Source organism: Heteronotia binoei, chromosome 8 (genome assembly GCF_032191835.1).
Source record: "Heteronotia binoei isolate CCM8104 ecotype False Entrance Well chromosome 8, APGP_CSIRO_Hbin_v1, whole genome shotgun sequence".
Lineage (NCBI taxonomy): Eukaryota > Metazoa > Chordata > Lepidosauria > Squamata > Gekkonidae > Heteronotia > Heteronotia binoei.
Genome location: NC_083230.1, coordinates 114745261 through 114815979, shown reverse-complemented (window position 1 = coordinate 114815979; position 70719 = coordinate 114745261). Strand labels below are relative to the sequence as shown.

Sequence of the window (70719 nt, the reverse complement as noted above, 5' to 3'; positions counted from 1 at the left end):
CAACTTCTTTTGACTGTTTGCAGGCTTATTAAAATGCAACGGAGCACTCTGCCAAATATTTGCTTAGAAAGAGCAGCAGGCGGGACTAGGAGGCTGGCCGAGCGTAGACCTACTAAAAAAACGTACCTGTGAGTTTCGCTGGCCTCGAGCCCACCAGGAAATTATGGGGCTGGGAAAAACGTGTCAACACAATGCTGCATTGTTTAACAAAGCCCACTAGTAAGCAAACCTTAAGGACTGTGCCTGGCAAAACCCATTGTGCCCGAGACCAAGTGTGGGGGTAGTCCTCTCGCTAATTGAAGCGAAAACCTCCAAATCCAGAGCATCCTTGAGAGATGACCCCCATAGGCAGGGCTTTTTTTGTAGCAGGAACTCCTTTGCATATCAGGCCACACCCCCATGATGTAGCCAATCTTCCTGGAGCTTACAGAAGGCCCTGTCTGTACTAAGAGCCCCGTAAGCTCTTGGAGGGTTGGCTACATCAGGGGTGGGTGGCCTAATATGCAAAGGAGTTCCTGCTACAAAAAAAGCCCTGCCCATCACAATGCTTTTTGTATAGATTCAGTTGCAGCATCCAGCTACCTGTATGGAAGAATTAAGTGTACATGAACGCTTTACAGTGAATTAGACCACTGATCTATCAAGGTCAATATTGTTCACTCAGACTGACAGCAGAGCTCTGTGGTCTCTGACAGAGCTCTCTTCCATTTCCTTCTGGTGGTGAGAAGTGTTGTCAAGATACAGTCGATTTTTGGTGAACCTGCAGGGTTTTCAAGGCAAGAAGAAGATATTGGATTTATATCCCACCCTCCACTCTGAAGAGTCTCAGAATGGCTCACAATCTCCTTTACCTTCCTCCCCCACAACAGATACCCTGTGAGGTAGATGAAGATATTGGATTTATATCCCGCCCTCCACTCTGAAGAGTCTCAGAGCGGCTCACAATCTCCTTTACCTTCCTTCCCCACAACAGACACCCTGTGAGGAGTGGGGAAGTGGAGGAGTGGGGAATCAAACCCGGTTCTTCCAGATAAGAGTCTGCACACTTAACCACTACACCAAACTGGCTGATGTTCAGAGTAGGGCTGGAGGGCCCCAACCCGCTGGCAGGGAGCAGGCCGATAGGGGGATTCCCGCCCCCAAAGAGCCCTGTTAATACGTGCCATCCCCGGTGAGATTGCAACACCCAGAAGCGAATTTATCATACTGGGGACGTTGCACCGGGGATGCTCTAGGCCTTGCGGTAAAACTCTATAGTTCCATAGAGTTTTATCATGAATCCTAGAGTGTCCCAGCACACCATTCTAGGACACGGTAAAGCTCTATGGTACCATAGAGTTTTTCTCGAGTTCTAGAGCATCCCTGGTGCAACGTCTCCTTCATGATGATGTCGTCACACCCCGCGTGCTTTGTGTGAGAGAACAATCCCCTGCCACAGCAGCAGAGGGACTTGGCAACCCTAGTTCAGAGGTGGCTTGCATCTGCATCGTCAACTGGGACTTCCTTGGTGGTCTCCCATCCGAATTCTAACCAGAACATAAGATCATAAGAGAAGCCATGTTGGATCAGGCCAATGGCCCATCCAGTCCAACACTCTGTGTCACATAAGAACATAAGAGAAGCCATGTTGGATCAGACCAGTGGCCCATCCAGTCCAACACTCTGTGTCACATAAGGACATAAGAGAAGCCATGTTGGATCAAGCCAATGGCCCATCCAGCCCAACACTCTGAGTCACACAGTGGTCAAAAAACCCCAAGTGCCTTTAGAAGGTCCACCAGTGGGGCTGGGACACTAGAAGCCCTCCCACTGTGCCCCCCCCAAGCACCAAGAATACAGAGCATCACTGCCCCAGACTGAGAGTTCCAGCAATACGCTGTGGCTAATAGTCACTAACCAGGGCCGATCTTGCTCAGCTTCCGAGATCTGATGAGATCAGGCTAGCCTGGGCTATCCACGCCAGGTCCATCACTTTCTCCCAGGTCCTTTTCCCTGGAGAGACCGAGGATGGAACCGGGGACCTTCTGCATGCTGAGCGGATGTCCAACCACCGAACCATGACCCTGCCTACAAGGAGCCATCCATCTAAATGCAGACCAGCCGCACTTTGTAAAAGATCTTCAAATGAGTGTTTCCTTGTGGAATCCTTGGGTGGTATGCGCAGGGAACTCCGTGTAAGGATCTCCTCATTATGGATGTTATTCTTGGAATCTGTACTTCATCATCAGGCAAAGGCCGCTCAGCCTTGGGGTTAGTAAATGATTTGTAGTTTTCTGGTGCTTAAAACGCTGACTGATTAACTCTGCTTAAGACAGAACGTTCATTATTGGATCTGACCTGTAGTGTACTGAGAGACGAGTCGTGGTGAAGGCATAAGTATTTAATAGCTAGCACACTACCGAACTGGTTAACACGCGGTCGGGTCCGCTAATATATACAAGCATCCCGGAACATCCCCTTTGCTGGCCAGCCCAATCCTGGCCAGTTGAACTTCCCGCCCTTGGAGCTGATTGGGGTGGCTTTCCCGCGCTGCGCAAGGCGACCCGCGGGCGGCTCGGGTTGCGCGGCGCTGTGCTGATCCCAATACTCTACACTCCTCCCCTCCTAGTTTAAACTACATAATCCTGTAGGTACGTTGGTGCCCTGCGTTCCCGGGTTGATCTCCTCGGGGTTGCTATTGGTGTGGAGCCCGACCCAGCTGCGGGTGGCTCCGTTTCTGGCGGTGGATGGTCCGGGTCGGGTAGCGGCTCTGGTACGGGTTCCGCGGCCCCGGGGACCTCGTATATGGGCTGTTCTTGAGTCGGCGGGGCCCCTTCTGGGGACTCCGTTTCCGGCAGTTCCCTGATCCCGGCTGCCTCCGGCTCTTCGGGCAGGGTGCGGCGGCGCAGCTGATCGATGTGTCGCCGCAGTACTTGGCCCCCTGCTGTGGTCACTTCGTAGGATCGGGAGCCGGTTACTCTCAGGACCCTCCCGGCTACCCACTCCGGGCCGCTTGCGAAGTTTTTCGCGTACACCGGGTCGCCCGGAAAGAATCCCCTTACTGCCTCGCGAACCTCGGGGGACCCGCGGACCTCCGGCGCCCTGTCCGGGTGGAGCCTATCTAACCGGGTGGTCAGTTTCCTCCCCATGAGCAGCTCGGCGGGGCTGAAACCAGTTGTGGGGTTTGGGGTGATCCTGTTGTGGAACAGGAACGCGGAGAGGCGGTGGTCCCAATCCCCCTGGACAATGCGCCCTAGGGCTTCCTTGGTGGTCCGCACCATCCGCTCCGCCTGGCCGTTGGTGGCTGGATGGAAGGGAGCGGACCTTATGTGCCTTATCAGGTACCTCTCGGTGAACTCTCGGAATTCCCGGGAGGTGAAGGCCGTGCCGTTGTCCGTCACTAGGGTGTCAGGGATCCCGTGTGTGCAGAGAACCCTTCTGAGCGCCCGGACGGCTGCTGCGGTGGAGGTCGAGGTGACCGGGATCACCTCCAACCATTTTGTGTGAGCATCTACCAGTATAAAGAAGAGTTGCCCCTGATGCGGCCCCGCGAAGTCTAAATGGAGGCGGGACCACGGCCGCCCGTTTGACTCCCACCTGTGGACCGGGGCGGACGGCGGATTGGGCCTGGACTCCTGGCAGGGTTGGCACCTCCTAACCCACCCCTCTATTTCCTCGTCCATGCCTGGCCACCACACGTAACTCCGGGCCAGGGCTTTCATCCTCACGATGCCCGGGTGGGTCTCGTGGAGATCTTCCAACACCTGTCTGCGCAAGGGGGGGGGGAACCACCACCCGGCTCCCCCAGAGTATGCACCCCTTGTGGGTCGATAGCTCGTCCTTCCTGGACGTGAATGGCCTGAATGCATCTTCCACCTTGCCCGCTGGCCACCCCCTTCCCACCCAGTCCCTGACCCGCGCTAGGATGCGGTCTCTGCCCGTAGCTCGAGCCACCTCTTCGGCGTGTAGTGGGCGCTCGGGGAGGGACTCTATAAGCATCACCCCGTGGGCCGGGGCGGGATCTGGGTCTGTGGCGGGCAGCGGCAGGCGGCTGAGGGCATCGGCGTGCCCCATTGCTTTCCCTGGGCGGTGGACCAACGTGTAGGTGTACGAGTTCAGGAACTGGTTCCACCGTAAAACCCTCTGTGAAAGGATTTGGGGGGTTTGCCGGTCGGGGGCTAGGAGGCCGAGGAGTGGCTTGTGGTCCGTGGCAATGGTGAAGCGCCTACCGTAGAGGTAGTCGTTGAACTTGTGGACTCCCGCCACGATCGCCAGGGCCTCTTTATCGATCTGGGCGTAGTTCCTCTCGGCTGGGGACAGAGTCCTGGAGTAATAGGCGACCGGCACTTCCCTCCCGTCCGGGAGTTGGTGCCCCAGGACCGCTCCCACCCCGTAGGGAGAGGCGTCGCAAGCCAGGATCAGGGGAAGGTTTTCATCGTAGTGATGAAGAACCGCGTTTGAGACTAAGAGGTCTTTGACCGCCTGGAACGCCGCGGCTTGGCGCTTTCCCCAGACCCATGGGGCTTGTTTATCGAGCAAACGGTGTAATGGTTCCGCCACCGCGGCTTTGTGCGGCAGGAATGAGTGGTAAAAATTCAACAATCCGAGAAAACTCTGTAGTTCTGCTTTGCATTTGGGGGCAGGGGCCTGGACAATGGCCTTGGTCTTGTCCGCGGTTGGGTGGATTCCCGCTGCGTCCACTGCGAAGCCCAGGAACTCCACTCGCGGAACACCCAACAAGCATTTTTCTTTTTTCACCTTCAGCCCCGCCGCCTGGAACCGTCTGAGGACCTCTCGCAGGCGGCGGCTGAACTCTCCTTCGGTGGGGGCGGCGATCAAAACGTCGTCGAAGAAGGGCTGGACTCCGGGGATCCCTTTAAGGAGAGAGTCCATTATGCTTTGGAAAATCCCCGGAGCCACGCTCACCCCGAACTGCAGCCGTTTAACCCTGAACGCCCCCCTGTGGGTCACGATTGTCTGTGCCTCTGCTGTCTTAGCGTCGACCGGCAGTTGCTGGTATGCCTGAGCTAAGTCCAGCTTCCCAAAAACCTTCGCCCCGGCTAGCGCTGCGAGGACATGGCTGACCACCGGGACTGGGTAGGGATTGTCCTGTAGAGCCTTGTTGATCGTGCACTTGTAATCAGCGCAGATCCTCACCTCCCCGTTGGGTTTTACGGGTGTCACTATAGGGGTCTCCCAGTCGGCGTATGTGACTGGCTCTAGGACGCCTTGGGCCGTGAGGCGGTCCAGTTCCGCCTCTATTTTCGGTTTTAGGGCGAACGGGACGCGTCTCGCCTTGAGCCTTATGGGCCGGACCGTTGGGTCGATCGGTAGGGTGATGGGCGGCCCCTTGTAGCTCCCCAGGGACCCGTCGAAGACCTCTGGGAACTCCCGGCAGACCCCGTCGAAATTGCTGGTCCGCATGTGGTCTACCCCCACTAGCTGGATTCCCAGAGGCTGGAACCAAGCCAGCCCTAGGAGTGTGGTCAGTTGGCGCTTGACCACCAGGATGTCTAGGGGTCCTCTAAAACTCCCTCGTTCCACATTCACCCGGGCCCACCCCACGATGTGTACCGGGTTTTTTTGAAAGTCCCTTAATACGAAGTCCGCTGGCCTCGTATGGAGGCGGCGGCGGGGGCATAGTCTCTTGAGGGTTTCCTCCGAAATGATCGAGATGGAGGAACCCGAGTCTACTTCCATGAGGCATGGGGCGCCCTCGATCAGGACCGACATTTTGACCTTGTCGGGGGCTGCAAGGGGCAGGTTCAGTACCTGTAGACTGGTGGAAGCCGTCGTGTAGGCATCCAAGGAGTCGTGATGCGCTGACGGTTGGCGGCGGCTGTTTTTGGCCCGGCAAGCCCGGGCGATGTGGCCCGTCTTCCCACAGCTGCGGCAGTCCAGGTGGCGGTACGGGCAGTCCCTTCGCTCGTGGGGGTCGCCGCAGCTGGCGCACCTGGAACCGGTGGTGGCGGTGGGCCTCTCCGTTGCTCGTGGCCTCGCGGGGGCCCGTGTGTCGGTTCTTTGCGGTCGTCGGAGCTGGAACGCGTCTCCCTCTGCTCGGACCTCTGGCTCTGCTTCACCCTGGTGTACTGCCTCCCCGCGTTGCTGGCCGTACGCCTTGGTGGCCCTCTCAAACGCCGTCGCCTCGTTGAAGGCTTGTTGTAGGGTGAGCTCTTCTTTTGCGAAGAGCTTCTGTTGCAGCCGTTCGTCTCGGAGGCCCCAGACGAAACGGTCCCTCAGGGCTTCGTCCCTCTTATCAAAACTGCAGTTCCCGGCGATTTGCCGAAGTGCCGCCAGGTAGACCGCCGCTGTCTCCCCCGACTTCTGGTCCCTCTTGTGGAAGAGGAATCGGCGGGCGACGATGGAGGGTTGGGGCGCAAAGTGGCCCGTGAGGAGTCTCACGATCTCCCCGTAGGATCTCTCGGTCAGCCTTTCTGGAGCGGAGAGGTTTCGTGCGATTTCGAAGGTCTCTTCCCCACAGACGCTCAGCAGGACGTCTCTCTTCCGGTCATCATCAGTGATCAAGTTCGCCCTCAGGTAGCACTCGACCCGTTCGGTGTAGGTCTCCCATCTCTCGGGGTGCTCTGGGTTGAATTCAGCAAGGTGGCCCGTCGTTACGCTAGAGTTCGCCATGGTGGCGGCGGGCTGCTCGGTCGTCGGTCTCTCGCCTTCCTCGTCTCCGGCCAGGGCTGGTTCCCCGCGGGGTGGCCTGGCCTAGCTAGATCCCATCCTCGTCGCCAGTGTAGTGTACTGAGAGACGAGTCGTGGTGAAGGCATAAGTATTTAATAGCTAGCACACTACCGAACTGGTTAACACGCGGTCGGGTCCGCTAATATATACAAGCATCCCGGAACATCCCCTTTGCTGGCCAGCCCAATCCTGGCCAGTTGAACTTCCCGCCCTTGGAGCTGATTGGGGTGGCTTTCCCGCGCTGCGCAAGGCGACCCGCGGGCGGCTCGGGTTGCGCGGCGCTGTGCTGATTCCAATACTCTACATGACCTGTCCACTAATCGCCAGATTCAGCCTTGTTGGAGTTGTAACAAAAGCCCCAGTCAGTTATGATTTTGGCAAGCCAAACGTGTAAAAGGGAGATCACACATAGTTAGGGTGGCCAAGTCCAATTCAAGAAATATCTGGTGACTTTGGGAGTGGAGCCAGGAGACTTTGAGGTGGAGCCAGGAGACATTGGGGGTGGAGCCAGGAGACTTTGGGGGTGGAGCCAGGAGCAAGGGTGTGACCAGCACAACTGAACTCCAAAAGGAGTTCTGGCCATCACATTTAAAGGGACTGCACACCTTTTAAATGCCTTCCCTCCATTGGAAATAATGAAGGATAGGGGCACCTTCTTTTGGGGCTCATAGAATTGGACCCCTTGGTCCAATCCTTTTGAAACTTGGAGGGTGTTTTGAGGAAAAGCACTGGGTGCTATGCTGCAAATTTGGTGCCTCGACCTCAAAAAACAGCCCCCCCACAGCCCCAGATAACCACAGATCAATTCTCCATTATTCCCTATGGAAATAGGTCTCTGTAGGGAATAATGGAGTGCCCAGCTGACGTTTCCCTCCCCCTCACCACTTTCTGGTGACCCTGAAGCGGAGGGGAGGGCCTCCAAAGAGAGGACCCCATGGCCTCTCCATCCCTCCTCCCCCTCCATCCATTTTCCTTCCTTCCTTCCTTCCTTCCTTCCTTCCTTCCTTCCTTCCTTCCTTCCTTCCTTCCTTCCTTCCTTCCTTCCTTCCTTCCTTCCTTCCTTCCTTCTTGTCTTGCGGCTCTCAAACATCTGATGCTTATTATATGTGGCTCTCATGTTAAGCAAGTTTGGCCACCCCCGCTCTGTCCCTGCGCGGACTCTTATCTGGGAGAACCAAGTTTGCTTTCCCTCTCCACCACTTGCAACAGCTGGAATGGCCTTGGGTCAACCACAGCTCTCCGAGAGCTGTCCTTGAAAGGGCAGCTTCTATGAGAGCTCTCTCAGCCCCACCTACCTCACAGAGTGTCTTTTGTGGGGGAGGAAGGTAAAAGAGATTGTGACAGCTCTGAGACTCTGAGATTCAGAGTATAGGGCGGGATATAAATCCAATTTCTTCTTCTTCTTCTTCATACAGAGCTGCTATCTGTCCCATGGCTGCTTTGAATTTTAAAAAAATGCAACCCTTGGGAGATCCAATTACAAATCTGCTGTCTCTTTAACGTTGGTGCTTTGTTTCATTGATAGTTTGATGAACTCGAGTTCTTCATTACTCTCCTCTCCCCGAAAGCATCCTGCCGAACTTTCTAGCAGATGTTGGACATGTGTCCTGAATGTGATTATGGGAGATTAAAGAACCAGACGGGAGCAGGCGATCAAGAACAATCTAGTTAACGGCTTACTCCAGTTTTCCCCTTCATTGATTCCATCTGCTCCAGGTTGCGGTTCCAGGTGGGCTGTCAGAAGCACTTCCTGTTAAACAGACTCATGTCCCACCACTTGGTCGGGGACTTGTGGCCACCCTCACCCCGAAGCAGATGCCAGCTCACTCATGGATCATCGCTTAACTGTGACAGCGACAGAATTATAATTATGTTCTTGTTCTTTGATTTGCAAAATCTGGGGGATAAACAATGCAAAAGGAGGAAGCCGGCCTTCGCGACATCTTGAGTGAGAGAAGTAAGCATGCCTTTACAAGGTTTAGTGAACGTTTTATTACAGCCACCGTGGAGAAGAGGTTAGAGCTGAAGAATGGGATCTGGGAGACCGACGTTCACATTTCAACCCTTGCCAGATCCTGCCATTCATAACAGAGACAGAACTCATCATAACTTGTTTCTGTTTCAATGCCAATAAAGGTCTATGGTATGGTACTTGCTTCTGTCTCTTGATTATCACAGCACGAAATAAGAACATCAGAAGAGCCCTGCTGGATCAGACTGGCGGTCCATCTAGTCCAGCATCCTGCGAACATAAGAAGAGCCCTGCTGGATCAGACTGGTGGTCCATCTAGTCCAGCATCCTGAGAACATAAGAAGAGCCCTGCTGGATCAGACTGGTGGTCCATCTAGTCCAGCATCCTGAGAACATAAGAAGAGCCCTGCTGGATCAGACTGGTCCATCTAGTTCAGCTTCCTGAGAACATCAGAAGAGCCCTGCTGGATCAGACCGGCAGTCCATCTAGTACAGCATCCTAAGAACATAAGAAAACCCTCGCTGGATCAGACCTTCAACATCCTTAGAACATAAGAAAAGCCCTAGTGGATCTGACAAATGGTCCATCTAGTCCAGAACCCTAAAAACATCAGAAGAACCCTGCTGGATCCATCTAGTCCAACATACTGTCTCACATAGTGGCCAACCAGTTCTTCTGGAGGACAGACAACAGGGCCTTTCCCTGATGTTGCACTGGGATTCAGAAGCTGACTGCCCCAGAACATGGAGGTTCTCTTCAGTCACCATAGATAGTAGCCACTGATAGACCTATATCTCATGTTAAAAATATTTTAAAGTTTGATATAGTTTCATGTTTGCTGCCTCAGAGACCCTGAGTTGGACTGAAAGGTGGTATAAAAATGTTTTAAATAAATCCATAAATAACCGAGTTATTACTGGTACTTGAACACTCCCTTGTTTACCCCATGCTAACACTGAAAATGGAACCCTTCAGTTAACTAATTTTTCATGATATCTGAATGTAAGAACATAATAAGCCATGTTGGATCAGGCCAATGGCCCATCCAGTTCAATACTCGGTGTCCCACACTGGGCAAATAAACCAGGTGCCATCAGGAGGTCCATCAGTGGGACCAGGACAGTAGAAACCTTCCCACTGTTGTTCTCCCCCCCCCCCACAAGCACCAAGAATACAGAGCATCACTGCCCCAGACAGAGTTCCATCAAGAATAAGAAGAAGACTGCAGATTTAGACCCCACCCATCTCTCTGAATCAGAGTTTCAGAGCAGCCTACAATCTCCTTTATCTCCTTCTCCCACAACAGACACCCTGTGAGGTGGGTGGGGCTGGAGGGGGCTCTCACAGCAGCTGCTCTTTCAAGGACAACCTCTACCAGAGCTATGGCTGACCCAAGGCCATTCCAGCAGCTGCAAGTGGAGGAGTGGGGAATCAAACCCGGTTCTCCCAGATAACTAGGCTTGCCAATCCCCAGGTCCCAGCGGGGGTTCTTCCGCTTTCCCAGGCTGCTTCCCGCTCCTAGTCAGCTGGCCAGCAGGGGGAAGCCTTGCCCCCAGAGGACCATGTGCCTTTCCACCTCCGGAGGCTTCAGTCTCCAATTGAAAGGCTTCCTCTTGGGATGGGGTGTCTGTGTTACTTGGAAGAAGTTGGTTGCAACTGGTGAGTAGAGAGGCCAATCCCTCCCTTCAGAGTTGCCGGGAAGGGGGGGGGGGGAGGAACGTCTGCTGAGCACTTCATTATACCCTATGTGGAGATCGATTGTCATAGGATATAATGGGGAATTGATCTGGAGATTTTGGGGGCTCTGGGAGAGCTGTTTTTTGAGGTAGAGGCACCAAATTTTCAGTATAGTATCTAGTGGCTCTCCCCAAAGTTACCTCCAAGTTTCAAAACAATTGGTCCAGGGGGTCCAATTCCATGAGCCCCAAAAGAAGGTGCCCCTCTCCATTATTTCCTATGGAAGGAAGGCATTTAAAAAGGTGTGCTGTCCCTTTAAATGTAATGGCCAGAACTCCCTTGGAGTTCAATTATGCTTGTCACATCCTTGTTCCTGGCTCCGCCCCAATGTCTCCTGGCTCCACCCCCAAAGTCCCCAGATATTTCTTGAATTGGACTTGGCAACCTTACAGATAACTGTCCGTGCACTTAACTACTACACCAAACTTTAATAGCCACTGATGGACCTCTGCTCCAGATGTTTATCCAATTCCCATATGAGCATTCTAAGAAATTTGAGGTGAGGGTTTTTTCTTTTGTCCTTCAGTAACTGGAACTGTGAACCAGAATTAAATTGAACTGTCTTGCATGAAAGGCATCACATCAGCAGCAGGTACCATACTTGGTTCCCTTTTCTGGATTGGGTCAATTTATTACAATTTCTTTAAGCTCCCCTTCCCTTTTGGCTCGTTGTCTCTTTTAAACCGGGCTACCAAATCTGGTTCCCGCCCCCCATAACGTGAGCTTGGGGACAAAGAAGCCATTCAAAGAGGAAAGATGAGGAAAAAATATGTTTAAAGAAGTTTTAGGATCACCAAAAAGAGTTTTGCCAGGAAGCAGGGTTACACCCATAAGCAAACATTGAGGGAAAGAGTTCTTCGAACAAAATCTGCTTTCTTTTTCAAACTGTATGAACCAAGGATAAATACCCCCTCCCCGTTTCTAAAACTCAACATTTGACATGATTTCCCAAATTACCTCCCTGCCGCCCCCCCCCCCCCCCCGGGTCTACATCCACACCTCTTTTTGGCCGTTAATATCCGTTTGAGTTGAGTGAGAAAATCTTTTTACAACTCTGAAATCAAAAATTTTGGCCTTGGGGACACACAACCTTGTGAAGATGAAGATATTGTACCTTGAATTATGAGAGACAAAAACACCCTACCCACAATTCTCTCTTTACTAAAAACTACCCCCCCCCCCTAAAAAAAAATCTAAGGGTCTATCCGCATGAGATCATGGATCCCATTGTGTGTTATAAACTTCATGACCGCAAAACTGAAGTAGGCCTGTAAAGGTAGACAGGTTTCCAACCTCCAGGTGGGGCCTGGAGATCTCCTGGAAACACAACTGATCTCCAAATTTAGCAAAATTGTCACAATTAATGCCATAAGAACAAACGAAAAACTGAGCTGGATCCGACTAGTGGTCCATTTAGTCCAGCCTAGTGGTCCATTTAGTCCAGCCTTATGGTGAGCCTAGCAAGGGGCTTTCAAGGCAAGTGAAAAGCCATGGCCCTCTTCTTCAGAGCCTTCCTTGGTGGTCTCTCATCCAAGCCTTATGGTGACACCAGTAATGGGCTTTCAAGGCAAGTGAGAAGCACAGGTGATTTGCCATTGTGTTCCTCCACAGAACCTTCCTTGGTGGTCTCTCATTGAAGCCTTATGGTGACCCCAGCAAGAGGCTTTCAAGGCAAGTGAGAAGCAGAGGTGGTTGGCCATTGCCTTCCTCTGCAGAGCCTTCCTTGGTGGTCTCTCATCCAAGCCGTATGGTGACCCCAGCAAGGGGCTTCCAAGGCAAGTGAGAAGCAGAAGTGTTTGGCCATGGCCTTCCTCTGCAAAGCCTTCCTTGGTGGTCTCTCATCCAAGCCTTATGGTGACCCCAGCAAGAGGCTTTCAAAGCAAGTGAGAAGCAGAGGTGGTTGGCCATGGCCTTCCTCTGCAGAGCCTTCCTTGATAGTCTCTCATCCAAGCCTTATGGTGACCTTAGTAATGGGCTTTCAAGGCAAGTGAGAAGGAATGGTGATTTGACATTGCCTTTCTCTCTAGCGTCTTCCAATATTTTGGAACTGTAGTCTGGGAATCAATTTTTATTCCAGGGGAATAAAACACTTCTACAGCCAGATGTATTTTGCTTCAACAAAATTACTGTCTCTCCTCCAGAGGATGGCGACAAAGATGGTGAGGGGTCTATGAAGAAAGGCTGAAGGAGCTGGGCCTGTTTAGCCTGGAGAGGAGGCAGCTGAGAGGTGATGTGATCACCATCTTCAAGTACTTGAAGGGCTGTCCTATAGAGGATGGTGTGGAATTGTTTTCTGTGGCCCCAGAAGGTAGGACTTGAACCAACGGGTAGAAATTGAATCAGAAGAGTTTCCAGCTCAACATTAGGAAGAACCTCAGTGGAACAGACTCCCTCTGGAGGTGGTGGGCTCGCCTTCCTTGGAGGTTTTTCAACAGAGGCTAGATGGGCACCTGACAGCAATGAAGATCCTGTGAATTTAAGGGGAGGCATTTGCGAGTTTCCTGCATTGTGCAGGGGGTTGGACTAGATGGCCCAGAAGGTCCCTTCCAACTCTATGATTCTCATGCTTTGTACAGACCCTCGGATAAAAAGCTTTCCCTCTCCCTAACCTCGACATGAGGTTATTTCTCCCAGGTTAACGAGTTTCTTCTCCAAATTGGAACACATTTTCAGAGTCTCATTGCATCTGCAGAACCAGATTGAGATGCAGCTGGGAAAACAATCGACGTGTTTCTTCCTCGGCGTGGAATCCATCATCCATGTCCCCAAACCCACTGACACTTGGCACGGCTGGCAAAACTGGCAGAGCAGAGAGTCAGGCAGCAGCTGAGTTGGAGGACTGAAAGCCAAGCTGGGTGGAGCCCTTTTGGCAGCGTTTCTTCAAACGAAGCCGGGTTCCAAAGCATAGAGTCACCGCATGCCTGCATCCCAAGATCGGGCTGGTTCTTTTCAATCGGTATGAAATCCAGCTTTTCGCTTTTCTCTGTCGCTTCTGCACCAGTGGCAAGCAATCCAGTTTGAGAGGCAGTATGGTGCAATGGTTTCAGCAGGGGTCTCCAGCCTTTTTTGACCCTGTGGGCACCTTTGGAATTCTGACACAGGGTTGTGGTCACAGCTGCAATGTGGCTATGTGGATATTTGGTTAATATCGCAGGGTAGAAGTGTAATATTGAGTGCAGTAAATAAATCTGCCAAGAAGCATATTGTAAAAACAGCTAAATTTATATTTATCCATGTAGATCCAGTTTACATTCAGGTTGAACATACATACTTATGAACATACGAAGCTGCCTTCTACTGAATCAGACCCTGGGTCCATAGAAGTCAGTATTGTCTACTCAGACTGGCAGCGGCTCTCCAGGGTCTCAAGCTGAGGTTTTTCACGCCTATTTGCCTGGACCCTTTTTAGTTGGAGATGCCGGGGATTGAACCTGGGACCTTTTGCTTACCAAGCAGATGCTCTACCACTGAGCCACCGTCCCTCCCCAGTCAAAGGAGAGAGAGAAGGCTAATCTAAAGAGCACTTTCCCTGTCACAAATGGCCAGCTTGTTCAGCATAGGATTGCCAAATCCAATTCAAGAAATATCTGGGGACTTTGGGGGTGGAGCCAGGAGACTTTGGGGGTGGAGCCAGGAGAAGGGTTGTAACAAGCACAATTGAACGCCAAAGGGAGTTCTGGCCATCATATTTAAAGGGTCCATACACCTTTTAAATGCCTTCCTTCCATTGGAAAGAATGAAGCATAGGGGAACCTTCTTTTGGGGCTCATAGAATTGGACCCCCTGGACCAACCTTTTTGAAACTTGAAGGGTCTTTTGAGGAGAGGTGTTGGATATTGTGCTGCAAATTCGGTGTCTCTATCTCAAAACACAGCTCCCTCCTCCCCCAGATACCCGTGGATCAATTCTCCATTATTCCCTATGGGAATAGGTCTGCATAAGGAATGATGGAGTGCCCAGCAGACATTTCCCTCCCCCCTCCCCGCTTTCTGATGACCCTGAAGCGGGGGGAGGGCTTCCAAACCAGGGGATCCCCTGCCCCCATCTGGGGATTGGCAACCCTAGTCCAGCATCATGTGTGTGGGAGTATGAGGACATGGTCTCTACAGGAGAGGCTTAGAGAAACCTAGAGAAACATGTAGATAGATGCAGGTGTTGGTCTGAAGCAGTAGAACAAAGCAAGACCAACCAAGTTTTATTCAGAATGTAAGCTTTCATGTGCTAGAAGCACACTTCATCAGACAATAGTATGTAATGGCAAGCAGTCCTAAATATAGAGAAAGTGGGTAGTGAGTTAACATGCAGAGTCGTGGAAATGTTTTTTAGCAGATGAAAAGAGTCACACGTTGGGGTCTGGTGTTTGTTGGGGGAGGGACGGTGGCTCAGTGGTAGAGCATCTGCTCTGGAAGCAGAAGGTCCTTGGTTCAATCCCCGGCATCTCCAAAAAGGGTCCAGGCAAGTAGGGGTGAAAATCCTCAGCTTGGGACCCTGGAGAGCCGCTGCCAGTCTGAGAAGACAATACTGACTTTGATGGACCAAGGGTCTGATTCAGTATAAGGCAGCTTCATATGTTAGTTAGCATTAACTGGGCTGAAACAACGACGAAGAGATCCCTGTGGGGTCTTTCACAGTTTCGCAGGGCCTGTAAGGCAGAGATGTCCCGCCAAGCCTTGCATGAGGACAGCGACAGTTGCCATGGTGGCATCTTTTCCTCTCCACCTCCTCTTGGGGGGGATCCCCCCACCCCTGATGTGATCCAATAACTGAATAAGAGCACTTTAAAGATGCCAGCAGGGTTTGTAATTTTTAATATAATTGATTTTATATATATATATATATATATATATATATATATATATATATATATATATATATATATATATATATATATATATATATATAATATAACTGATTTTAGCAGACTGATGTCCATGCACTAAACCCCTTAAGTATCCTGGGTGTGAAGTGCAAGAAATGAGAGTCTGTTGTAATGTTAGCTCTGGGTTAAAATGAGGGCATAGGTTTCTCAGAGGTTTGATTTAAACATGTAACACACATAAAAACATAATTCTACTTTGCCATTAAAAAAAAACACATTAAAATATAGTGGAAGATGGGTTAGTTAGTATACGTCATGAGATAAACAGCCATTATCCCTATCTGAGTATGTCAATTAAAAAAAAATTCTGATATGCTATTCTAAAAGAGAAATAGATTGAGAGAAATGAGAAACGTGTGTCTCCATGGAAGGCCATGTTTGGTGAATAGGAGAACAAAGAAAACCAGAGGTCAAAGGGCAGCTCCCAGATTAGGACAAAGACAGCCACCCCATTCAAGGGGATAAGAGCTTCCCCCCCCCCCCGGGGGAACACAGTGGAATGGAGTTCCAAGATAAGGGCACATTCTTTTGGGGCTCATAGACTTGGACCCCCTGGTCCATTCTTTTTGTAACTTGGTGGGTGTTTTGAGGAGAGGTATCGGATGCTATGCTCCAGATTTGGTGCTCTGCCTCAAAAAACATACTCCCAGAGCCCCAAATACTCATAGATCAATGCTCCATTATATCCTACAGGAATTGGTCTCCATAGGGAATAATGGAGCGCCCAGAAGACATTTCCCCCCCACACACACACACACTTTGTGATAACCTTGAAGTGGGGGGAGAGCCTCCAAACCGGGAGATCCCCTGCCCCCAACTGTGCAGGGTTACTCCCGAGTAGCCCAATTGAGCTGCACAGGGCGCCACTAAAGGCTGCCCGGCTGAAGCGCCTCATGGAGAGATTCAGAAAATATTTTCCTTTCGCCTGCAACGCCGAAGTGGTTAAACCGATAGAGCAGTTTGCTAGAGAGGCTGAGCAAGGTGGGGGGAGCGGAAAAGAGGAAAGACTGCAGAAAGAATGAATGGAGCAAGAGACTTGGAAGGGCTTCCAATAGGCACCAGCAGGAAAAAGCTGTGCAGCCGGATCCCGGGAAAGTTTACTTAGAAGTAAGTGATGGGGAGCGGGAGAGATCTTAAATTTTGGTAGAGAAGAATGCAGCTTTGGTGTGCATTTAAGGGCGGGCGGGGGTTTACAAAGTGCAATCTTCTTATTTATTTATAAATCAGGACTTTTTTGTAGAAGGAACTCTTTTGCATATTAGGCCACACACCCCAGATGTAGCCAATCCTCCAAGAGTTTACGGGGCTCTTTTTACAGGGCCTATTGTAAACTCCAGGAGGATTGGCTACATCAGGGGTGTGTGGCTGAAGATGCAAAGGAGTTTCTGCTGCAAAAAAGAAGAAAAGCCCTGTATTTATTTGTTATTTTCAATTTATAGCCTGCCCTTTCCCAAATGGGCTCTGAGTGAGTTACAACAGACAATAATACAAGTTAAAATCAGATACGTTATACAAGTTAAAATCAGATAAATACAGATACATTTTATATACACACACACACACACAATCTGAAAGCAGTTCTGCAGTTGGTGGTATCAGGTGCCTCCACTCCTTCCATACATTCCCCAGCTGGTATAAGGTAAATGGGTGAGCTGTAGGGTTTATTCCTAGCTGCTTTGGGAACTCTTGGGGGAGGGGGGGCAGAGAGGTGGGATCTGAATCTTGTAAGAATAAATGAAAGTAACTTCTCAGCCTCTGCAGAGGCACAGAAAAGATGATCTGAGGAGGTGGAATTATTCATGCCGATTCTGGGTTGCCAGTTTCCAGGTAGAGGCTGGAGATCTCTCCTGGAATGATAACTGGTCTCTGGGTTACAGAGATCATTTCTCCTGGAGAAAATAGTTGCTTTGGAGGGTGGCATCTATGGCATTATACTCCACCGAGGGACCTCCCGTCCCCAAATCCCACCCTTCCCAGATTCAAAATTCCCAGGAATTTCCCAACCCAGATCTGGCAACCCCTAGATAGGCTGCCTAATATGCCACACATTTTAACCAGCCTTCCTCCTCCTTCCGTTTCGCTGGGGGTTCACAGTATATGAAGAACAAAGTTTGAGTCTAGTGGGACCTTATGCATTATGCGCATAGGTTAAAACATTATGTGGTTATGCGGTTAGGGTTAGCATATCGCTAAGTAGTAAAAAAAAATGCCGACCGTAAACCAAATGTCTGAGGCTCCGTTTGCTCTGGGACAACCTTCAGACATCTGGAAGTTGGTTAATATTGCAGCAGAACTATCCAGACAGAGAAGACTACAAGGTGAAACTGGAGAACTTAAAAAAACACCGCAAAGGAGCAGGTAAAATAATCCGGTTCCGAGAAGGATTGGAGGGGGGTGGGTGGGCTACCACAAGTTAATACCAGGAGGCAGATGTTGCTGTCTGATCAGCCACTTTAAATCCGGAAGGAAACAGCAGCGACATCTGATTATACTGTGCGTCTGAACAGGGCCTTAGACTCTGATTCAGAGAGAAAGGAGGGATATCAATCTACGGTCTTCTCTTCGTCCACCATGTTCCTGTCTGTTTCTCTCCTTCTCCCCAGAGAGAAGCCTCTTTTCATAGCCGAGTGACTAAAGGCATCTTTATACAGTCAGAAGTGACCCAAGAGAAGGGGAAGGAGATGGAAGAGCAGAACCCAGAAGAAGGTGGAGCTGGCAAGACAGCAAAGAAAGACCCCCGCCCCACCCAAGCTGGGAGCAGTGTTGAATTTTGGGAGAGCCCAGGGCCAAATATCGGTTCTCAGCTCACTGCAGTCTCAGATGTGTATTGCCGACGCTTCCGGCAATTCTGCTACCATGAGGCCGGTGGGCCCCGAGAGGTTTGCAGCCAGCTCCATGGACTTTGCAGCCACTGGCTGAAGCCGGAGAGGCACACCAAGAAGCAGATCGTGGACCTGGTGATTCTGGAGCAGTTCCTGACTCTCCTGCCCCAGGAAATGCAGTGCTGGGTCAGAGGATGTGGGCCAGAGACCAGTTCCCAGGCAGTGGCCCTGGCTGAAGGTTTCCTCCTGAGTCAGGCAGAGGAGAAGAGGCAGGCAGAACAGGTGAGGGGATTCATAAGAACATAAGAGAAGCCATGTTGGATCAGGCCAATGGCCCATCAAGTCCAACACTCTGTGTCACACAGTGGCCAAAAAATTATATATATATAATATAATATATATAATAGTATATATATATACATATATCCACATATATATACACACTGTGGCTAATAGCCACTGATGGACCTCTGCTCCATATTTTTATCTAACCCCCTCTTGAAGCTGTCTATGCTTGTAGCCACCACCACCTCCTGTGGCAGTGAATTCCACATGTTAATCACCCTTTGGGTGAAGAAGTACTTTCTTTTATCCGTTTTAACCTGACTGCTTAGCAATTTCATCGAATGCCCACGAGTTCTTGTATTGTGAGAAAGGGAGAAAAGTGTAGAGTGAAACATTGTATGAGAGTGGAAGATAAACTGTAGTGAATGAGCAAGCTACGGCTTTGGTAAAGCTTACAGCGAAACAGGGAAATAGACCGGTTTTGCCTGTCAGCTCTGTGGTTTTGTGGAAGCTGTGTGGTGTTCTAGGTTTTTCGCCCACAGTTACCCCTTATGTATGGTTGCTATAGTGAATGGAAATTCCGCACTTATTGGCTAATGCAAGTCATATGGATTGAATAAATTGAGATATTTTTCTAAAGGAACATTCATTGAGCTGTACATCTTTTAAGTGTTTATTTTTGCTTCAGGAGTCTGGGAGTTGGGCAGGATCCATTCCTTCACCTCTTTTCCATTCCATCTCTTGACTCCTCTCTCTCTCGCTGCTGTTTCAGATGTGGGCACCATCCGTGAAGAAAGAAACTATATTTCCTGAGGCAGAAGGAGGTTCCTCGAAGCAAGTTTTGGACCATATTCCTGTGTTAGGTGAATCTGTAACTGGTTGGCAGTTCGCACCCAAAGACTGCTTGTGAATGGTTCCTTGTCCTTGACAAGTGGAGTGCCTCGGGGATCTGTCCTGGGACCTGTTTTGCTCAACATCTTTATAAATTATTTTGATGAAGGAATAAACCTGCTCAGGGGTGGAATTCTATTAGGAGCTGCTTTGCATATTAGGCCACACACCCCTGATGCAGCCGATCCTCCAAGAGCTTACAAAAAAGAGCCTTGTAAGCTCTAAGAGGATTGGCTTCATCAGGGGTGTGTGGTCTAATATGCAAAGGAGCTCCTGCTAGAATTCCACCCCTGGACCTGCTCTGGTTAGACCTCAACTGGAGTATGGTGTTACGTTTTGGGTACCACAATTTAAGAAGGATATAGATAAGCCGGAACGGGTCCAGAGGAGGGCGATGAAGATGGTGAGATCCAGTCCTATGAGGAAAGGTTGAAGGAGCTGGGTGTGTTTAGCTTGAAGAGGAGATGACTGAGACGTGGTATGATCACCATCTTCAAGTACTTGAAGGGCTGTCATATAGAGGATGGCGCAGAGTTGTTTTCTGTTGCCCCAGAAGGTCAGGCCGGAGCCAACAAGTTGAAATTTAATCAAGAGTTTCTGACTAAACATTAGGAGGAACTTCCTGACAGAGCGGTTCCTCAGTGGAATGGGATTCCTCTGGAGGTGGTGGGATCTTCCTTCTTTGGAGATTTTTAAGCAGAGGCTGGATGGCCAGCTGATAGCGATGCTGATTCTGTGAACTTAGGCAGATCGTGAGAAGGAGGGCAGGAAGGGTCGCATCAGTGCTTAGTTCTCGCGGCTCTTTCTTGCATGCCCAGGGAAATGCCAATCGCCATATAAGGGTCAGGAAACAAATTTTCCTCAGGCGAGTTTGGCCAGGGATCCTGGAGATTTTTTGCCATCTTCTGGGCATTGAGCTGGGGGTCACTGGGTGTGTGAGGGGGGAGGTATTTGTGAATTTCCTACACTGTGCAGGGGGTTGTACTAGATTACGCTGGAGGTCCCTTCCAGTTCTATGATGCTATGACTTCTGTGGCTCGCAGATACGTGGGGCTTCCCTTCTGCCTGTCTCAGAATTCAGTAAAAACTATGAAATTGTTTTTTGAGTGCACACAGGACAAGGTTTCAAACTTCTGGGAAGTGGGGGGGGGGTGCATGAAGCAAAGGGAAAACCACCAAATGGAATAGGAAGTCATGGCAAACGCCTTTCTTTCTCCCTTTGTCTCACTAACAGGCAGTGTAGAGTTGAGCTGTCATCTTTTCAGAGGTGTAGAAACAGCGGCTGCACCTCCAGTTCAGGTAAGGGCGATCAACGGGGAAACCTGGATCCCTCCTCCTTTCTCAGGGGGGGCTTTTGCTTGTGCAGTTTCCACAAGGTGTCCAGATGAGAGAGGCTCTGAACGCAGATCTCTTAACCCAGGGGTGTCGAACTCATTTGTTATGAGTGCCGGATCTGTCAAAATGAAACCTTGTCAGGCCGGGCCATATTTAAGATTAGATAGCAGAGATATAAACTTTATAAAGGACACAGACGAACACAAATATCTTTTTAAAAAACCATAAAACGCTAGCACTCATTGGTCTTAAAAGTGCTTTCTTTGTATTTCTCCCATGGGATCCCCTGAGCTGGGCAAAGGAAGCTCTGACTCTTTCCTTCCTTGCCAAGGGGACTGGTGGGGGGAAGCTCAGCCAATAGAAGGAAAAGAGACTTGGCTCAGTACCTCTGCTGCGTGATTGAGAGAGCCTGGAAAAACAAGCTGTGCTCCCCCCCCTTCCTCCCCAAGGGATGAGCCTCAGCCAATGGAGAAAATAGAGGTTTTGCTCTGTCGCTCCTGTGTGATTGAGCAAGCCTTGCAAAGCAAAATGTTATGCAGAAGGAAGCAAGATACAGGGAGAAGGAAACAGATGACAGCCAGTTGCTCAGGGGCTTGATAGGAGGAGCCCTCCGGAGGCCTGATTGGGCCCCTGGGTCGCATGTTTGACACCTCTGCCTTAACCCATGCCAAACAATAAATCCTATACCTCCCCCCCAGACTTCTCCCTTCCAGTGTGCAATCTCTGCTTGAAGTGATACCTGAAGAGGGAAACTCCTCCACTTGCAGCTGCTGGAATGGCCTTGGGTTAGCCATAGCTCCTGTAGGAGTTGTCCTTGAAAGGGCAGCTTCTGGGAGAGCTCTCTCAGCCCCACCTACCTCACAGGGTGTCTGTTGTGAGGGAAGACGATAAAGGAGATTGTAAGCTGCTCTGAGACTCTGATTCAGAGAGAAGGGCGGGGTATAAATCTGTGGTCTTCTTCTTTTCCTTTCAGTCTCCCTTTTCCTTTGAGGAGGTGGCCGTGTACTTCACTGAGTCAGAATGGGCCCTGCTGGGTCCGGTCCAAAGAGCTCTCTACCAGGAAGTCATGCTGGAGAACTATGGGAGCGTGGCCTCCCTGGGTAAGGATCTTTCTTAGGTGTCAGAGGTGTGAATTGTTGCCATTAAGGGGGGAGGGAGGCAAAGTGTCCTTAAATACTAGATATTCTGGGGGAAGCTGGAGGTGTCATAAAAATCAGCCTAGCTGGATGAGGCCAAAGGGCTGCCAATCCTTTCGTACTGCAGTCACATTATGGTTGCCAAGTCCAATTCAAGAAATATCTGGGGACTTTGGGGGTGGAACCAGGAGACTTTGGGGGTGGAGCCAGGAGCAAGGTTATGACAAGCCTAATTGAACTCCAAAGGGAATTCTGGCCATCACATTTAAAGGGACCGCACACCTTTTCAATGCCTTCCTGCGGACTCTCAACCAATTCCATAGGGCCTGCAAGACTACTTTTTTTACAATGGCCTTCACTTAAATGTAGACTTTATGTAGACTTGCTGTAGACATAATCTACTATATCCAGCCACCAAACCCACTGAGGAAAATCTGATATGTAGCACCGCAAATGTTAATTTAAATTGTAAATGATGGTTTTAATTATGGTTTTATTTAATGATTTATGTATTGAATTGTATTGATGCTTTTATATTGCAAACTGTAATTTTTAAATGTTGTTGGCCGCCCTGAGCCTGGCTTCGGCGGGGAGGGCGGGATATAAATAAAATATATTATTATTATTTATTATTTCCCTCTTTGGAAATAATGAAGGATAGTGGCATCTTTTTTGAGGGCTCATAGAATTCGACCCCCTGGGCCAATCTTTTTGAAACTTGGAGGGTCATTTGAAGAAAGGCATCGGATGCTATGTTGCAAATTTGGTGCTTCTACCTCAAAAAACAGCCCCCCCTAGAGCCCCAGATACCTGCGGATCAATTCTCCATTATTTCCTATGGGAATCAGTCTCCATAAGGAATAATGGAGTGCTCAGCAATCATTTCCCTCCCCCCTCCCCACTTTCTGATGACCCTGAAGCGGGGGGAGGGCCTCCAAACCGGGGGATCCCCCGCCCCCACCTGGGGATTGGCAACCCTAAGTCACATAGATGTATTTTGACCTTACCTGCCCTCCCAGGTGCTAACAGGATTTCTCTGTTTATTCCAGCAGAGGATGATCAGAGGAATGAGAAGGGGGAGGGACTTCTTCAGCATATGGCAGACAGAGGAAACCTCAGGAATGAAAGCAGACCTAAGAGAAAGAAAGGTGGCCATATGGTTGAGAAGAGAGATGGAAGAAAACGTAGTGAGCATTTTCCAAAGCACAGGATAATGAAGGCAAGTAAATGCATTCAGTGTGGAAAATACTTCAGAAACAGATCACAGCTCCTTGTGCACCAAAGAATACATAGAGGAGAGAAGCCTTTTGAATGCTCAGAGTGCAGGAAGAGATTCAGCGAGAGGGGGCATCTTCAACAGCATCAGAGATCCCACACACGGGAAAAACCCTTTGAATGCTCAGAGTGTGGAAAGAAATTCAGTTGGAGTGTCACTCTTCAACTGCACCAAGGAATCCACAGAGGGGAGAAACCCTTTGAATGCTCAGAGTGTGGAAAGGGATTCCGTCATAATTTCAGTCTTCAGTATCATAAGAGAACTCACACAAGGGAGAAACCTTTTGAATGTCCACTGTGTGGAAAGGGGTTCAGTTCAAAAGGGGATATTCCAAAGCACCAGAGAACTCACACAGGGGAGAAACCTTTTGAATGTTCAATGTGTGAAAGAAGATTCAGTCAGAATGGTAATCTTCAAAAGCATCTGACAACCCACACAGGGGAGAAACCTTTTGAGTGTTCAGTGTGTGGCAAGAGATTCAGTCAGAGTGGCAATCTTCAACAGCATCTGACAACCCATACAGGGGAGAAACCTTTTGATTGCTCAGAGTGTGGGAAGAGATTCAGTCGGAGTGGCACTCTTCAACGGCACCTAAGAACCCACACAGAGGACAAACCTTTTGAATGCTCAGAGTGTGGAAAGAGATTCAGTCATAGTGTCAGTCTTCAATATCATAAGTCAATCCACACAGGGGAGAAGCCTTTTGAATGTTCACTGTGTGGAAAGAGATTCAGTTCGAAGGGAGATATTCTAAAGCACCAGAGAATTCACACAGGGGAGAAACCTTTTGAATGTTCAGTGTGTGGAAAGGGATTCAGTCAGAATGGCAATCTTCAACAGCATCTGACAACTCATACAGGGGAGAAAGCTTTTGAATGTTCAATGTGCGGAAAGAGATTCAGTCAGAGTGGCAATCTTCAACAGCATCTGACAACCCATACAGGGGAGAAACCTTTTGAATGCTCAGAGTGTGGGAAGAGATTCAGTCGGAGTGGCCATTTTCAACGGCACCTAAGAACACACAGGAGAAACCTTTGAGTGCTCACTTTGTGGAAAGAGATTGTTTGACTCGCCATCTTCAATCATCAGAGAATCTACCCAGTGGAGAAACCTTTTGAATGTTCAGAGTGCAGAAAGAGATTATATAAGAACATAAGAGAAGCCATGTTGGATCAGGCCAGTGGCCCATCCAGTCCAACACTCTATCACACAGTGGCCAAAAAACCCCAGGTGCCATAATAGATTTAGACATAGTGTCAGTCTTCAGTATCATAAGAGAACCCACACAGGCAGAAACCTTTGAAATGTTCACTGTGTGGATAGAGATTCAGTTTGAGGTGGTGTATTCAAAAGCATCTGACAATCCACACAAGGGAGAAACCTTTGCTATGTTCAGAGTATGTAAGGAAATTAAGTGGCAATCGTAACTGTATCAAAGAGTCCACACAGGGGAAAAACCTTTTGAAAGCTCAGAGTGTGGAGTTTCACTCGACATGGAAATCTTCTACAGCATCTAAGAACCTACACTAGGAGAAACCATGTAACTGGAGCTGCTTTGCAAATTAGGCCACACACCCCTGATGTAGCCAGTCCTCTAAGTGCTTACAAAAAGAGCCTTGAAAGCTTTTGGTTACATCAGGGGTGTGTGGCCTAATATGCAAAGGAGCTCCTGCTGGAATTTTACCTCTGATTAGACTTATATCCCGCTCTCTCTTGTCCAGCGAGGTTCAGGGCAGGTCACAACAACAGAGTAAAATTACATTAACTGGTAAATTCCAATTTTTTAAGAAAATTAAAAATTACCGTATTTTTCGCACCATAGGACACACTTTCCCCCCCCAAAAAAGTGGGGGGGAAAGTGTGTGCGTCTTATGGAGTGAAGGTACCATACGTACCTTCCTGGGGGTGGGGGGGTGATCCGCTGCCTCCGTCCTGGCACTTCCCCGCGCCTGCCTGCCTGGCTCCAGCTCTGACGCTTACAGCAAGTGCCAGGATCGCTCCCTCCGCCCTCCGATCCCAGCGCTTGCTTTAAGCATCAGCGCTGAAGCCATGCAAACAGGCAGGGAGAAAGCACGCCGCCCCCTCCACAGCCGGCGCTTGCGAAGCACTGGGTTTGCGGGGGGGGGGGGGGTGCTTCCTCTGTGCCTGTCTGCCTGGCTTCAGCTGCTGCTTATAGCAAGGGCTGGGATCGGAGGCAGCCAAGCCTCCGATCCCAGCACTTACTATAAACAGCATCTGAAGCCAGGCACAGAGGAAGCACACACACACACCACCCCCCCGCAAACCCAGCGCTTCGCAAAGCGCTGGGTTTGCGGAGGGGGCGGCATGCTTTTTCCGTGCCTGCGTGCCTGACAGGGAGACAAGCGGCGAGATCGCTCCCTCCGCCCCCACCGCAAACCCAGCACTTCGTAGGGAGCGATCTCGCTGCTTGTCTCCCAGCCAGGCACGCAGGCGCGGGGGAAGCATGCCAGCGCCTGCGTGCCTGGCTGGGAGACAAGCGGCGAGATCGCTCCCTGCGAAGTGCTGGGTTTACGGTGGGGGCGGAGGGAGCGATCTCGCCCTTGTCTGCCAGCCAGGCACCTGCGTCTTATGGTCCGGAGCGTCCAATGGACCAAAAAATACGGTAATTTACAACTTATGCAGCAGCCTGGAGGAGTCCACACAACCGAGGAACCTTATAAATGCTCAATGTGTGGCAAAAGCTTGAGTCTTTTCATGTTCTTCAGAGATCCATAAAAGAGAGAAGCATTCCTATAGCTGGTCCTGAGGGTCTTTTTCAGACACCCAGGTGTTGAAGGTTCAGGAAAGCTTAGAAAGTAGTTACACAAAGGAGGGCCTTTTTAGTGGTTGCCCTCTTCTATGAAACTCGCTACTTCAGGTTATCTGCCGATTTAACTCTTTCTGACATCTACAAAACTGGCAAACGTATTTCCTTTCTCAAATCCTGTGTGGCAATAGACAAGTTGAGGATAACAGATATCTACAGTAGGAGTGTCAAACTCATTTGTTATGAGGGCCAGATCTGACATGAATGAGACTTCTTTATGTGTGTCATAAAATGCAATGCCAGGTAGTGAAGATATAAACTTCATAAAGGACACAGACAAACACAATTAAAGAATAATTAAAAGATTAGTACTCTTGCAATATTTTGTTTATTTAACAGTCTCTGATAACTGACACCTCTTGCTCAGAAATACTGCATCAAAATCTGGAGACAATGTCTGTGCTGTAGCAATCTTGAGCATGCTGTTCAGGTTCAGGTGTGTATCTGTAAATTGCAAACCTACTTTTGATTTACTGACATTCAATATAGAAATCTCATGGTCAATGCTTTGAGCCTAAGACCCAGCCAGGCTGAGAAAAAACTGGAGATTGGGAAGACAGGGACCTCAGTGGGGTACAAAGTCATAGAGTTCCCCCTCTATGGAAGCTGTTTTCATCAGGGGAATCAGGGCTTTTTTTTTTGTAACAGGAACTCCTTTGCATATTAGGCCACATACCCTTGATGTAGCCAATCCTCTAAGAGCTTACAGGGCTCTTATACAGGGACTACTGTAAGCTCTTGGAGGATTGGCTACGTCAGGGGGTTGTGGCCTAATATGCAAAGGAGTTCCTGCCACAAAAAAAAAAGCCTTGAGGGTAGGGCTGCCAATCCCCAAGTGAGGACAGGGAATCCCCTGGTTTGGAGGCCCTCCCCGCACTTCAGGGTCATCAGAAAGCAGGGGGAGGGGAGGGAAATGTCTGCTGGGAACTCATTATTCCCTATGGAGGCATTCCCATAGGAAATAATGGAGAATTGAGCCGCAGGTATCTGGGGCTCTGGGGGAGCTGTATTTTGAGGTAGAGGCACCAAATTTTCAGTGTAGCATCCAGTGCCTCTCCCCAAAATACCCCCCAAATTTCAAAAAAATTGGACCAGGGGGTCTAATTCTATGAGCCCGAAAAGAAGGCGCCCCTATCCTTCATTATTTCCTATTGAGGGAAGGCATTTAAAAGGTGTGCGGTCCCTCTAAATGTGATGGCCAGGAACTCTCTTTGGAGTTCAATTATTCTTGTCACAACCTTGCTCCACCCCCAATGTCTCCTGGCTCCACCCCCAAAGTCCCCAGAGATTTCTTGAATTGGACTTGGCAACCTTACCTGGGGGGAGCTCTGCAATCTGAAGATGAGCTGTAATTCCAGGGGATCCCCAGGTGCCACCTGGAGGCTGGCATCCCTAGGTGGGGCAGTTGTTGGGACCCAGGGTTTTTATCAGGGTCCACTGTTGCTGACCTGCTTGCTCATGTGCCTCTCTGCCCACCTCACTGTTCCATCCATTGTTTCCAGTCATACATAGAGCCCACCAATGTCAGGAAAAAGGCATGCAGATGGTACAGGCAGCTGTGATCCTGGATGGTGAGAGGAGGTGGGGAAAGGGTGCACAGGCACATGGGTCAGTGGCTGGGCTAGGTGGTGGGCTTGGGAGAGCAAGACATGGGTACTCTTCACACAGGGCTCCCCATGATCTGGAGCCTGCCCTGTCTCTGTCTCTTGGCTCAGCTGGCTTTGTTGACTTGAATGGGCACAGGTACAGGGTCCTGCTCTACTCATACCGGGCACACAGCTGATGGTGGAGCCTGTGTGAACCTGAAGTTTGCACTATTGCCTTAGAAACCAATTAAGAGCCATACTTAGCCATGCTTTGCGCAAAGAATCATACTTGAATATGGAGATATACTGATTAAGGCTTGATGCATTTGATAGTAAGACCTGCATTTTATAGTAATAAATATAGGAATAAGGCCTGTTGGGGGAAAATACAGTGGGCTGTAGAAAGAAGAAGATGAAGATATTGGATTTATATCCCGCCCTCCACTCCGAAGAGTCTCAGAGTGGCTCACAATCTCCTCTACCTTCCTCCCCCAGAACAGACACCCTGTGAGGTGGGTGGGGCTGGAGGGGGCTCTCACAGCAGCTGCCCTTTCAAGGACAACCTCTGCCAGAGCTATGGCTGACCCAAGGCCATTCCAGCAGGTGCAAGTGGAGGAGTGGGGAATCAAACCCGGTTCTCCCAGATAAGAGTCCACACACTTAACCACTACACCAAACTGGCTCTGGGCGACTGCCTGCCACCCTTGCTGTCTTCCCACTCACCCAAGTGAAGGCATTGACCCCGCCCCCCCAAGGGGAGCTGATCTCTGCTATCTAGAGAGCAGTTGTAAATCTGAATGATCTCCAGTGCTTCCCCAGGAGGAAATTGCATTGTACCTGTCTGAGGTTCCACCCCTCCTCAAACCCCACCCTCTCCAGGTTCCACAATTTAAATCTCCAGGAATTTCCTAACCTGGAATTGACAACCCTATCTCCTTCCATTTATCTGCCCCTCTGACTTCAGGTTTTCATTACCTTCCTCCTCCCTGCAGCCTCTACATAGGAAAAAGATAGTCTTTGTTCACAGTGTGTGTGGGGGGGACCAAAGCAGCTTACATCATTCTCTTTCCCCCCCTTTGATCTGAACAACAACCCTATGAGGCAGGTTAGGTTGAATGTCTGTGACTAGTCTGAAATCACCCAGTCAGCTTCTACAGCCCTCACCTGGAGATTGGCAACAGTAGTCCCCCAGTAGGAAATGCCTCTTCCTCAGAGGCCTGTAGTGATACCTTAGGAATTTCCCACCAACCTGGAAAGGTATCACTAAAGGCCTCTGGGTGAGTGTCCCCTTCCCAGTCTTGCTTTCTGCCTACCCACCCAAGTGAAGGCATTCTTTACACTCCCAACTCAAGGAGAGCTGATCTCTGCCATCTCCAGAGCAGTTGTAATTCTGAGTGATCACCACCCTTCACCTGGAGATTGGCAACAGTAGTTCCCCAGGAGGAAAGTCCTCTCCCTCAGAGTCCATTCTATCATATAAACCCACTGTAACCTAATTTGAATAGAAAGAGTGAAGAGTATTTGCAGGTGGAAGGAGGGGAGCTTATTTATCTGCTGCTGTGGAAATGGCCCCCCTCTGCTGTGAATGAACATTCCTTTTGTGTCAGTTGACGAGAAGGAACTGCTACTGTTTTGTCTCATGAAAGTGGCTCTCACAGTTTACGGTTTGTTTCGCTGTTCACTTCACAGCAGCGTTGTTTAAGGGAGTAGGGAGAGGGACTGTGCTGGACTTCCTACAACAGGCCCCGAGGAGAGGCAGTAGTGATCAGTAAGCCCCCAGGAGAATCTGTCAGCAGAGAACGGTCTTCCTCAAAGGTCAGTGGTCTTCTGGTGGGGTTGTTGCCTGATGGGGCTGGCAGTGGTCGGGGAAGAGCAGAATCGGCCAATGGCACGGCAGAGACAGATTGTGAGTGAATCCTGCAAGAACATGGGGAAGGCTTTTCTGAGCTACCCACGAAGGGCAGGGGTTAAACAGGTATGTGGCACTCAGAACCAGAGCTCCCCTCTACAATCTTGAGAATTTACAAAGTAAACTTCATTAGTAAGAAGAACTGCTGATGCCTTTTGACAAATGACATAAAGGTCAGTAAACCACCCAAGTGGAGGAGGAGAACCAGGTTAGAAAACCTTTTAGCCACTTGGAAATGTTCTGCCGGGTGGAGTGTGTGGATGTAAAAGTGACAGGGAAGTCAGACTATTGTGGAATAGGCTTCAGATATTTCTCACGCTTTTGGACAAGACATTTTTTTTAATAGAAAAAGCCCAGCAGGAACTCATTTGCACATTAGGCCACACCCCTGTAGGGTTGCCAAGTCCAATTCAAGAAATAACTGGGGACTTTGGGGGTGGAGCCAGGAGACATTAGGGGTGGAGCCAAGATCAAGGCTGTGACAAGCATAATTGAACTCCAAAGGGAGTTCTGGCCCTCACATTTAAAGGGACGGCACACCTTTTCAATTCCTTCCTTCCATAAGAAATAATGAAGGATAGGGGCACCTTCTTTTCAGGCTCATAGAATTGGACCCCCTGGTCCAATCTTTTTGAAACTTGGGGGGTATTTTGGGGAGAGGCACTAGATGCTATACTGAAAATTTGGTGCTTCTACCCCAAAAAACAGCCCCAGATACCCACGGATCAATTCTCCATTATTTTCTATGGGAATAAATCTCCATAGGGAATAATAGAGTTCCCAGAAGACATTTCCCTCCCCTCCCCCTGCTTTCTGACGACCCTGAAGCGGGGGGAGGGCCTCCAAACCGGGGGATCCCCTGCCCCCACCTGGGGATTGGCAACCCTACACCCCTGTCACCAACCAGCAGCGTTCCTGCTCAAAAAAAGCTCTGCTTTCGGAACTGTGGTCCACTCCTACACTTTCAGGACTTACTTGCAAGTCTCCTTTTGGGCAGCCGCGGTGCTCCGGAACCTCGAATTTTTATTGTGCTCTTTCTTTCTTAACCCTCCCCTCAAATAATTGCTCCTGGGCTCTATTGTTCAAACCCCTTTGAGAATTTTCCTGAACTCTAAGATTTGACAGACTTGCTAATATTTTTCTCCAGAAAAAAAATGGGGAAATAATAATAATAAATTTTATTTGTATCCCGCCCTCCCCGCCGAAGCAGGCTCAGGGCGGCTAACAGGACATGGTGTGCACCATGATTTACATAAAACAATTTTAGATTACAATTAATAAATACATTTAAAAACAGTTACATAAAAATTTAAAATTACAGTAAATTAAGGTGCTATATTCAGTAGATGTGTTCCGATGGCTGGATGTCGTTTTCAGGGTTCCTTATAAGCTTGCAGAAAGAGGGTGGTTTTGCAAGCCCTGCGGAACTGATTAATGTCCCGCAGGGCTCGCACTTCCTCTGGTAGTTGATTCCACCAGTGGGGGGCCATTATGGAGAAGGCCTGCTCTCTCGTTACTTTCAATTTGGCCTCCTTTGGTCCAGGGATCCTTAAAAGGCTTTGAGAGCTAGATCTTAGTGCTCTCTGGGGAACGTGTGGAGAGAGGCGGTCCCTAAGGTAGGCAGGTCCTCGGCCATATAGGGCTTTAAAGGTAATGACCAGCACTTTGTAGCGAACTCGGAATATAATTGGAAGCCAGTGCAGCTCCTTCAGCCCAGGCCGCACATGTTCCCACCGAGGCAGTCCCAGTAGCATGCCACTGTGGCCACATTGGAGACAGTAATTTAAAAGGTATGCTGAGAGGAAGTTTTTATGATGACAGTTTTAATTCCAGAAGCATTTTAAGGTAGATGCGAGCTGGTATAATTTAGCACACCTTCCAGAGATGTCAGGGGTGTGTGTGGCATATGCAAATGAGTTATGCAAACGAGTTGTGCTAATGAGCTCCGGCATCTCTTTTCCTCTGAAATGGCCCCTTACTTGCAAAGTAACCGCACAATTTTTCTCCAGATCAGTTTGGCCAGGAATCCTAGAGCTTTTTGGCCATATTCTGCCATGGAACAGGGGTCAAAGGTGCTGTGCGTGCGGGGAGGGGGGGTGGGATTTGTGAATTTCCTGCATTGTGCAGAGGGTTGGAATAGATGACCCCAGAGGTCCCTTCCAACTCTATGATTCTAAGTATTATGGGCTGACCTGTTTTGGAATGCTTGGCATGAGCTTTGTTGTTATTGTTGGCCGTATTTTTCTTGTTTCTGCTCAACTGCCTCATTGTCTCAGATGCCTGAACAGGCTGGGATATCCAAGAACACCACCCTGTGCAGGGTTACTCCAGAGTCTGCCCTCTCTCTCGCTTCTTTCCCTCTCTCTTGCTTCTTTCTGTGCAACAGCTTGCTTTGCCAGGATTTCTCAATCACACAGAGAAAAACCCCTATTTTCTCCATTGGCTGAGGCTCCTGACTTGGGGAGGGGGTGGTGGTAGAAGGAGAGCTTGCTTTGATACGGACCACAATATTGCAAGAGAGCCAATACATGATAGAGGTTATCCCATGCATAACCATTATGTGGTTATGCATGGGACAGAGAAGGAAGAAAATGAAGTCCTTTTCTCCCTTTCTCACAAGACAAGAACTCGTGGGCATTTAATGAAATTGCTGAGCAGTTGGGTTAGAATGGATAAAAGGAAGTCCTTCTTCACCCAAAGGGTGGTTAACACGTGGAATTCACTGCCACAGGAGGTGGTGGCAGCTACAAGCATAGGCGGCTCCAAGAGGGGACTGGATAAACATATGGAGCAGAGGTCCATCAGTGGCTGTAGGCACAGGATATTGCTGGAACTCTGTCTGGGGCAAGTGAGGCTCTGTATTCTTGGTGCTTGGGAGGGGGGCACAGTGCGAGGGCTTCTAGTATCCTGGCCCCACTGATGGACCTCCTGATAGCACCTGGGTTTTGGCCACTGGGTAACACAGAGTGTTGGGCTAGATGGGCCATTGGCCTGATCCAACATGGCTCCTCTTTTCTTATAGGGCGCCCCTAACGGCAGCTTGGCTGAAGCTCCTCATAAAGAGAATGGGAACAGTTTCCTTTCGCCTGCAGCGCTGAAGGGGTTAAACTGATAGAGACGTTGCTAGAGAGGCTGAGCAGGAGGGTGGGTGGGCGGAAAAGAAACCCGCCAGGCTAAGTGCAAAAAGAATGAATGGAGCAAGAGACCTGGAAGGGCTTCCAATGGGCACCAGCAGGAAAAAGCAGTGCAGCCGGATCCTGGAAAGGTTTCCTTAGAAGTAAGTCCGGGGGGTGGGGGGGAGAGAGATCTTAAATTTTGGAGGAAAAGTCTGCAGATTTGGTGTGCATTGGGGGGCGGGCGATGGTTTGCAAAGTGAGGTTTTCTTTAAAAGGTAAAGGTAGTCACCTGTGCAAGCACCTGTCCTTTCCCACTCTGGAGTGTCGATAATTTAGGGTTGCCAGTTTCCAGGTGGTGGCTGGAGATCTCTCCTGGAATGATAACCGGCCTCTAGGTTCCGGAGATCATTTCTCCTGGAGAAAATAGTTGCTTTGGAGTCGGCAACCCTAAATCTATGGCATTATGCTTCACCAAGGGACCTCCCCTCCTTAAGTCCCACCCTTCCCAGGCCCCATCCCAAAATATCCAGGAATTTTCCCAACCCAGAACTGGCCACCCTAAATAGGCTGCCTAATAGACCATTTATTTTAGCCAGTGCTCTCCCACCCACTCCCGCCGCCGCCATTCTCGGAAGGGGGTGGGGGGCGTCACTGCATATGAAGAACAAAGTTTGAGTCCACTGGGCCCTTTAAGGCCAACATACGTTTTATTCACGGTATAACTTTCCGTGTGCAAGCACACTTCATCAGATACAGTGGAACAGAACCTCCTCAACCATTACGTATAGGAAGTGGGATGGGAGTTGTTCTCAGGAAGTTCTCATTTAGAGTCAAGATGCGTAAGGATTGGGTGAGGATAGCTGAGATGGGATGTAAGAAAGTTCTGTGCATGGCAGTAACGGTTGAGTAGGTTCTGTTCCATTATACCTGATTAAGCGTGCTTCCACCTGAAAGCTTTAAAAGGTAAAGGTAGTCCCCTGTGCAAGCACCAGTCGTTTCCAACTCTGGGGTGATGTTGCTTTCACAACGTTTTCACGGCAGACTTTTTACGGGGTGGTTTGCCATTGCCTTCCGCAGTCATCTGTGCTTTCCCTCCAACAAGCTGGCTACTCAGTTACCGACCTCGGAAAGGTGGAATGCTGAGTCAACCTGGAGCCGGCTACCTGAACCAGCTTCCGCTGGGATCGAACTCAGGTCATGAGCAGAGGGCTCCGACTGCAGTACTGCAGCTTTACCACTCTGCGCCACGGGGCTGTCCTGAAAGTTTACACTGTGAATAAAACTTTCTTGTCTTAAAGGAGGGGGTGGGGGAAAACTGGACTCATGCTTGTACTTCAGTTCGACATAGCTAACCAACCTGCGTGGGAAGGATTGTGATGTTCATTGGTGTATCTCCATTCTCTTTTATGTTCTATGTTCCTGTCTGTGTCTCTCTTTCTCTCCAGAGAGAAGCCTCTCTTCATAGCTGAGTGGCTAAAGGCATCTTTATACAGTCAGAGGTGACCCAAGAGAAAGGGAAAGAGATGGAAGAGCAAAACCCAAAAGAACCTGGGACTGGCAAAACAGCAAAGAAAGGCCCCCGCCCCACCCAATCTGAGAGCAGTGTTGAATTCTGGGAGAGCCCAGTCTCAGATATCGGTTCTCAGCTCACTGCAGTCTCAGATAGGCATTGCCAACGCTTCCAGCATTTCCGCTACCATGAGGCCGATGGGCCCCGAGAGGTTTGCAGCCAGCTCCATGGACTTTGCAGCCGCTGGCTGAAGCCGGAGAGGCACACCAAGAAGCAGATCGTGGACCTGGTGATCCTGGAGCAGTTCCTGACTCTCCTGCCCCAGGAAATGCAGTGCTGGGTCAGAGGATGTGGGCCGGAGACCAGTTCCCAGGCGGTGGCCCTGGCCGAAGGTTTCCTTCTGAGTCAGGCAGAGGAGAAGAGGCAGGCAGAACAGGTGAGGGGTGATCATATTCTCTCCAGATATGTCCAATTCAAGCAACAATATCTGGCCTTACTCTAAAAGTTCCCTGCCACACATCTGTCCCAAGTATTAACCATTCAAAAGGGAGATTGAACAGGCTTTTTAAGCAGCCTCGTCTACTAGAGAATTTATTATCCCTCCAGATAACTCGTCAGGTCTGCTGATGGAAGGGCACAGAGTCTGGGAGTGGGACAGGATCCATTCCTTGGTCTCTTTTCCATTCCATCTCTTACTCCTCTCCTTTGCTGCTGTTTCAGATATGGGCACCATCCCTGAAGAAAGAAGCTACACTCTGTGAGGCAGAAGGAGATTCCTTGGAGCAAGGTTTGGATCATATTACTGGTAGGAGGATCTATGACTGGTTGACTGCTTGTGAATGGTTCCTCATCCTCTTGTAGAAGAGCGACCAGTGGTGTGCCTCAAGGATCTGTCCTGGGACCTGTTTTGTTCAACACCTTTATACAGGGGTGGAATTCTAGCAGAAACTCCTTTGCATATTAGGCCACACACCCCTGATGTAGCCAGTCCTCCAAGAGCTTACAAAAAAGAGCCTTGTAAGCTCCTAGAGGATTGGCTACATCAGGGGTGCGTGGCCTAATATGCAAAGGAGCTCCTGCTAGAATTCCACCCCTGCCTATATAAATGATTTTGATGGAGGAATAGACCTGCTCTTCTTAGACCTCACCTGGAGTATTGTGTTCAGTTTTGGGCACCACAATTTAAGAAGGATATAGACAAGCTGGAACATGTCCATAGGAAAGCAACAAAGATGGTGAGCTGTCTGGAGACCAAGTGCAATGAGAAAAGGCTGAGGAAGCTGGGTATGTTTAGCCTGGAGAGGAGATGACTGAGAGGTGATATGATCACGATCTTCAAGTACTTGAAGAGGAAGGTGCAAAGTTGTTTTCTGTTGCCCCAGAAGGTTGGGGCAGAACCAACAGGTTGGAATTAAATTGAAAGAGCTTTTGGCTAATAATTCCTGACACAGCAGTTGCTCAGTGGAACAGACTTCCTCGGGAGGTGGTGGGCTTTCCTACTTTGCAGGTTTTTAATCAGAGGCTAGATGGCCATCTGACAGCAGTGTGGTGAACTTAGGCTGATCATGAAAGGGAGATCAGGAAGAGTTACATCAGTGCTTAGTTCTCAGTGCTCTTTCTTATACACCCAGCGAAATGCCACTTGCCACTTAAGGATCAGGAAAGTCATTTTTCTCCAGACCAGTTTGGCCAGGGATCCTGGAGGGGTTTTTTTTGCCGTCTTCCGGCATGGAAAAACACAACTCTAATGTTATAGTGACACAATTACTAATGTATTATAATAATAGACAAACAATAAAGAGAAACGAGTTCCTAGTAGAAGTCCATGTAGAATTAGTTCCTGAGGAACTCAGTGAGAGCCAGTTTGGTGTAATGGTTAAGTATGCGGACTTTTATCCGGGAGAACTGGGTTCGATCCCCATTCGTCCACTTGCAGCTGCTGGAATGGCCTTGGGTTAGAAGAAGATGATAATATTGGATTTATATCCCGCCCTCCACTCCGAAGAGTCTCAGAGCGGCTCACAATCTCCGTTACCTTCCCCTCCCCCACAACAGACACCCTGTGAGGTAGATGAAGATATTGGATTTATATCCCGCCCTCCACTCTGAAGAGTCTCAGAGCGGCTCACAATCTCCTTTACCTTCCCCCCCCCCACAAAAGACACCCTGTGAGGTAGATGAAGATATTGGATTTCTATCCCGCCCTCCACTCCAAAGAGTCTCAGAGTGGCTCACAATCTCCTTTATCTTCCCCTCCCCCACAACAGACACCCTGTGAGGTAGATGAAGATATTGGATTTATATCCCGCCCTCCACTCCAAAGAGTCTCAGAGCGGCTCACAATCTCCTTTACCTTCCTCCCTCACAACAGACCCCCTGTGAGGTAGATGAAGATATTGGATTTATATCCCGCCCTCCACTCCGAAGAGTCTCAGAGCGGCTCACAATCTCCTTTACCTTCCTCCCTGACAACAGACACCTGTGAGGCGGGTGGGGCTGGAGAGGGCTCTCACAGCAGCTGCCGTTTCAAGGACAACCTCTGGCAGAGCTTTGGCTGACCCAAGGCCATTCCAGCAGCTGCAAGTGGAAGAGTGGGAAATCAAACCTGGTTTTCCAGATAAGAGTCCTCACACTTAACCACTACACCAAACTGGCTCTCCGTTAGCCATAGCTCTTGCAGGAGCTGTCCTTAAAAGGGCAGCTGCTGTGAGAGCCCCCTCAGCCCCACCCACCTCACAGGGTGTCTGTTGTGGGGAAAGAAGATATAGGAGATTATAAGTCGATCTGAGTCTTTGATTCAGAGAGAAGAGCGGGGTATAAATCTGCTGTCTTCTTCTTCTTCTTGATGTAATAAATTCCTTCCACATAAACAAAGAACCAACATTCCTTGGAACTCCCTGAATAGGTTGTCAAAACTTCTGTTGCACCTTTTTCAAAGTCTTTGTCAACAGGGGATATTTTACTGTACTTACAAATACTCAATATGATCGACTCTAGGCGAAACTCGTAAGGACCCAAAGTCTCCAAACACTCTGTCAGTAATGGCTCACACTCCAAGGTGGCTCAAAGCTGCCATGGAGCAGGGGTTACTGGGTCAGCGTTGTGAGGAGGTATTTGAGAATTTCCTACCTTGTGTAGGGACTTGGACTAGATTACCCCGGACGTCCCATCTAGTGCTATGATTCTATGACTCCCGAGGCTCCTGGATACCTGGGGCTTCTCTGCTGGAATTTAGTAAAAAACCCTGTGAAATGATGTTTTGAGTGTACAAAAGGCAGAGTTTCAAACTCCTGGGAAGGAGGGAGGTGTGAAGTAGGGAAGAAACCATCAAATGGAATAGGACGTCATGGCAAACACGCTTCTTTCTCCCTTTGTCTCACTAACAGGCAGTGGAAAGTTGAGCCGCCATCTTTTTAGAGGTGTGGAAACGGCGGCTGCACCTCTGGTCCAGGTAAGGGTGATCAGCAGGGGGAAACCTGGGTCCCTCCTCCTTTCTCAGGCTTTTGCTCATGCAGTTTCTACAAGGCATCCAGATGAGAGAGTCTCTGAACGCAGATCCCTTAACCCATGCCGGGCCATATATCCTGTACCGTTCCAGTGTGCAATCTCTGCCTGACATGATACCTGATGAGGGAATCACCTGATTTTCCTTTCAGTCTCCATTTTCCTTTGAGGAGGTGGCCGTGTATTTCACCGAAGCAGAATGGGCCCTACTGGATCCGGGCCAAAGAGCTCTCTACCGGGAAGTCATGCTGGAGAACCATGGAAGCGTGGCCTCTCTAGGTAAGGATCTTTCATAGGTGCCAGAGGTGTGAATTGCTGGCATTGGGATGAGCCATGAATCAAAATCTTGAATAGCAATACGCCATTTTAACACCTCAGGGGCAACTGAGGCCAGAGTTCTGGCTGTCACCGAAACCAGAGAAGGTGTCCTGGCCTGAGGCAAGGATGGGGATGAGAGGCCCTCAGAAAGCCTCTGTAAGGGGCCAGAGCCTCATTTTTCTGTTGCTAAACTTTACCACACACCCTTCATGCCTCAGGGGCAACTGAGGCCACAGTTGTGGCTGTCACTGAAGCTGGAGAAAGTGTCCTGGCCTGAGGCAAGGGTGGGGATGAGAGGCTCTCAGAAAGACTCTGTATGGGGCCAGAGCCTCATTTTTCTGTTGTCAGACTTTACCACACACCCTTCACCCTTAACAACATCCACTCTGACTGTGATCTGGAAAAGATCCTGTCAGGAACCCAAGCCTGGGTCCTCCTGAGTCACTAGCCTTTGTACCTGAGCAGCACCCAGTTCAGAGGGTTCACAAGCCCCATTATAGATGGCAAGCTAACGGTTACATTTTCAAGCAAAAGCGGGAATGCTGAGCGTGGGCAATTCACGACCCCTCCCCCCAACTTCTTGCAGGTGTTTCTTAATCAGCAGTCTGACCTCGAGGTTCCCTAGGAGACCTCTAGGCTAGCGGAAAGGCTCTTGGTAACTTGTTACAACAGATAAGCAAAGCAGAAGTACATAAGAAAATAAGAGAAGCCATGTTGGATCAGGCCAATGGCCCATCCAGTCCAACACTCTGTGTCACACAGTGGCATTATGATACTGGCTGATTTGTTTTCAATTCCCTTCCTAATAATTCCCAGCATGGCGTTGGCCTTTTTTATTGCAATCGCACACTGTCTTGACATTTTCAGTGAGTTATCTACCACAACCCCAAGATCTCTCTCTTGGTCAGTCTCTGCCAGTTCACAACCCATCAACTTGTATTTGTAGCTGGGATTCTTGGCCCCAATGTGCATTACTTTGCACTTGGCCACATTGAACCTCATCTGCCACATTGACACCCACTCACCCAGCCTCAACAGATCCCTTTGGAGTGCCTCACAATCCTCTCTGGTTCTCACCACCCTGAACAATTTAGTGTCATCTGCAAACTTGGCCACTTCACTGCTCACTCCCAACTCCAGATCATTAATGAACAAGTTAAAGAGCATGGGACCCAGTACTGAGCCCTGCGGCACCCACTGCTTACCGTCCTCCACTGCGAAGACTGCCCATTTATATTCACTCTCTGTTTCCTATTAATTAGCCAGTTTTTGATCCACAAGTGGACCTGTCCTTTTACTCCATGATTCTCGAGGTTTCTAAGGAGCCTTTGATGAGGAACGTTATCAAAAGCGTTCTGGAAGTCCAGGTAAACATCTTCTGGGTCTCCTTTGTCCACATGTTTGTTCACCCCCTCAAAGAACTGTAACAGGTTCGTGAGGCAAGATCTTCCCTTACAGAACCCATGCTGAGTCTTCCTCACTAACCCTATAACAGCGCGCCTCGCGGTCTCACTGGATCGCTTCTATATGCGGCTTATGGCTACGCCAGACCCTCTTCAGCCTCAGTTCTTCCTTTTGAATTTTACCTCATGACTATGAAACGCAAGGGGTGGGTGTAATATGGATTTCTCAATACTAGTCTCTTTGGGGTTTTTGTTTTGCTTTCAGATGGATATAAACTCAGTTGGTAGGTAGGGGACCACAGCAGCTTTGATAGCTTTCCCAATATACTGGCACCAGAGAACTTTAAAGTAAACCACAGAAATTTATTAATGTACACACACCGTCTTCAACTGGGGAATGGGAAATATATACATGGGCTATATGGTATCTCAAGCAGTTAACAGTTTCTTCGTAGTTCAGGCTTTATAATATCAAGTTCCCTTAGGTCTCTCAGGTTCACAATTCATATAGATTACACTCTCCAACACTATTCTAGGTTGGCTTCTTGGGTATAATGTGCCAAGTCCCTTAAGTCGACTGGTGTCTCTTCTCCCAGCCCTTCAGACTTCTAGACCCACATTTTTCCCTCAACCACCTCTTTAGCTCTTAAGAGAAGTGTCTCTGTGTCTGTGACCTCTCAGGTCTTTTACTGTGACTCTCCTTTAGTCACACACAGCCCCTTGGCTGTCTTTATAGAGTGAACAGTGAGCTTTGCTTCTCTCGAAGACTCTCCTCAGCTCCTGTCTCAGCTTCTTCTCAGACCAACTGCTCTCTTCAGCAGTCTCCCTCAGACTCAGTCTGACACAAACTGCCCCCAGCCGTTAGCTGTCAATCACCTCTGAGAGTTCCGAGCACTCTGGCCCCCACCCTCAGGTCACCTGACGCAGGCTCTATGCGTCCTTAGTTTTCTTGTTAACCCATTCATTACTGTCACACCTGTGTTCATCAATGTGCCTACTCATCCTGTCCTTGATAACAGTTTCTACCAACTTTCCCGGTATTGAAGTCAGACTGACTGGCCTGTAATTTCCCAGATCTCCTCTGGAACCCTTTTTAAAGATGGGGGTGACATTTGCTACCTTCCAGTCCTCAGGAACGGAGGCAGATTTCAATGAAAGATTACATATTTTTGTCAGAAGATCCACAAGTTCAACTTGGATGTATGCTATCCGGACCTGGTGACTTATTAGTTTTTAATTTGTTTATCAGTTGTAGGACCCTCCTCTCTTGTCACCTCAATCTGACTCAGGTCTTTCAACACCCCTTCCAAAATTAGTGGTTCTGGAGCGGGCAAACACTTCTCGTCTTCCACAGTGAAGACGGAGGCAAAAAACGCATTCAGCTTCTCAGCCATTTCCCTATCCTCCTTCAGTAATCCTTTTACCCCTTGGTCATCCAAGGGCCCCACTGCCTCCCTGGCTGGTTTCCTGCTTCTAATATATTTGAAGAAAATTTTATTGTTGGTCTTTATGTTTTTTGCAATATGCTCCTTATAATCCCTTTTTGCCTGCCTGATCACAGTCTTGCATTTGATTTGCCACAGCCTGTGTTCCCTTTTATTAATCTCACTTGGACTAGCTTTCCACCGCTTAAAGGAGTCCTTCTTACCTTTTACAGCTTCCATTACTTTGTTTGTTAACCGTGCAGGCCTTTTCTTATACCTGTTTGTGCCTTTCCTAACTTGTGGTATATATTTTATCTGAGTTTCTAGGATTGTAGTTTTAAATAGCCTCCAAGTTCCCCAAGGGTTTTGACCGTATTTACCTTTCCTTTCAGTTTCCTCTTCACATGCCTCCTCATCTCAGAGAATTTACCCCTTTTAAAGTTAAACGTGGTTGTGCCAGTCTTTTGGGGCAGCTCCCTATTTATACAAACGGTAAAATCAATAACGTTATGGTCACTGCTCCCAAGCGATGCGATCACTTTTGCATCTCTCACCAAGTCTTGGGCATTACTTAGGACCAAATCCAGGATCGCCCCACCCCTGGTAGGTTCTGAGACCATCTGCTCCATAGCACAGTCATTGAGAGCATCAAGAAACTCAATCTCTTTCTCTCGACCAGAACACATATTGACCCAATCAATCTGCGGGTAGTTAAAATCACCTATTACGACACAATTTTTATGTTTAGCCACCATCTTTAAACCTTCCATCATATTATAATCGTTCTCTCTCTCTTGATTTGGTGGGCGATAACAAACTCCCATTGTTAAATTTCCTTTGGGGCCCTCTATTTCAACCCAAAGCATTTCTAGAAGGGAATCTAATTCTCTGACCTCAGTCTTACTGGACCGTATACCCTCTCTGACATACAGAGCCACCCCACCTCCAACCCTTCCCTCCCTATCCTTCCCATATAACTTATATCCAGGAATCACCGTGTCCCACTGATTCTCCTCATTCCACCAAGTTTCTGAAATTCCCACAATGTCTATGTTTTCTCCCAACACTAAACATTCCAACTCACCAATTTTACTTTGAACACTTCTAGCATTTGCATACAAACATCTATAATTTCCCAGGCAAGCTAGGCCCGCAACTTTCCTCCTGTCGCCTTGAGACTTTGGCAGACAGTCCATACTGTTTGTCACCATCTCAGTGGACAACTCTGATCCATTACCCGGTAAAAAAGTAACAGCTAACCCTTCATCTCTATGAGATGAGTCCTCCCGAACCAGAGACATTTCATCTCCTGTCGGCTTTCCCCCAAGATTTAGTTTAAAAGCTGCTCTGCCACTTTTTTGATTTTAAGCGCCAGCAGCCTGGTTCCATGTGGGGACAAGTGGAGACCGTCTCTTTTGTACAGCTCCCGCTTGTTCCAGAAAGCATCCCAGTGCCTAACAAACGTAAACCCTTCCTCCCTACACCATCGTCTCATCCACACATTGAGACTTTTAATTGGTGCCTGTCTCTCCTGCCCTGCACATGGAACAGGTAGCACTTCTGAGAAGGCTACCTTGGAGGTCCTGGCCTTAAGTCTCCCGACTAGCAGCCTAAATTTTTCCTCCAGGACCTCACGACTGCATTTCCGCACATCGTTGGTGCCAACATGCACCACGACCACTGGCTCCTCCCCAGCACTGTCTATCATCCTATCTACTACATGCGTAATGTCCGCTACCTTCGCACCAGGCAGGCAAGTCACCATACGGTCAGTACGCGGTTTTGCCACCCAGCTGTCTACTTGCCTAAGGATTGAATCACCAACTACCAAGACCCCCCCTCTCTCCCTGCCCAGGGATGGTTCCTTGGCACGAAAGAATACTCGCTCACCAACTGAAGAAGAGGTCCCTTCTGAGGGCGCATTCCCCTTATCCTCAGCCCGGTGCCCTGTTCCCTCTTGACCCTCATGCTCCCTGGCAGCAACGGGGCTGCCACGTTCAGAGTGGGGCTCATCTAATACGGCCCCGAGAGCCTTTCCCGAGTGCCTAACTGACTGTCTCTGCTTCTCCAGGTCAGTCACCTCGGCCTCAAGGGTACGAACTCGTTCCCTGAGGACCAGGAGCTCCTTGCATTGAGCACACACCCAAGACTTCTGTCCTATGGGCAGATAGTCATACATGTGACACTCAATGCAAAACACTGGAAAGCTCCCACCCCCCTGCTGGCATTCTACCTTCATGATAGCTTTTTTTTTTTTAAAATATACAGTCCCCTTTTAAATCTGGAGGTCAACTTACCTTATTAGGAGCACAAGGAAATTAGGGATCTGGGTTCCTGGTCCTTACAGAGCCCCCAGGCTAAGAGCCACAGGCCAAGAACCCTTTAGATTTCTGGCAAGGCTCAGCTTAACAATGCAAAGAGGGTGGGGAACACAGCCACTCCTAATCAATCAGCAACAATCACCTTTAGTCACCATCACCTTCAGCCCACTCAACCAATCAAACAGCAGTTCCCCAGCAACCACAATCTCAGAATTTTCAGCAGTCACACAAACTCCCACGCAACTTCCCCAGCTGCTCACCCTTATATCAGTTATTCTCTGCTCTCTCTCAGAGCTTCTCTGCTCTCTCTCAGAACTCTCTGAAATGTCTACCAAATAAAAAAGTAGCAATAATGAGCAGAGTAATATGAACATTAACATGGCAAGGCACTTGACATTTACCATAGTTCCATCATTCCAGAAGAATTTTTACTCTTGAATTTCTCTCCTTCCACATATAAGCATGATCTTTCTCTCAATCACTTTTTGTGATAGAAGCCAGAAGTATGAGAGAGACTTTGGTGGAGAGAAACAGCAACCTTGCATCTGAAGAAGGGCTGGAGAGATTCTCAAGAGGATCCCAAGAGCATATTTCCTTCAAGAGTGAGTATCCTTCACAGGTACGTCAAGGGAACAGGCAAGGACTCACCATGTGGGAGCGGGATTCTGATTCACTTCTGAGCAACATTTGGTTTGGTAAATCGTACAGACTGCGAGGGAGGGAGGGAGGACTTCTTGGGTCCTAAAATCTGGAGGCCTAGAAACGTGAGGTAACCTTAAATTCTAGATCATAGATATCGAACTTATTTGCTATGAGGGCCGGATTTGACATAAATGAGACCTTGTTGAGCCGAGCCATGTGTATCATAAAATGTAATGCCAGGTAGCGGACATATAAACTTTATAAAGGGGACAGACACACAATTAAAGATTTTTTTTTTGCTTAAAATAAAACATGGTTAAAATATTAGCCCGCTTGCAATATTTTGTTTTACAGTCTTTGATAAATGTCACCTCTTACTATGAATTATTGCATCAAAAACTGCAAACAATGTGCTGTACCAGACTTGAATATGTACTGTTCAGGTGTGCACATCTGTAAGTTGCAAACATACTTTTGATTCATTGACATTCATTACAGACATTTCATGGTCAATACTTTGAGCCTAAGACCCAGAGGAACATGAAGCAGCTGGGCATTGGGAGCTTTTGTACAGAAGTTGCTTCAAGTACTAGTCAAGAACATGTGAAGGCACCATGGCACAGACTGAGGGCTATGTGCTTGTCTACAAAACTATAATTTTCCCCAGAAAAAAGACTACAACTTCCCCCAAAAAACAACTACAAAAACAGAGAAACAGCCATGTACGGTGGTCAGTGTCAGCCTACTATCTGGGAAGTCTAAATTCAAGACCCCCCAATCAAAGAAAAATGTGAAAGAAAAAAATAAGGAAAATCTGCTGGGTAAACCTGGGGTGGAACACACTCTCAGCCGCATGCTGATATTTCTCTTCTAAATAGTTCACATGCTTTCCTATTGAGAAAGACTGGAGGGCATGAGTACAGTGAAAAGAGGAGGGGAACCCAGTTACAAGCCCAACAAAACTTTCTCTCTATCTCTCTCTCCCTCTCTGTAAGCAAGGCAAAAAGCTCATACCTTCACTAAAACGTTGCTAGTCTTAAAAGCATTCTTTGTAGCTCTCCTGATGGTGGGAACTGGCAAAGGAAGCTCTGGCTCTTTCTTTCCTTCCCCAGGACAGGAGGAGGGGGAGGAGCCTCAGCCATTCATTAGAAGGAAGAGAGGCTTGTTTCAGTAGCTCTGCGGGGTGATTAATTGAGCCTGGCAAACTTAATCACCCGGCAGAGGTATAGAGCCAAGTTCCCTCATTGGCTGAGGCTGCTCCTTCCTCCTCCTCCTTTTGGGAAAAGGGAGGGGGGAGAGGGAAAGACTGCTTTGCTGCTCTGGCCTGTCAGAGAAATACAAAATGGCGACCGAAAAAAGCAGGCAAGGGAAAATGAAGCAAATGACAGCCAGTTGCTGGAGGGCCTGATTGGAGCCCTCTGCAGGCCTGATCCGGCCCACGGGCCGCATGTTTGACACCACTGACCTAGATATTCTCGAAACTTGTGAAGGTGTGATAAGAATCAGCCTAGTTTGATAAGGTCAAAAGGCTGTCAATCCTTTCCTACTTCAGTCACATAGATATCTTTGGATCTTACGAACCCTCCCAGGTGCTAACAGGATCTCTCCATTTATTCCAGCAGAGGATGATTGGAGGAATGAGAAAGGGGAGGAACTTCATCAGCTTATGCCAGATAGAGTTAAAACTGAAGACTTGAAGGGAAACCCCAGGAATCGAGGCAGACATAAGAGAAAGAAAGGTGGCCATATGGTTGAGAAGAGAGATGGAAGAAAACGTAGTGAGCTTTTTCCAAAGCACGGGATAATGAAGGCAAGTAAATGCATTCAGTGTGGAAAATACTTCAGAAATAGATCACAGCTTCTTGTGCACCAAAGAATACATAGAGGAGAGAAACCGTTTGAATGCTCAGAGTACGGGAAGAGATTCAGTGAGAGGGGGCATCTTCAACAGCATCAGAGATCCCACATGCGGGAAAAACCCTTTGAATGCTCAGAGTGTGGAAAGAAATTCAGTTGGAATGTCACTCTTCAACTGCACCAAGGAATCCACAGAGGGGAGAAACCTTTTGAATGCTGGGATCATGGAAAGAGATTCAGTCAGAGTGACACTCTTCAACAGCATCAGAAAACCCACACAGGGGACAAAACATTTGAATTCTCAGAGAGTCAAAAGAGATTGAGTCAGAGTGATAATCTTCAGTCTTATCAGAGAACCCACATAGGGGAGAAACCTTTTGAATGCCTAGAGTGTGGAAAGAGATTCAGTCATAATGTCAGTCTTCAATATCATAAGAGAACCCACACAGGGGAGAAACCTTTTGAGTGTTCACTGTGTGGAAAGAAATTCTGTTCAAGAGGGGATATTCTAAAGCACCAGAGGATTCACACAGGGGAGAAACCTTTTGAATGTTCAGTGTGTGGAAAGAGATTCAGTCAAAGTGGCAATCTTCAACAGCATCTGACAACCCATACGGGGGAGAAAGCTTTTGAGTGTTCCGTGTGTGGAAAAAGATTCAGTCAGAGTGGCAGTCTTCAGCAGCATCTGACAACCCACACAGGGGAGAAACCTTTTGATTGCTCAGAGTGTGGAAAGAGATTCCGTCGGCGTGACCATCTGCAACTGCACCTAGGAATCCACACAGGGGAGAAACCATTTGAATGCTCAGAGTGTGGAAAGAGATTCAGTCGTAATGGCACTCTTCAGCAGCACCAAAGAACCCACAGAGGTGAGAAACCTTTTGAATGCACAGAGTGTGGAAAGAGATTCAGTCATAGTGTCAGTCTTCAATATCATAAGAGAACCCACACAGGGGAGAAGCCTTTTGAATGTTCACTGTGTGGAAAGAGATTCAGTTCAAAGGGGGATATTTTAAAGCACCAGAGAACTCACACAGGGGAGAAACCTTTTGAATGTTCAGTATGTGGAAAGAGATTCAGTCAGAATGGCAATCTTCAACAGCATCTGACAACGCATACAGGGGAGAAAGCTTTTGAATGTTCAGTATGTGGAAAGAGATTCAGTCAGAATGGCAATCTTCAACAGCATCTGACAACGCATACAGGGGAGAAAGCTTTTGATTGCTCAGAGTGTGGAAAGAGATTCAGTCGGAGTGGTTATTTGCAACGGCACCTAAGAACACACACAGGGGAGAAGACTCTGAATGCTCAGTTTGTGGAAAGAGACTCAGTTTGACTTGACATCTTCAGAGAATCATCAGTTATCAGAGAATCTACACAAGGGAGAAACCTTTTGAATGTTCAGAGTGTGGAAAGAGATTCAGACACTGTGTGAATCTTCAGTATCACAGGAGAACCCACCTGGGAGAAAGTGTAGTCAAGCTGTAAAATGAGAACATGCCAATGGTTAATGTAACAAATAACACAAGTAATCCAATTTTGAGCTTAACTCCGCTGGTACTAGGGAGTTGAACCTATGTATCCAGAAGGTTTCCTCTTGTAACAGTATTTTCTGAACATTATTGTACACACTAAGAGTTTCTTGATATTTATAGACCAGAAAGAACTTCATATCATCCTCTGTGTCGGATTTTATCTTTTATATATAACTAGTAATAAGGCCTGTTGTGAAGAAAAATACAACAGGCTCTAGAAAAAGGCTCTGGGTAGGTGCCCCCTACCCTTGCTGTCTTCTAACCCACCCAAGTGAAGGCATGCACTCCTCCCCCACACCTGAAGGGGAACTGATGTCTGTCATCAGGAGAGCAGTTGTAATTCTGAGTGATCTCCAGCTCTCACCTGGAAATTGGCAACAGTGGTTCCCCATGAATAAATGGCATTGTCTGAAGTCTCATCCCTCCTCAAGCCCCACCCCTTTAATCTCCATGAATTTCCTGACCTGAAGTTGGCAAGCTTATCTCCTTCCTTTTATCTGTCCCCCTGACATCAGTTTTCCATTGCCTTCCCCTTCCCTGCAGCCTCTACATAGGAAAAGGACAGCTGAAACAGACGCTGGCTTTCCATTCCCACCCCCCTTGCATGTGTGTGTGTGTCCCTGTGTCTGTGGTGGCTCAGAGCCTGGAAGTAGATCCAGAATGGCAAGAAGGAAGAATAATGAGCGGAGGGGGGAGCATGACGACAGTCGCACAGACGCTGAAGGGCAGCATTCCTTTTGTTTGCAGTACATTGTCACCTTTTTCTGTCATTGTCGCCATCTTTTTCTCTCATATTCAACCTTGTGTTTGGCATCAGGGTGAGCTTGTGGCATGATCAGGTTTTTTTTTGGGGGGGGGGACCTGGCATGGTTTTTTTGGGGGGGGGGCCTGGTATACCATAGAGTATGCACCTCAAGGCAGGTATTTTCTGTAGGGGAATTTATCTGACTTCAGCTTTCCATCTTCTTCCCCCTCCCTGCAGAATCTACCTAGGAAAAGTACAGTCCTTCTCCACAGGGGGGAAGAAAGCAGGAAGCAAACAACCTCAGCAGAGTATACTGACAGAGTGGACAGAGTCCACTCTGCAAAACACATTTTCTCCAGGGGAACTGATCCCTTCCATGTGGCAAGCAGTTGTAATTCGGAGTGATCTCCAGCCCTCACCTGGAGATTAAGTAACCCAAGAGAAATCACGGAATAAGTAGAGAACAGGAGAACCACGGGTTCTGTGATGCACCAGCCTCAGAAACTCAAATACACAAAAGATACACAATAATTTGAAAATATGTAAATCTAAATAAGTGTAAACTACTCCAAATTCAGCTCGCATATTTTTTCCAAACCACATTTTAAACTGGGAATCAAATAGATGAGACAAAAACCTATTTCATAAATAGAGTCCAGATTAACTGAATGAAATCAATCCAATTATATATATTAAATATCCATAATATAGAAAGTCCTCCCAAAGTGTGGTTAAGCACAAAGTTCACAATGCGCAGCTATGCATGATGAATCCCTAATAGATGGGATAGTACTCAGATTGTCCTCGTTTCACTGACACTTCCAGTGGAACGCTTTCTTTCCCAGCCTTTTACTGACAAAACCAAGCTTGGCTGTAGGGTTGCAATGTGCAACTCAGAAAATACCTGGGGACTTTGTTGGTGAAGCCAGGAGACTTTCCCATTCCTCCCATCCAACAAAAAATACAAAAACGATGTTCCCCTGAATACAGTCTTCATTTCCTCATTCCCCAGCAGATGACTGCACTTCCACTAAATGAAAGTGAACACACACACACTCTGTTTCACAAAGCAGCTAAATAAACACAGTTTGCAAGCACACACTTTTGTGAGCTCACTGGTGCAATTTACTCACTGGAATTGCTGAATATAACCATCTGCTGTAATTCAGTCAACTTCTTAAGACAAACAAGAAAATAAAAGCAGAGCAGCTTCAGAGGAGCTCTGCTCACTTGTCTTCCTTTTACACGCTCACTAGGAAGACCCAGGAACCCTCAGACCATTGAGAGAAGGCTTTCTGTGGCTGTTTCCCTCCTCCTCCCACCCTCAGCCAATGGAATGCAGCAGATCTTGATTGATGGTTTGATGGGTCAAAGGTTGATGCAGCACAGTCCAAACCAATCAGGGTGCTCCATTTTGCCACTACGAAAGGGCTTTTATATAGGATATTGCCCATGGAGGACATGTGTGTGGTCCATTGGTCATAAGATCTATCCATCGGCTGTACATATGTAACTGTATGTAAAAAGTTTTAAGAGTCTGATATTTGGACCATTTCTTTTAACCTATTTTATCTTTTGCTTAAGTGTACACCAGAATAAATATTTGTATTTATATAAAAAATTATTTTTGACAGCCTGACCTTCATATATCACAGTGGTTTATGTGGAAACAGGACCTTTGTATCACTTACTTGATATTGGGCCACTTGGATCTTGCCTGGATCAAGATTTTACTTATCCAACCTGTTACCAACCTTAGTTATTGGAGAATTAGACCATTGCAACTTGTTCAGATGGAAAGGAGAAATAGAAGAAGAAATGCAGATTTATACCCCGCCCTTCTCTCTGAATCAGAGACTCAGAGTGGCTTACGATCTCCTATATCTTCTCCCCCCACAACAGACACCCTGTGAGGTGGGTGGGGCTGAGAGAGCACTCACAGCAGCTGCCTTTTCAAGGACAACCGTTGCCAGAGCTATGGCTGACCCCAGGCCATTCCAGCAGGTGCAAGTGGAGGAATGGGGAATCAAACCCGGTTCTCCCAGATAAGAGTCCACGCACTTAACCACTACACCAAACTGGCTGGGCATCGTCAGCACCTGCTCTAAGCCTCCAATAATAATATATTCCAGAGGTATTCGATTATTTAGATGTCTATAAGCTTGCCTTTAAGTCAGGACCCAAAGGAGGCTAGCAACAAGTTAGTACACAAACATTAATATGCAAAATTAAAATGTAGCTACCATCATTTAACTGTATCCCAGAGGACAACTGGGACATTTTAAGTGAATTCTTAAAATATGGGAGATCCCTGAGTGCTTGCATGGGGAACAGTCTTCCAGCACAAACTGCTAGAATCTAGTCAGGTAGGAGTTCACATAGTTGACCTAGAACGGGTGGCCAAACTGTGGCTTGGGAGCCACATATGGCTGTTTCACACACATTGTGTGGCTCTCAAAGCCCCCTCTGCCCCATTGACCAGCTTGGAGAAGGCATGTGTCTCTTTAAATCACTTTGCCAAGCCAGCCAGTGGTTTGGTGAATGCATTTTTAAGTTAAAGTTTCTTTCTTTCCACCTCTCCCTCCCTGATCTCTCTTCTTCCCTCCCTCCCTTCCTGTCTTGCAGCTCTCAAAACATCTGACGTTCATGTCTTGCGGCTCTCAAACATCTGATGTTTATTCTATGTGGCTCTTAAATGACGCAAATTTGGCCATCCCTGCCCTAGAAGGACACCATTCTCAGTAGTTCCAAAAATTGTAGAGAGATCCACGATTCCCATAGGGACACTGCAGTCTCCATATCAACAAACTTTCTAAGTCTAGTAGCCTTGTAGACAATTTGAAATAGGTCCAATTTATTATCGTACAGAAGTACCTAAGAGTTATTGGGCTATTGTTTGCTCAGCTGCTTTGACTAGAAAAGGGATGTTGGATACTGGCCTATAATTTCCGAAATCACAAGGATTAACTAACATCCTCTTTAATTCGTTTGATATTGTTCCTGTTTCTTTCCAGCTATTTACCATAAAATCTTACATCAGCGAGGCAGTAATGTTTAACTAGTCATTGATTTCCCCCGCACCACCTTTTTGGAAATACTTACAAAGGGCAGGGGTTAAACAGGTATGTGGCACTCACAGAACCAGAGCCCCTGTCTACAATCCTGAGAATAGACCATAGAAATTACATCAGTAAAATGTGAAGAACTGCTGATGTCCTTTGATACATGATGACATAATGGTCAGAGTGGGTGAGGCCCATTTTATCCATAAGAACATAAGAGAAGCCATGTTAGATCAGGCCAATGGCCCATCCAGTCCAACATTCTGTGTCACGGCCAAATACACACACACACACACACACACACTGTGGCTAATAGCCACCGATGGACCTTTGCTCCATATTTTTATCTAACCCCCTCTTGAAGGTGGCTATGCTTGTGGCCGCCACCACCTCCTGTGGCATTCCACATGTTAATCACCCTTTGGGTGAAGAAGGACTTCCTTTTATCCGTTTTAACCTGTCTGCTCAGCAATTTCATCGAATGCCCACGAGTTCTTGTATTGTGAGAAAGGGAGAAAAGGACTTCTTTCTCTACTTTCTCCATCCCATGCATTATCTTGTAAACCTCTATCATGTCACCCCGCAGTCGACGTTTCTCCAAGCTAAAGAGCCCCAAGCGTTTCAACCTTTCTTCATAGGGAAAGTGTTCCAGCCCTTTAATCATTCTAGTTGCCCTTTTCTGGACTTTCTCCAATACTATAATATCCTTTTTGAGGTGCGGCGACCAGAACTGCACACAGTACTCCAAATGAGACCGCACCATCGATTTATACAGGAATTTATCCATGAATTATCCATGAATACATTTATCCATGAATTAATGGAACTGCTACAGTGATGAGTAACATAATGGAATTGCTAGTAATGTGCTAAGAGTTCTAAACCATTCAAGGAGAACCAGGTTAGAAAACCTTTTAGCCACTTGGAAATGTTCTGCTGGGTGGGTTGTGTGGACATATAAGTGACAGGGAAGTATTGTTGCAGAATAGGCTTCAGATATCAGTATTTTTCACACTTTTGGAAGCCTGGCCCAGTTCTAAACTTTCAGGACTTCTCTTGTAAATAACCCAGCACAATTTTTCTCCAAGCCAGTTTGGCAAGGAATCCTTGCAGGGTTTTTGTTTTGTTTTGTTTTTTGCCGTCTTCTGGGCATGGAGCAGGGGTTACTAGGGGCATGGAGGGGGGGGGGGAGAGGTATTTGTGAGTTTCCTGCATTGTGCACGGGGTTCGACTAGATGACCCTGAGGGGTCCCTTCCAAATCTTATGATGATTCTATGGTTCTATGCGTTACGGGCAGACCTGCTTTGGAATGCTTGGTGTGAGTTTGTTTTGTTTTGTTTTCAGTTTGCCTTATTTTCTTGTTTCTGCCCGATTGCCCTATATTATCAGATGTCCGAACAGGTTGGGATACACCCAGGAACACCACCTTGCGCAGAAGAACAAAGCAGGAGTCAAGTATCACCTTTAAGACCAACAAAATTTTATTCAGAATGTAAGCTTTTGTGTGCTCTAGGCACACTTCCTCAGACAAGGAATCAGGTACAGTGTGCTTAGAGCACACGAAAGCTTACATTCTGAATAAAACTTTGTTGGTCTTAAAGGTGCGACTGGACTCCTGCTTTGTTCTACTGCTTCAGACCAAGGAGGAGGAGGAGAAGAAGAACTGCAGATTTATATCCTGCCCTTCTCCCTGAATCAGAGACTCAGAGCGGCTTACAATCTCCTATATCTTCTCCTTCCACAACAGACACCCTGTGAGGTGGGTGGGGCTGAGAGGGCTCTCACAGCAGCTGCCCTTTCAAGGACAACCTCTGCGAGAGCTCTGGCTGACCCAAGGCCATTCCAGCAGCTGCAAGTGGAGGAGTGGGGAATCAAACCTGGTTCTCCCAGATAAGAGACTGCATACTTAACCACTACACCAAACTGACTCAGAAGAAGAAGAAGATGATGATGATGATGATGATGATGATGATGATGATGATATTGGATTTATACTCCATCCTTAGCTCTGAATTTTAGAGTCTCAGAGCAGCTCACAATCTCCTTTACCTTCCTCCCACACAACAAACCGCTATGGCTGACCAAAGGCCATTCCAGCAGCTGCAAGTGGAGGAGTGGGGAATCAAACCCAGTTCTCCCAGATAAGAGAGCTCTGGCTGACCCAAGGCCATTCCAGCAGCTGCAAGTGGAGGAGTGGGGAATCAAACCCGGTTCTCCCAGATAAGAGAGCTCTGGCTGACCCAAGGCCATTCCAGCAGCTGCAAGTGGAGGAGTGGGGAATCAAACCCGGTTCTCCCAGATAAGAGAGCTATGGCTGACCCAAGGCCATTCCAGCAGCTGCAAGTGGAGGAGTGGGGAATCAAACCCAGTTCTCCCAGATATGAGTCCGCGCACTTAACCACTACACCTGACTGGCTCTCACCTGGATCTACCAACCCTGTGCAGAACTGAACTGGCTCTCACCTGGATCTACCAACCCTGTGCAGAACTGAACTGGCTCTCACCTGGATCTACCAACCTTGTGTAGAGTGACTCCAGAGTCGCCCCACTGAACTGCAGCCTGGCTGAAGCTCTTCATGGAGAGGACGGGAGGGAAATATATATATTTTCTTTCACTTGCAGCACTGAAGGGGTTGAATTGATAGAGCAGTTTGCTAGAGAGGCTGAGCAAGGGGAGGCGGAAAGGAAGAAAGGCTGAGTGCAGAAACAATGAATGGAGAACGAGACCTGGAAGGGGTTTCCAACAGAAAAAGCACCAGCAGCCAGATCCCGGGAATATTGAGTTAGAAGTAAGTCATGGGGAGCGGGGGGGGGGGGGGAGATCTTAAATTTTGGAAGAGAAGAATGCAGCTTTTGTGTGCATTTGGGGACAGGCGGGGGTTTGCAAAGTGCCATTTACTTACTGTAGGGTAGGGTTGCCAATCCCCAGGTGGGGGCAGGGGATCGCCCTATTTGAAGTCCCTCCCCCCGCTTCAGGATCATCAGAAGGGGGGAGGGGGAGAGAAATATCTGCTGGGCACTCTGTTACTCCCTATGGTGTAATGGAGAATTGATCTGCAGGTATCTGGGGCTCTGGAAGGGCTGTTTTTTGAGGTAGAGGCACCGAATTTTCAGCATAACACCCAGTGCCTCTCTTCAAAAGACCCTCCAAGTTTCAAAAAGATTGGACCAGGGGGTCCAATTCTATGAGCTCCGAAAGAAGGTGCCCCTATCCTTCATTATTTCCAATGGAAGGGAGGCATTGAAAAGATGTGCAGCCCCTTTAAATGTGATGGCCAGAACTCCCTTTGGAGTTCCATTATGCTTGTCACACCTTTGCTCCTGGCTCCACCCCCAGTGCCTCCTGGCTCCACCCCCAAAGTCCCCAGATATTTCTTGTATTGGACTGGGCAACCCTATTGTAGGGTTTAAATTCCTAGCTGCTTTTGTGACTCTTGGAGGAGGGGGAGGCAGAGAGGCGGGGTCTGAATCTTGTTATATGAGAACAAATGAAAGTAACTTCCCAGCCTTAGGGGTCCCAGCTGCAGAGGCCCAAGCAGGATCAGGGAAGGAAGAGTCATTTCATGCCCAGAGGTGTCCTAATATGCCAGGTGTTTTAGCCAGTGCTTTGACACCTCCTCCCAGCCGTTTCCCTGGAGTCTAGTGGCACCATTTAAGGCCAATAAAGTTTTATTCATGGGATAAGGTTTCCTGTGCATGCACGCTTCATCAGATACAGCATAGTCTCACAATGGATAAGTGCTGGGTGATTATCCGGGGGTCATTTTTGTAGAAAAATAGGTGGCGGAGTTCATTAGCATAACTCATTAGTATATGCCACCACCACCCCAGTCAAAAGCAACCCAATGCAAGAAACGAGAGCCCCGGGCGAGTGAGGCCTGCTTGGGCTAGCTAGAGATCCAGCCAGTTCAAGCAGGCCTCGCTCGCCTGGGGCTCTCCTGGACCATCCTCCCCCCAGTCAAAAGGCCAGCAAGCCACCTGCTGCCCAAAATCACATAAAAAGTGGAGAAATGGTGGCATGGGTTTCTCCAGGGGTTAATGAGGGCTGCTGGAGGTGTGGCAAAGCTCCTGGTGGCTGGCTGGCTGCCCGCTCTCCTTATCTAGGTATAGTTAGAAAGGTTCAGGAGCTGTGCTCCTGTGAGCTCCTGAATTCAAGGCCTGCTTATAACTGAGATGGGATGCAAGATCTGTGAATGGCAATAAAGGTTGAGGAGGTTTCTGTTCCACTGTATCTGATGAAGTGTGCTTGCACACGGAAGTTCAGGTTGTGAATACAACTTTGTTGGTTTGCAGTGTGCCCCTGGACTCAAGCTTGGTTCTGCTGCTTCAGACCAATATAACTACCTCGCCTGCCTATGAAGTTTTCACAGAATCATAGAGATCGAAGGGACCTCCGAGGTAATGTAGGCCAACCCCCTGCAGGAACTTCACAGATACATCTCCAGTGACCACTGCTCCCTGACCAGAAGATGACAGATGGTTTGTGAGGTTCAGTGGTGTATCTGCATTCTCTTTTATTTTCCATGTCCCTGTCTGTGTCTCTCTTTCTCCCCAGAGAGAAGCGTCTCTTCATAGCTGAGTGACTAAAGGCGTCTTTATACAGTCAGAGGTGGCCCAAGAGAAGGGGAAAGAGATGGAAGAGCAGAACCCAGAAGAACCTGGAGATGACAAGACAGCAAGGACAGGCTCCTATCCCACCCAAGCTGGGAGCGGTGCTGAATTCTGGGAAAGCCCAGTGTCCGATATCGGTTCTCAGCTCACTGCAGTCTCAGATGGACATTGCCGACGCTTCCGGCATTTCTGCTACCATGAGGCCGATGGGCCCCGAGAGGTTTGCAGTCAGCTCCATGGACTTTGCAGCCAGTGGCTGAAGCCGGAGAGGCGCACCAAGAAGCAGATCGTGGACCTGGTGATCTTGGAGCAGTTCCTGACTATCCTGCCCCAGGAAATGCAGTGCTGGGTCAGAGGATGTGGGCCAGAGACCAGTTCCCAGGCGGTGGCCCTGGTCGAAGGTTTCCTCCTTAGTCAGGCAGAGGAGAAGAGGCAGGCAGAACAGGTGAGGGGATCTGTATCTGGCTTTATGCTAAAGGTTTCCTAGCAGACATCTGTCCAAGCGTTAATCATCCATATGGGAAAATTTAACACCCTCCTAAAGCAGTCTCTTCTAGTAGAGAATTTCTTATCATTCCAGATAACTCGTCAGGTCTGCTGATGGAAGGGCGCAGAGTCTGAGAGTGGGGCAGGATCCATTCCTTGGTCTTTTTTCCATTCTGTGTCTTAAATCCTCTCTCGTTGCTGTTTCAGTTGTCGGCACCATCCGTGAAGAAAGAAGCTACATTCCCTGAGGCGGAAGGAGCTTCCTCGAAGCAAGGTTTGGATCGTCTTACTGTTTGATGGATCTGTAACTGGTTGACAGATCACGTCCAAAGAGTGCTTCTTAATAGATCTTCAACCTCTTGGAGAAGAGTGAAAAGTGGGGTCCCGCAGGGATCTGCCCTGGGATCTGTTTTGTTCAACATCTTTATAATTGATTTGGATGAAGGGATAGAGGGAATGCTTGTTACCTTTTCAGATGATACTGAATTGGAAGTGGTAGCAAATATGGTAAAAGAGTCAGGATACAGGATGATCTTGAGAGGCTGGAAAACTGGGCTAAAAATTAAATGAATGTTAACTGAGATAAATGTAAAGTTCTGCATTTCAGTAAGAAAAATCAAATGCATAATTATAGGATGGGGGAGACTTGTCTTGACAGTAGTATGAGCGAAAAGGATCTAGGGGTCTTAGCAGAGCGTACGTGAGTTCAGGCAAATGTTATTTGGGGCTGAATCGACAGAAGTATAGCATCTGGATCATGCGAAGTGATGGTATTGCTTTACACTGCTGTGATTACGCCTCAACTGGAGTATGGTATTAAGTTGTGTTCAGTTTTGGGCACCTCAGTTTAAGAACATAAGAGAAGCCATGTTGGATCAGGCCAATGGCCCATCCAGTCCAACACTCTGTGTCACACTGTGGCCAAAAAACCCAAGTGCCACGAGGAGGTCCACCAGTGGGGCCAGAAGCCCTCCCACTGTGCCCCCACCCCAAGCACCAAGAATACAGATCATCACTGCACCAGACAGAGCGTTCCAACAATACGCTGTGGCTAATAGCCACTGATGGACCTCTGCTCCATATGCTTATCCAATCCCCTCTTGAAGCTGTCTATGCTTGTAGCCGCCACCACCTCCTGTGAAAGTGAATTTGATGTGTTAATCAACCTTTGGGTGAAGAAGTACTTCCTTTTATCCATTCTAACCTGACTGCTCAGCAATTTCATTGAATGTCCACGAGTTCTTGTATTGTGAGAAAGGGAGAAAAGTCCTTCTTTCTCTTCCTTCTCTATCCCATGCATAATCTTGTAAGCCTCTATCATGTTTATGAGGAAAGGCTGAAGGCGCTCTGTGTGTTTAGCTTGAAGAGGGGACAACTGAGAGATGATATGATACCCATTGTCAAGTACTTGAAGGGCTGTCATAAAGAGCAGGGGTGTCCAACAGTAGCTCTCCGGATTTTTTTTTTTTGCCTACAACTCCCATCAGCCCCAGTCAGCACGGCCAATGGCTGGGGCTGATGGGAGTTGTAGGCAAAAACATCTGGAGAGCTACCATTGGCCACCCCGATACAGAGGATGGTGCAGAATTGCTTTCTGTTCCCAGGGAATTTAAAGGAAGCAGTGGTGAGCCTGCTGTTAAAGAAACCATCCCTGGGTACTATGAATCCATCCAACTACTGCCAAGTCTCCAGTCTTTCGATTCTGGGTAAAGGAAGCTGAGAGAGCAGCAGTGGAACAGCTCCAGGTATTCTTGGAAGACACTTTGTCCCGTATTCCAGCACCACTGGATTTCACTAGCCATGTTGAACGTGGGTCTAGGAGGAAGTGGTGGGCTACGGAGCACCCAGTATCCTGTCCATGTCATCCCGAGAGAGTTGGTTGAAGTTGAACCATTATTAGATCTAATGACGGCCAAAGGGCCTCCAGTTTATTCTTTATTATTGCCGGCAGGCAGGTCCTGGCAGAGCGACAAGATTGTGAGTGAAACAGCTCACAAAAGCCTCACATCAAGGGTGTCAAACTCATTCTTTACGAGGGCTAGATCTGACATAAATGAGAGCTTGTCGGGGCCGGGCCACGTTTGTCATAAAATGTAATGCCAGGTAACACAGAGAGAGATTTTTTTAAAGCCAGTTTGGTGTAGTGGTTTGGAGAGCCAGTTTGGTGTAGTGGTGAAGTGTGCGGACTCTTATCTGGGAGAGCCGGGTTTGATTCCCCGCTCCTCCACTTGCACCTGCTGGAATGGCCTTGGGTCAGCCATAGCTCTGGCAGAGGTTGTCCTTGAAGGGGCAGCTGCTGTGAGAGCCCTCTCCAGCCCCACCCACCTCACAGGGTGTCTGTTGTAGGGGAGGAAGGTAAAGGAGATTGTGAGCCGCTCTGAGACTCTTCGGAGTGGAGGGCGGGATATAAATCCAATATCTTCTTCTTCTTCTAAAGGATACAAACACAATCAAAGATTTAAAAATACAACACGATCAATACATTAGTGCCTGTTGGTCTTATAGGTGCTTTCTTTGTATCTCTCTCATGCAATCCAGGGAACTGGGCAAAGGAAGCTCTGACTCTTTCCTTCCTTCCCCAGGGGAACAGGAGGGGGAGGAGCCTCGGCCAGTAAAAGAAAGAGAGGATTGGCTCAGTAGCTCTGTTGTGCAATTGAGAGAGCCCAGCAAAGCAAACTGTCCTTCCCACCCCCTCCCCAAGGGAGGAGCCTCAGCCAATGGAGAAAATAGGGGCCTTGCTCTGTAGCTTCGGTGCGATTGAACAAGCCTGGCAAAGCAAGCTGTGATGCAGAAGAAAGCAAGAGAGGGGGAGAAGAAAGCACATGACTGCCAGTTGCTCAGAGCCTGATAGGAGCCCTCGCCTTCTCCACAGCTAATTGTTGAATTACTATTTGGGTTCTTCTGGACCCTTTCTACAAATGTCCCCTGTCCCTTCTGTCTCCTACCATGGTGAAATAAGACAAACCATCGGTCAGGCGGTGGGTCTTTGAATCATCATCAACCGTGTCCAGGGCTTTTCTTGAGCGGGAACGCACAGGAACGCAGTTCTGGTCTGGCTGGCTTGGCATCAGGGGGTGTGGCCTAATATGCAAAGGAGTTACTGCTGGGCTTTTTCTATTAAAAAGCCCTATGTGAAGCAATCGTGATGTCAGGGGGTGTGGCCTAATATGAGTTCCTGCTGGGCTTTTTGTACCAAAAAAGCCCTGACTGTGTCAAATGGGAAGCTTTTCTTCTGCCTCTCTGAGAATTTAGTAACATGTGGCAGTGAATTCCACATGTTAATCACCCTTTGGGTGAAGAAGGACTTTCTTTTATCCGTTCTAACCTGGCTGCTCAGCAATTTCATCGAATGCCCACGAGTTCTTGTATTGTGAGAAAGGGAGAAAAGTACTTCTTTCTCTACTTTCTCCATCCCATGCATTATCTTGTAAACCTCTATCATGTCACCCCACAGTGGACGTTTCTCCAAGCTAAAGAGTCCCAAGCGTTTTAACCTTTCTTTATAGGGAGAGTGTTCCAGCCCTTTAATCATTCTAGTTACCCTTTTCTGGACTTTCTCCAATGCTATAATATCCTTTTTGAGGTGCAGCGACCAGAACTGAGATGGTGTCCTGGCCTGAGGCAAAGGTGGGGGTAAAGGACTCACAGAAAAACTCTGTAAGGGACCAACCTTTACCACATACCCTTCCCTCTGGATGGGATTTCCAGCATCCGCTCTGCCTGTGATCTGGATTTAATCCTGTCAAGAACCCAAGCCTGTGTTTCCCTCAGTTTACTAGTCTTTGAGACTAATTTGGTATAGAAAGCCAGTTTGGTGTAGTGGTTAGGAGCACAGACTCTAATCTGGGAGATCCAGGATTGATTCACCGCTTCTGCATCTGCTCACTGACCCTGGGTCAGTCACAATTCTCAGAAGAGCTGTTCTCACAAGAGCAGTTCTCTCAGAGCTCTCTCAGCCCCATCTACCTCTTAGGGTGCCTGTTGTAGGGAAAGGAAGGGAAAGGTGATTGTTAGCTGCTCTGAGACTCCAAGTGAAGGGTGGGCATAAATCCAATCTCTTCTTTGTAACTGAACAGCACCCAGTTCAGTGGGTTCATGAGGTGGGTACACAAAAGTCAAGCAGCTGGGGAGGGACGGTGGCTCAGTGGTAGAGCATCTGCTTGGGAAGCAGAAGGTCCCAGGTTCAATCCCCGGCATCTCCAAAAAAGGGTCCAGGCAAAATGGTGTGAAAAACCTCAGCTTGAGACCCTGGAGAGCTGCTGCCAGTCTGAGAAGACAATACTGACTTTGATGGACCCAGGGTCTGATTCAGTATAAGGCAGCTTCATATGTTCATGCATAACAATCCCTGGATTAGGAGAGGGGGCAACTAACCAGCCACCAGGGGCTTTACCACACCCCCAGCAGCCCTCATTAACCCCTGAAGAAGACCGCACCACCCCTTCTCTACTTCTTATGTGATTTTGGGCAGCAGGTGGCTTGCTGGCCTTTTGACTGGGGGGGGGGGTGGCTCAGGAGAGCCCCAGGCGAATGAGGCCTGCTTGGGCTGGCTGGATCTCTAGCCAGCCAAAGCAGGCCTCGCTCGCCCGGCGCTCTCCTTTCTTGTGTCGGGTTGCTTTTGGCTGGGGGGGGCAGCATATGCTAATGAGTTATGCTAATGAGCTCCACCACTTATTTTGCTACAAAACGATCCCTGGTGAAGGGCATTCAGATTTGCAGATTTGTGCAATGATATCAACAACTGCCTGTAATAATAATAATAATAATAATAAACTTTTATTTATACCCCGCCCTCCCCGCCTAGGCAGGCTCAGGGCGGCTAACAAGACATGGTAAAACCATGATACAGATAAACAATAGATAATATAATTAATAATTTAAACAATAAAACCAATAAAACAGTATGACATTAAAATACAGTCGAATGGCGTATAAGATGGCTCGGTATTACTGATCTTATCAGGAGTTCTGTCTTAAAAAGCTAGCTGGAAGAGGGCAGTTTTGCAGGCCCTACGGAACTGGTTAAGATCCCGTAGGGCCCTCACCTCTTCCAGCAATTGATTCCACCATTGGGGGGCCTTTGTAGAGAATGCCTGTTCTCTGGCAGCTTTTAATTTAGTTTCTTTTGGCCCAGGGATTTCAAGAAGATTTTTTGAATTTGATCGCAATGCTCCTTGGGGAACATATGGAGAGAGGCGGTCCCTAAGGTAGGCAGGTCCTCGACCATGTAGGACTTTAAAGGTAATGACCAGCACCTTGTAACGAACCCGGTAAACAATTGGCAGCCATTGCAATTCCCACAGCCCAGACTGCACATGTTCCCACCGAGGCAGTCCCAGTAGCAGCCTGGCTGCTGCATTTTGCACTAGCTGCAGTTTCCGGGTTCGGTACAGGGGCAGCCCCATGTAGAGGGCATTATAGTAGTCCAACCTCGAGGTGACCGTTGCGTGGATCACTGTTGCCAGGTCGCCGCGCTCCAGGAAGGGGGCCAGCTGCCTCGCCCGTCTAAGATGAAAAAAAGGCGGACTGTACACATGTATTCTCTGTTGTGCCCACCCCTTATAGAATGCACTGCCTGGGGAAGTCAGGAAGGCTACCCGGGCTTTCTGCGAATGATACAGAACAGAATGGTTTTCTCATGTAGGCCAGCCTGACCTAGGTCCTAGTTCCTGGCCTCGCTCTGCATGGGGGACCCAGACAGAGCCCCTTGGAGGCTCGCCTCACCCGGGGCAGTTCCCCACCACCACCACCAGGGCCAGCCCTGCGACGAGGCAAACTAGGTGATTGCCTAGGGCGCTGACATTCTGGGGGCAATGAATTGGGTGCTCCCCATGTGACCTGGTGATGCTATCAGTGCGGGGGGGGGACGCCAGAAATTAGCCTTGCCTAGGTTGCAAGACAGTCTAGGGCCGGCCTTGACCACCACTCTTGAGCCTTGATCTGTCAAGACATCCCGCCAGTCTGGATTCTCAAGATCCAGCTCTTCAGCAAACAAAGTATGATCCCAAACAAAGGAAGCTGGAGGACTTCTGCATTTCTCATCTCCCTTTTCTGTCCTCTTCGGGAACTGCACCTCTGTCTGCTTTGTAACCCTTTACTAGCTGTTATGCACAAAAACTGAGAGCCAGTTTGGTGTAGTGGTTATACGGTTGCCAAGTCCAATTCAAGAAATATCTGGGGACTTTGGGGGTGGAGCCAGGAGACTTTGGGGGTGGAGCCAAGATCAAGGCTGTGAGAAGCATAATTGAACTCCAAAGGGAGTTCTGGCCATCACATTTAAAGGGACGGCACACCTTTTCAATGCCTTCCTTCCATAGGAAATCATGAAGGATAGGGGCACCTTCTTTTGGGGCTCATAGAATTGGACCCCCTGGTCCAATCTTTTTGAAACTTGGAGGGTATTTTGGAGAGAGGCACTAGATGCTATACTGAAAATTTGGTGCTTCTATCCCAAAAGACAGCCCCCCCCAGAGCCCCAGATACCCACAGATTAATTCTCCATGATTTTCTATGGGAATAAATCTCTATAGGGAATAACAGAGTTCCCAGCAGACATTTCTCTCCCCTCCCCCCGCTTTCTGACGACCCTGAAGCGGGGGGAGAGCCTCCAAACCGGGGGATCCCCTGCCCCCACCTGGGGATTGGCAACCCTAAGTGGTTAAGTGCGCAGACTCTTATCTGGGAGAACCGGGTTTGATTCCCCACTCCTCCACTTGCAGCTGCTGGAATGGCCTTGGGTCAGCCGTAGCTCTGGCAGAGGTTGTCCTTGAAAGAGCAGTTCCTGAGAGAGCTCTCTCAGCCCCACCCACCTCACAGGATGTCTGTTGTGGGGGAAGAAGATATAGGAGACTGTAAGCCACTCTGAGACTCTGATTCAGAGAGAAGGACAGGGTATAAACCTGCAGTTGTCTTCTTCAAATAAAAGAACCATTTTGAAGGCTTTTTCCAAATTAAGGAAGAGATTCAAGGTGTCTTAAGTGCCAACCTGGCCAAGAAAATTGGTTCTTTGGTTCCAGAGGTATCAAGCCTTGCTGTTGTCGCTCTGTGGGTCTGGCAAAACACTCTGTTCTTGCTCAGATGCACTGTCAGCCAATGGAAAACTAGGCAGAAGATGAAAGGGAGTAAAAAAAAAAAATAGCCAACCTAAGTTAGGGAATAAGCTGTCCAGAAAATAACAGTGAAGACTTGGTAAGTAAGACATAAATGTCTCGGCATCTCCCAAATCATAGCCAACATCTTACCTAAACAACATTCATTACCGTCTGGAAACTGCCACACTGACCTAATATTGTATTGGCAATAGCACCCATTCACTATTTTAGGAAACAAGAAATGTTTGGGGTGTGTGGCCCAATATGCAAAGGAGGTCCTGCTAGAATTCTTTACAGGGCTTTCTGTACAGGGCCTACTGAAAGCTCCAGGAGGATTGGCTACATCAGGGGTGTGTGGCCTAATAGGCAAAGGAGTTCCTGCTACGAAAAAAGCCCTGTTGCCATGAATGCCTCATCTTGTCCATGGCATAAAGTTTTATGTAGAGTAAGCAGGGATAGAATTCTAGCAGGAGCTCCTTTGCATATTAGGCTACACCCTCCTGATGTAGCCAATCCTCCAAGAGCTTACAGTAGGCCCTGTACGAAGAGCCCTGTAAGGAATTCTAGCAGGATTCCCTTTGCATATTAGGCCACACCCTCCTGATGTAGCCAATCCTCCTGGAGCTTTCAGTAGGCCCTATACGAAGAGCTCTGTAAGGAATTCTAGCAGGACCTCCTTTGCCTATTAGGCCACACCCTCCTGATGTAGCCAATCCTCCTGGAGCTCTCAGTAGGCCCTGTACGAAAAGCCCTGTAAGGAATTCTAGCAGGACCTCCTTTGCATATTGGGCCACACACCCCTGATGTAGCCAATTCTCCTGGAGCTTACAGCAGGCCCTGTACAAAGAGCCCTGTAAGGAATTCTAGCAGGACCTTCTTTGCCTATTAGACCCCGCCCCCCTGATGTAGCCAATCCTCCTGGAGCTTTCAGTAGGCCCTGTACGAAGAGCCCTGTAAGGAATTCTAGCAGGACCTCCTTTGCCTATTAGGCCACACACCCCTGATGTAGCCAATCCTCCTGGAGCTTACAGCAGGCCCTGTAAGAAGAGCCCTGTAAGGAATTCTAACAGGACCTTCTTTGCATATTAGGCCACACACCCCTGATGTAGCCAATCCTCCTGGAGCTCTCAGTAGGCCCTGTACGAAGAGCCCTATAAGGAATTCTAGCAGGACCTCCTTTGCCTATTAGGCCACACACCCCTGATGTAGCCAATCCTCCTGGAGCTTACAGTAGACCCTGTACTAAGAGCCCTGTAAGCTCTTGGAGGACTGGCTACATCAGGGGTGTGTGGTCTAATAGGCAAAGGAGTTCCTGCTACAAAAAAAGCCCTGCATGGCAATATCGAGAAAAAATGTAGTAACCCTTTAATCTTCCAAGACATGATGTTGCTGATCTAAAGATTACTGTTAATCCCCCAAAAGAACTTCAAAAGTATAATCCCTCGCAAAAAAAAAAAAGTGCTGAATTAGAATTTATCAAAAAAAAAAAAAATTCAACACCTATCCCTTCCCCTCAGGGTGACAAAGGATTTTGGCTTCTTCCATCACGAAAGGTGTTGATTGTTCAACTCAGTCCCACCCTTTACAAATGTCAATTATCTCTGATTATGATGTTTCACCTGCACCTTTTTTTTTATTAGAGTTTACTTGGTGTTAATACTGCTCTGCCTATCTTTCAACAGCTGGGAGTGGTCTTCGCCTCCTCTGAAAGCATTGATTCCTCTGGGAATGGATGTTGCAGAGGCTGTCCTCCTTTTCTAACACCTCCTCCACAACATCCCCGCCCTTCTGTTGCTTGAAGCACTAATTATAAATTGAAGGAGCTGGCTGAAGGAGCTGGGCATGTTTAGCCTGGAGAAAAGGCAGCTGAGAGGTGATACGATCACCATCTTCAAGTACTTGAAGGGCTGTCATCTAGAGGATGGTGTGGAATTGTTTTCTGTGGCCTCAGAAGGTAGGACCAGAACCAATGGGTTGAAATTAAATCAAAAGAGTTTCCAGCTCAACATTAGGAAGAGCTTCCTGACCGTTAGAGCGATTCCTCAGTGGAACAAACTTCCTCCGGAGGTGGTGGGCTCTCCTTCCTTGGAGGTTTTTCAACAGAGGCTAGATGGCCATCTGACAGCAATGAAGATCCTGTGAATTAAGAGGGAGGTGTTTGTGAGTTTCCTGCATTGTACAGGGGATTGGACTAGATGATCCTGGAAGTCACTTCCAACTCTATGATTCTAAATATATCTGCTTTTGCATATACCCAGCGCATGTAATGAATGCTGCTGCTCGGTTATTGTCATGAACAACATCCAGTCACACACAGCAATTCCTCTGAGAACTATTCATGCCTACGAGAGAGAGAGAGAGAGAAAGAGAGAGAGGGAGAGCATGCAATAGGGTTGCCAAGTCCCTCACAGCCACAGACTTTCTTCACCCGAAAGTGATGTCACCACGTAGGCGATGTCGCGCGACGGCCACTCTAGGCGTTTCCGGGAAATCTCTATGGTTTTCCCGGACGCTCTAGCCATTTGGGAGGGGATAATGCTATGGTACCTATTGTACCATACAGTTTTCCCTTCCAAATGGCTAGGGCGTCTGAGAAAACCACAGAGTTTTCCCGGAACCGCCTAGAGCGGCCACCGCGCAACATCACCAGTGTGATGACATCACTTCTGTGTGATATCATCGCGCCAGCGACATCGGGGGACGTTCCACATTGGGCCAGTTGGTTGGGAACACCCCAGGCAGGGGAACCCCCACCCAGACCAAGGGCTTGGCAGCCTTAGCATGCAGCCAAGGAAACGAGCAGGACAAGATTTTGTGGCGTCTACACGTATTCTGCTCTGAGGAAGCCTATCGAAACAGGAGTTTGAGCCAGCCTGTCTGCAGAATCACAACTCCTTATGCTACTTGAGTGCAAGGGTAAGAAAGATATAAAAGAACATTTTCTTGGCTTTTTGCACTTTAAGTGCATTGGAGCCCCATGGCGCAGAGTGGTAAAGCTGCAGTACTGCAGCCGGAGCCCTCTACTCACGACCTGAGTTCGATCCCTGTGAGCTCCTGTTGAATCCGAGGCCTGACTCTTCCGCTTATTCTGCTGAAATATGCAGAATCTGGATGTTGTTCATGACAATAACCGAGAACCCCGTGACGCAGAGTGTTAAAGCTGCAGTACTGCAGTCCTAAGCTCTGCTCACGACCTGAGTTTGATCCCAGCAGAAGCTGGTTCAGGTAGCCAGCTCCAGGTTGACTCAGCCTTCCATCCTTCCGAGGTCGGTAACATGAGTACCCAGCTTGCTGCAAACCACCCCGTAAAAAGTCTGCCGTGAAAACGTTGTGAAAGCAACATCACCCCAGAGTCAGAAACGACTGGTGCTTGCACAGGAGACCTTTCCTTTTTTCCTGCATTGGATGACATCTGAGATCAAGAGGACCAGGCAATCTTCTGCAATGATGGAGGAGGAGGAGGAGAGATTGGATTTATATATCATGTTACTGGACTGTGTTTGTTAAATACTGTTGAGTGATATTTGTGTCCATGTGAATTCACAGAAGTGTATTAATATTTACCAAACTTCTGAAAGAACTGAATGAGCTTTTGCAAATATATCACAGTGCTTTTGTTTACATCACACCCATCACACATCACACTTCATTGGCTGCCTGTCAGTTACCAAGCTAAATTCAGGGTAGTGACTAAGGTTACCAACTCTGGGCTGTAAATTCCTGGAGATCTGGGTGTTGAGCCTAGGGCAGGACGTCAGTGGAGTATAATACCATAGAGTCCACCCACTCCCCAAAGCAGACATTTCCTCCAGGGGAGCTGTTCTCTGTAGTTTGGAGAACAGCGGCCATTCCAGGAGAACTCCAGGTCCCAACTGGTGGTGGACAGCCCTAGAAGTGACTGTCATGTACAAAGTACTTTATGGTTCTGGCCCCTCATATCCAGGGCTGTTTTGTAGCAGGAACTCCTTTGCATATTAGGCCACAGACCCCTAATGTAACCAATCCTCCGAGAGCTTACAGTAAGCCCTGTATGAAGAGCCCTTTAAGCTCCAGGAGGATTGGCTACATCAGGGGTGTGTGGCCTAATATGCAAAGGAGGTCCTGCTAGAATTCCTTACAGGGCTCTTCTTACAGGGCCTGCTGTAAGCTCCAGGAGGATTGGCTACATCAGGGGTGTGTGGCTTAATATGCAAAGGAGTTCTTGCTACAAAAAAAGCCCTGCTGATAGCTACAAAACTGCCTTTCCTATGCTCTGCCATGATGGCTTTGTTTGTCATAACAGGGCCTTCTGGGGTGTCAACCGGCAAATGGGCAAGATCAATAACAGCCTGTACATTGGGGTAGCCAATCCCCAGGTGGGGACAGGGGATCCCTTGGTATGGAGACCCTCCCCCACTTCAGGGTCATCAGAAAGTGTGGGGGGGAATGTCTGCTAGGCACTCGATTATTCCCTATGGAGACCGATTTCCATAGGCTATAATGGAGAATTGATCTGTGGGTATCTGGGGCTCTGTGAGGGCTGGTTTTTGAGGTAGAGTCACCAAATTTGCAGCATAGCATCTGGTACCCTCTCCTCAAAACACTCTCCAAGTTTCAAAAAGATTTGACCAGGGGGTCCAATTCTATTAGCCCCCAAAGAAGGTGCCATTATTTCCAAAGTAGGGGAAGCATTTAAAAGGTGTGTGGTCCATTTAAATGTGATGGCCAGGACTCCCTTTGGAGTTCAATCATGCTTGTCACAACCTTGTTCATGGCTCCACCCCCAAAGTCCCCAGATATTTCTTGAACTGGACCAGGCAACCCTACTGTGCATGCGTACTCTCCACTGTGGCCCCCGCCATGTGGGAACAGCCTACCTGAGGATCGGGGTGGAATTCTAGCAGGTGTTCCTTTGCATATTAGGCCACACACCCCTGATGTAGCCAATCCTCCAAGAGCTTACAAGGCTCTTTTTTGTAAGCTCCATGAGGATTGGTTACATCTGGGAGGTGTGGCATAATATGCAAAGTAACTCCTCCTAGAATTCCACCCCTGCTGAGGACAAGGACCTTACAAAAGCTCCGTAGGCCCCTGTCTTTCCCAAATCTATGTAAAATCACTTTGCTAAGGAGGGTATTTCTACAATGGTAACATTACAACAGAAGGCTTGTTTTTTGTTTGGTTCGTTTTTTACAAAGAATGAGACTGTGGATTAGATTTTGTCTAAAGCAGGCATTATCTGAAGGCTGTATTTATTATTCTGCTCCCGCTGCATTGTCTCCTACTTACATAATGCCATTTTCTGCATTGTTAACATATTATATCTAAGCCTTTTTTGTTTTGTTTCAAATTCCTGTGATCCTCGTCAGCTTCGTGCCTTGACCTGAATAGCCGACCCTAAGATCAGAAGAAGACACTAAGGACATAAGAGAAGCCATGTTGGATCAGGCCAGTGGCCCATTCAGTCCAACACTCTCTGTCACACGGTGGCCAGGAAAAACAAGGTGCCATCAGGAGGTCTACCACAAGGCCATAAGAACATAAGAGAAGCCATGTTGTTAGCCGCCGTGAGTCCGCTTGCGGAGAGGGCGGGATAGAAATTTAAAGTAAATAAATAAGTAAAATGTTGGATCAGCCAGTGGCCCATCCAATCCAACACTCTGTGTCACACAGTGGCTAAAAAACCAGGTGCCATCAGGAAGTCTACCACAAGGCCATAAGAAAAGAGAAGCCATGCTGGATCAGGCCAGTGGCCCATTTAGTTCAACACTCTGTCACAAGGTGGCCAGAAAAACCCCAGATGCCATCAGGAGGTCCATCAGTGGGGCCAGGACACTAGAAGCCCTCCCACTGTTGCCCCTCTAAGCACCAAGAATACAGAGCATCACTGCCCCAGACAGAGAATTCCATCTATACCCTGTGGCTATGAGCCACTGATGGACCTCTGCTCCTTGTGTTTATCCAGTCCCCTCTTGAAACCATCTATGCATGTAGCGAATTTGAACCTGGGTCGTCTTAATCCTAGACCAACGCTCTAACCACATAATGTAGGCTGTACTTTGAATGCACTTGTCCAGAAAGTTGGCCAACATCATAGCATACGTACCTGACTCCTAAAAGCAGTAACACTCTGTTTTCAGGCATATTGAAGGTAAGCTGATTCAGCTCACGTTGAAAGAACTTGTGTTAAATAATATAATTTACTGCAAAAATAACAATAATAGCGACATTCTTGGCCAATGATCAGGGACCCCTTTTCAGCCTTTCCAGAATACACACCCCACTCACACCCATCCTTTACATTTCATTCCTTAATCTACAGACCGGCTTGGCCTCAGCGGTGACTGTGGTTTCCGCAAGCTGGTGTGGTCACCCGTCTTGGCCCCAATGCGGGTCAAAAGAAACTAATGGTTTTCAAAGCTACCCTATACTGCTGGCTGGGCTGGCGTACAATACCGCGATTCATGAACTTCTCATGCTACCTGTTTGCTTAGGAGCTACTTAATTTAAGGTATCCTGGAAAGCGGGCGCCCCTCCTTTAGAGAGTTGCAAAGTTTGGTTTCTTTTCTGAGAAATTCATTCAGTTCAGCTGCTGGGTAGGTTTCTGTGCAAAGAGATTTGGCAGACAAGGCTGCTTTCCCCATACGTTCCCCAGAGCCAGTTTGGTGTAGTGGTTAAGTGTGCAGACTCTTATCTGGGAGAACTGGGTTTAATCCCCCACTCCTCCACTTACAGTTGCTGCAATGGCCTTCGGTTAGCCATAGCTATCGCAGGAGTTGTCCTTGAAAGGGCAGATGTTGTGAGAGCCCTCACAGCCCCACCCACCTCACAGGCTGTCTGTTTGGGGGGAGAAGATATAGGCGATTGTAAACCGCTCTGAGTCTCTGATTCAGAGAGAAGGGCGAGGTAAATCTGCAGTCTTCTTCTTCAGTCAGGAACTCAAAATCTGTTATTGATCCACAGGCTGAGGGAGACAAGGCTTAAAACAGGGGTGTCAAACTCATTTGTTATGAGGGCCAGATCTGACATAAATGAGACCTTGCTGGGCCGGGCCACATGTGTCATAAAATGTAATGCCAGGTAGCAGAGATATAAACTTTATAAAGGACACACATCCAAAGATTTTTTTTTAAAATTAAAATAGAACATGCTTAAAACATTAGCACGTTGGTCTCAAAGGTGCTTTCTTTGTATTTCTCCCATGCAATCCAGGCTCTTTCAGTTGCACAGCAGAGCTACAGAGTGAAGCCCCTCTTCCATCTACTGGCTGAGGCTCCTCCCCCTCCTGGTTCCATGGGAATGAAGGAAAGAGCCAGAGCTTCCTTTGAAGCAAGCTATCCCTAGGAATCCAGGGATCTAGGAATCTAACTCCATGGTTTTACCATAGATTATCGGGCAATTCCTAGAGATGCCGATTGTCACTTCTGGTAGGAACTCCCCTTAAGCACATAAGGCTACATTTAAAAAAAAAATTATCTTGTAACTCTGCACTTTTTCAACCCTTCCGCCAGCTGCTGGGCACGCCCTGGCAACCCAAGTTCTCATGCATCATCATCTACATTGTAACCAGGTATTTACAAAGCTTTAAATTTTTTACACTCTTATTCCAGTAGCAGACTGTATAGTGTAGAGAGAAGACCCATAAAACGGCCACTCTCTCTTTTATTCTTACAACAGCAGAGGTCCATCAGTGGCTATTAGCCACAAGGAATAGACGGAACTCTCTGGGGCAAGTGATGCTCTGTATTCTTGGTGCTTTAGAGGGGGCAACAGTGGGAGGGCTTCAAG

At 48.3% G+C, this 70719-nt stretch overlaps 2 protein-coding genes across 3 annotated transcripts; both read left to right on the top strand.

Annotated features, from left to right (window-relative positions):
• The first annotated feature begins 17844 nt into the window (after positions 1-17844).
• LOC132576598 (oocyte zinc finger protein XlCOF6-like) lies at positions 17845-47097 on the top strand. Of its 2 annotated transcripts, none has more exons than XM_060245935.1 (7): positions 17845-18363; positions 33888-34388; positions 34673-34739; positions 37339-37403; positions 37609-37735; positions 43417-43524; positions 45184-47097. In XM_060245935.1, exons 2-7 carry the CDS (start codon positions 33966-33968, stop codon positions 46755-46757), a joined length of 2364 nt encoding a protein of 787 aa, XP_060101918.1. In that variant the 5' UTR covers positions 17845-18363; positions 33888-33965; the 3' UTR covers positions 46758-47097. The 2 variants fall into 2 exon arrangements, with proteins under 2 accessions (XP_060101918.1, XP_060101917.1); XM_060245934.1 differs by lacking the exon at positions 17845-18363 and adding an exon at positions 32411-32603.
• Positions 47098-55318: 8221 nt separating this feature from the next.
• LOC132576599 (zinc finger and SCAN domain-containing protein 31-like) lies at positions 55319-56208 on the top strand. Its single transcript, XM_060245936.1, has 2 exons — positions 55319-55820; positions 56069-56208. Exons 1-2 carry the CDS (start codon positions 55398-55400, stop codon positions 56156-56158), a joined length of 513 nt encoding a protein of 170 aa, XP_060101919.1. The 5' UTR covers positions 55319-55397; the 3' UTR covers positions 56159-56208.
• Positions 56209-70719: the final 14511 nt, after the last annotated feature.

Bases quoted from the DNA above. Each gene is read 5' to 3' on its own strand.
- LOC132576598 (XM_060245935.1), top strand. From the start codon at position 33,966: ATGGAAGAGCAAAACCCAAAAGAACCTGGGACTGGCAAAACAGCAAAG. The intron at 34,740-37,338 runs GTTTGGATCATA...TCTCACTAACAG, and splicing joins AGGAGATTCCTTGGAGCAAG to GCAGTGGAAAGTTGAGCCGC. The intron at 37,736-43,416 runs GTAAGGATCTTT...TTTTTGTGATAG, and splicing joins TGGAAGCGTGGCCTCTCTAG to AAGCCAGAAGTATGAGAGAG.
- LOC132576599 (XM_060245936.1), top strand. From the start codon at position 55,398: ATGGAAGAGCAGAACCCAGAAGAACCTGGAGATGACAAGACAGCAAGG. The intron at 55,821-56,068 runs GTGAGGGGATCT...TTGCTGTTTCAG, and splicing joins AGAAGAGGCAGGCAGAACAG to TTGTCGGCACCATCCGTGAA.